Raw genomic sequence first — 72089 nt, forward strand, 5'->3', positions numbered from 1 at the left:
TATCGATGATGAAAAATGTTCACAGGATAGCTTTGATGCTGGCTCGGTGTCTGGTTGATTTGCAGAAAGATCAAGAAAGTCAGAAAAGGGACTTCCCCGGTGGCACAGTGGTTAAGAATCCGACTGCCAATGCAGGGGACACAGGTTCGAGCCCTGGTCCTGGAAGATCCCACATGCCGCGGAGCAACTAAGCCCGTGCGCCACAGCTACCGAGCCCACACGCCACAACTACTGAAGCCCGCGTGCCTAGAGCCCATGCTCCGCAACAAGAGAAGCCACAGCAATGAGAAGCCCACGCACAGCAAAGAAGAGCAGCCCCTGCTCGCTGCAACTAGAGAAAACCGGCACAGCAACGAAGACCCAACACAACCAAAAATAAATAAATAAATAAATAGAAAGAAAGTCAGAAAATGTGTGTTGTTATTATTTTCTTTCCTTCGCTAGAAGGAATTGTTCTGGATCCTTCTTGACGTTCTCAACACTTCTGATGTTTCAGGATCATATTATGGGCAAAAAACATATTGATAGGTTCCTCGTTTGGTCTGGAAAGATCTACTTCAAGACCATGTAAAAAATATATATATATATATGTGAACGAAAAAATAATTACCAGAAACAAACCAAAACATGTGAACTGATTGTCCCAAGCTCTACGATATGAGACAGCTCCCTCTCTGGGTCTGGGCTTCAGGTGTCCCCACCCGCCCCTCCTGCACCACCGCGCCCTGCATGGTTCCCGCCCGGCACCTTCACTGCTCTTGTAGAAGCTGGCATCACAGCTAAGGTGATAGAAATGACACATTTACCTCCTGCCTCTGGGTGACCAGCTGACCTCAAACTCCAGGGTGCCTGCCCATGTACAGTGATGTCTGCTTTCTCTGCCATCCCCATGAGAAAGGGGAGAGGTTCTATCGCAGGGGATCTGTACCAAACAAGCAAATACGTAGCATCAATGTTGTAGTAAGGCTTATCCTTTCCTGAGTTCTTGGCGAGGAATACGTTGGGGCCACACATGAAACTTAAAGAGTGTGGCGGGGGGCGTCTTGCTCACATCTGGGGCTATTATGTTCTTAAGTTTGTTCGTTCTCGTGATGGGTGAATAGATGTTATCATCTTCAAGCAGGGTATTTAACCTTTCTAAATTTTGGTTTTCTCATCTAAAAAATGGGAAGAGTGATGTTAATGTCCTTATAGGTTGCTAAAGATTTGCTATACAGCTTGATGCATGCATACTAATACTCAGTAAATGTTGGCTCTTGTTAGTTTAATGCCATTTTTCAAAGAGATACATGCAAGGGCCTCCAGTGGAGTGGGCCTCTCCACTCCTCTACCTGACATGTGTGTGAAATTCAACACGCCCCAAACTACATACCCATCCTTCCATCTGCTCCCAGAATGGTCTTCTGCATCTCACTTATGACACCACATTTATTCAGTGGACCCCAAAGTCCTTTGTTTCATCCTTGAGTCCTTTCATTAGATACAAACTACATCTAGTCCATCAGAAAATACCATTGCTTTAACTCCAAAATATATCTGGAAATGAATTACCTGCATTCTTAACTCACCAGGATTACTGCCACCACCTTCTCACGGGTCCTCCTGCTTCTCTCATCACTCCCCCACCCCCCAACCCCATCAAGAAGCCAACATCATAAGGGCAGGAAGGGCCTTGTCCATTTGGTTCGTGGCTGTGGCTCTGTGCGTGTCATGTAGTAGGTACTGAATAAATATTTACGGAATGAATGAATGAATCCTTTACACAGCACATCATTTTATAATTTTTCTTCTCAAGATCATGAAGACTATGGTTATCTTTCTTTAGCTTTTTAAAATCCTGCCAATAAGATTAAAGACAGCTTTTATGTATTTTCGGGTCCTGAGTCTCTAACATCGTGAGGCTTAATCTGTCGGGGTCCTAGGTACCAGAATATGAAATTCAATTAGTTTTAACGTTGATGCAGTATAAATTCTGGGGAAGACACATCCTTCTTCACGTGATATTTTATAACATGAATCTCATCTAGAACCACCAATGGAGAGATGGAAGTCAGAGAAGATTCCAGAAAAACTCTCTAGAGCCAGAAAAAAAGAATTAGGATTAAATCCATGTCTTCCTACGCTTCTCTGCTGCCTTGCAGGATGGCACGATATGCTGTGTCAAAGACACACTCTCCTGATAGCTGTCAAGCTTATAAGACGCCACGCAAGTCCCTCCTTACCCTTTTTATCTCTGGGTGATTATCAAACAAAGCAGCAAGCTAGTGATATTCTCTGTCAGTCAAAGACAAGATGACCCATGATATACTGAGGTCTTGAATATTTTCCAGGCATAGACTTTATTTATGGGACTTGTAATATTGCTATCCACTTTTCTTCATTGTTTTAAATTAATTTTGCTTGGTATAGAGTTGATTTACAATGTTGTGTTAGTTTCAGGTGTGCAGCAAAGTGAATCGGTTATACATATACGTATATCCACTCTTTTTTAGATTCTTTTCCCCTAGAGGTCATTACAGAGTATTGAGTAGAGTTCCCTGTGCTCTACAGCAGGTGCTTATTAGTTATCTATTTTATATACAGTAGTGTGTCTATGTCCATCCCAGTGTCCCAACTTAACCCTCCCCTGGCTTTCCCTCCCGGCAACTATAAGTTTGTTTTCTATTGAATACATCTGTGACTCTCTTTCTGTTTTGTAAATAAGTTCATGTGTACCATTTTTTTAGAGTCCACGTATAAGTAATATCATTATTTTCCCCTCCCGTTGATATGCGTCTGTTACTTTGGAGGCAAAGAGGCCGCTGCTTATGGGGAGAAAATTAGAAACTCACAAATGGAAGAGACATGCTTTTCTAAGATGGTGATTTTTCCTGACTTTACCATCCAATCTCAGGAAGTGCCTGTTTACGGCAGGCACGGGGACATGCCAGGGAGATCAGTTTCCTGGTGCACATTCTCAGGACTTCCAAAGAATGGAAAGGTAAAAAGATATGGCCAGGCTAGTCAATACTGACTGTTCCAAGGATTCGATACCTGTCCGCTCCGATGGATTTCTGGACCCCGCATGACTCAGCAGCTAAGCGCTCACGCTGCACCTGAGCTGTTAGGAGCTGTACACTTTTGTTCAGGCACCAAGTTATGAAACCGGCTATGACTGTATGCTTTTGTTGCTGTGATGATTTATATTCTCGCCGCTTTCATAACTTCATCAAATGCAGGCAGTCAGGAGCGATGTGGTACTTCTACATAATTTAACACTAAACCATCCATAACGACTCTCAGAGCCATTTGAAACATTACATGAGGAAATTAAAAGCAAATAGAAATAAGTCATCTCAAACTTGAACGCTATAAATATTTGAGGTGGGTGCATAAAATACCTCAAGAAAATTTTTGATGATAGGAACAGACATTTCTAATACATGGTGCAGAACAATGGTCTATTGTAAAAAATATCTTGGAGCCTTTTTTTCTCACTTCAAAAGAGAATAAAAAGAGAATAGTGCTTTCAAATTGTTAAGACACAAAACATAAAGTGATCTTTCACAGGCATCAGTAATATGGTTATAGTACTTGATCACAAAACCATAATTATTCGCCTTTGCATGAATATTGGTATTTTAAAGGTCTGATTACTACACACCGAACTTGTGTCTAAAATACTTATAATAGGTTAAACTAGAAAGCGTGACAGTTCTTAATATATAATCAAATCCTGTGTATTCTTACACACACACACACACACATATGCACAATCTATTCAAAAGCACATTATTAGCGAAATATGTCAGTTTTGTTTCTTTGCTTCTGGGTTGTTGTCGGTTTGTCATTATCGCAGGTTTAACGCACTAGGTTGTGTTTGCCTTTCTTCATGAGTAATTCCCACTGCTCTTGGTGCTTTCCTGGGTCACAGGAAACTGTATTTATGTGATCACTGGAAACCTGACCCTTCTAAAATATAGCTTGAGGTCAGTATGTGGGGCTGGAATGGATTTCAGAGTTAGGACAGAATCCAACCCTTTATCATCCTAGAAACATGTTATTCCTCCATCCCCAGCCATGGGGATGTCAGTAGAGAGCTACGCACTGGCTGTGTTTTCAGCACTGCCAGGAACCTGTCCACTTCCCCCGTCCCATCCTGCACCGGAAATGTGTTTTCCTCCAGCTTGACGGGAGAGTGTGATCTCTTCAGAGTTAACCCACTGGTGACGATGAGCTGACTGCCGGATGACGGTGGGTACTGAATGATGGATGGCAGAGCGGGCTGCCCAGAGAAGGAGGACAGATGAGGACAGAGGAGGGGATGCTGAGGGGTGAGAAGAGATGATGGATTCATCCTCTAGCCACTGAGCATCTTCTGAGGACCAGGCACTGGGTCTGTAGTGGACACTGCTGCTGCCTGCCTTTCATCTAGGAGCCCCTTTTCCTTCTTGGTACAGCTCTGACGTTATTAAGGTGCCTTACCCTCTTCCACACTCACAGTTTAGAAGAAGCTGCTTCCAGCCCCCAGCTCCAGACTTAGGTCCTTTATTGTATAAGTCACATCATCCCCTTAAAACATATTATTGGTCCAGGTAAGAACACATCACCTAAGCTGACCCAAACAGAAGGTAGCCAGTGTTCCTAGAGTAAGATTGGGCCAGGTTCTGGGTGCATCCACATGTCTATACACACGTGTGTGATAGAGAAAAAATAAACGCATGGTTCTGCCATTAGGAGCCCGCTTTTGAGGACCAGAGGAATTACGGTTTGATTAGAAGCAGAGCAGAGACATGGAAAGCATCTTGATCAGTCATGAATGATATTGCTGAGTTGCTGAGTCAACCACATGAGTAATTTCCCCCAGATCTTGATATCTTAGGTGAGAGAAAACAATTTCCTTCTGATTTCAATGAGTGTGAGTCACAGTTTCCAACTGCCTGCAGCTGGGGGCATGGCATTTTTTCTAGCGAGGATCTTTTGGGTGACGGAGCGGATACAAGCTACTTCGCTCTCCTGGCTGTCGCCCCAGCAGCACAGGGGAAGCCGCTCTTGGAAAGATGTGATTCTGGTGGCTTCACGTGTCCCCACTCGACAGGGCAGGAAGCAGAGATGCCAAGCGGTTGAGGAAGTGGGGTCCTTCCTTCCCTTGCCAATCTTCACACTTTCCCGGAGGTGGTACATCTGATCCACGCTGTGTATATAAGGACCCGGGATTCCTTCCAGGAGACAGTAGCTGCTCCTCGAAACCAACCTCAGGTTAAAACAAATCTGGATTTAAGGTCTTCTTGAAAAAAACACTGGAAGGGGACTTCTGGTGTCAGCTCCAACACGTCAAGAGCTTGGAAGTCATCACTTCTGTACTGACAGTGAGACACATCTGGAAAAAACTGCTAGTCAGTGACTTTTCTTAGACCCAGCAGAGCACTGAGGTTCAAGGCAAACCATCATCCTGAAATCCAGATCTTCATAATAAATGAATGAATGAGTAAATACATCAGCAGAAAAACAGACAAATTTCCTGAGCAAAAGATTCCGAATAATTTATGCAGATACTACATCCTCAAGGAGGTGAAGCCTAACTGTCCGCTTCTGACAGGTGGGCTGCCCCCAGTGACTCTCTTCCAAAGAGTAAGGTATGGAAATGAAGAAGCGACGGGGCTGAACGGACTGAGACGGCTTAGCGTTGAGAGAGTAGGTTTCCGGCACTCAGCACAGTGGGGCTTTGAAATAGTGATGTGGTCACCTATAAAATATAAACGTACATTCCTAGCGTCCGAGTGTGTGGTCTGAGGTTCCTGCCTCCTGCAGGCACGTTGTTTGTGACATTACTGGGGTCGCCACTTTGTCAGCAGCATCCAGTAGCAGACCTACGATTTCTGTGTCGCTAATAATATGACTGTCAGTTCACTTCCGCACAGAAGTTGCAGTGCCTCGAGCATGGCGCTATGGAGGGCAACCCCTGTGTTTCCTGAACCCTCAGAACGTCAGGGCTGGAAACAGTTGCTCCGTGATTCAGGGTCCTAGTAGCCATAGGTAGCACGCATAAAGTGGGATAATCTGGGGAGAATTTAATAGACTACGTGTAAAGTATTGTGCAGGGAAACCCCAGGGGTTAGTAATAGAGAGACACCCACCATCTCTCACACGCAGGGGTGAGGGACTGCGGAGGGCATGGTAGCAGAGTGACAGGGAGGGCTGTGCTGGGAGGGCCACCGGGCAGGACCTGGGACTGCCAGTAAAGGAAGCAGCCAGTCTGCTGCAAGACCACAGGAAGCTTGTTGGGGAAATTAATACTTTAACTCGGCTTTTGTCCCTTCCCTCTGATCTCCTGCTGGTGCGTGTCACTGTCAGATACCAGGATAGATCCCAGGGCAAGATAGCTCTTTGATATGCAGGAAACACAGAGGAGAAGGTGGAGAATGCTGCCTACCAGATATCCATTCAATCTTTCTCCTTTAGAATCAAAACCTCAGTCATATTCAAGGTTACACCATGCCCAACATCTCTTGTAATTAAGTGCACCCTGTTATCAAGTGCTGAATAATGGAAATGTTATGTGAGAGTTCTGGAAAGTCTCCCTAAATGGAACAGATGCAGGTGAGAGGTGAAACCCATTCGGTTCTCCTGCCTCACATTCTTTCTTGCTGTCTAGAATGTGGATGTAATGATTGGAGCACTAGCAGCCACCTTGGGTCATGAGGTAAACTTGACTTGGAATTATGTCAGTGTACCAGAAACATAGAAGTTATTGGCCGCACACCACCATTCCTTTTGATCTGGGAATTTGTTTCCTTCTTCTGGTCCAGTGAAACATTTTTCTAACTGAATAGTTATTAAGGGAAGAACTTTATTTGAACTGGAAAATAGAGAAGGGTAAGGCAACAGGTGAAAATGATGGCTGATGATAAATCTCTGGTGGGGAGTCATGGAAATCACTAAGTATTGATATGTCTAATATTCAACTTTCGGTTTATTTATTCAGTCACGAATTCAACTGATATATGTTAAGGCTTTTTTGTGTGGTGCTTACTCAGCCTTGGGGCTACAGAGATAAGACTGGGTCAACTCCTGCCTGGTCTCCTAAGAGTTGGGTGGATAAAACAGATGGTGGTTGTAAAAGATTTACAAGAATGATGAGTGCTGGGAAGGAGAGACACCGAGGACACGTTAGGAAATAGTGGTGCGGGGGCCGGAGGGTGGTTCTGCTTAAGTGGACAGAAGTGTCCTAAGACGTCACGCTGAAGCTGAGACATGAAGGAAGAGGAGGAGACAGTGGCCGGAAGCACAGGGCATGTTTCTGGAAGGTGATGGGAAAGAGCAGAGACACAGCTGTCCTGGGAGAGGGCTGATCCTGCTGGGAATGGAACTACCTACTGAAGGTGCTTCTTCAATGGTTGTTTGTTTTAAGAGAGACAAAGCAATCAAATGGATATCAAACAGTTTAATTTCTTTTCCTGGCTTAGGAGATAAAAATAATAATGAGGTCGGTCAATTCCACATCCACAGCCTCTGAGCCACGGTTCTGGCGGGAAAAGAGGCAGCCATTGAGAATGAACTTGAACCACATCCGAGGCTCTGGAAGTCGTGGACCAACCTGGATTAAGACCCTGTTATTTCGGGAACTCACGAAGCACAGGAAGGACAGAGAACTAGAGGAAACCTAGCTTCTCTTTTTCTTTTTTTTTTTTTTGCGGTACATGGGCCTCTCACTGTTGTGGCCTCTCCCGTTGTGGAACACAGGCTCCGGACGCGCAGGCTCAGCGGCCATGGCTCATGGGCCCAGCCGCTCCGCGGCATGTGGGATCTTCCCGGACCGGGGCACGAACCCGTGTCCCCTGCATCAGCAGGGGGACTCTCAACCACTGCGCCACCAGGGAAGCCCCAGATGCTTTTCTGAGCCTTGGGAACTATCAGATTAATGGATGTAACTGGACAATCTTTTTTGTAGCACACTTTTTAAAAATTGAAATATAGTTGATTTACAATATCGTGTTAGTTTCAGGTGTACAGTAAAGTGATTCAGAATATATACATATATTCTTTTTCAATTCTTTTCCCTTGTAGGTGATTACAAAATACTAAGTAGAGTTCCCTGTGCTCTACAGTAGGTCCTTGTTGGTTCTCTATTTTATATATGGTAGTGTGTATATTGTAACTGGACAATTTTAACTGAGAGAGAGAGAGAGACCTTAACAGAGCAGGCCTTCGAACCCCATTCTGAGCTGCGCTGGTCTAAAGGGAGAAAAGACGGGGTCCCGCTCTCTCTGTTGGTCTCACTGCCCTCACCCCACAGTGTGTGTGTGATTCCCAAGCTACAGAGAGGGTCCCCCCTTTCACATTCAGGGGCTTCAGTGTAAGTCAGCTCTTTCTTGTGCACCTGCCCCGCCACCAACGGAAAACAAAACAAAACCAAAACCAAAAACCTGTTTCATCTCTGGGAAAAACAAACACAAAGTCGGGACTTTTCCAGGGGTGAGTTTGATTACATTCAATGTTTGGCTACTGTTCTAACCTCAGAATGCAAAATCCCCCTCGAAAGAAAGAATTCCTCCCCGGGGTCCACTGCACAGCTCCGACGATACTCCCTCCCTGGCCCCACGAAGTGGACCTGGGTCTTCAGCACCCCTTCCCACTCACTGCCATACCTGGGTCTCCTTTTCTGGTGATGTCACACGCACCCTCCACACCACCCTCTTGATCCCAGAACACTCCACGGACGCACTCCCCTTCTGTCCTCCTGCTGTCCGCGTCCACCTGTCAACACCTTCTGCGTTTACCACGCGTCTGTTTGTTGAATGAATACATGAGCGTGCAGGTGAAGCATTATTTGAATCAGAGGTCTCCGAGGCTGGCATTTCTGGAGTGGGCTGCCAGATTCATTTGGTTTGTTTCTTTTCTTGTTTTCCCTTTTGCTTTGATGTTTTAAATCGAATGCGTTGCTAGCAATTGAGAGCTTGGCCCAGCAAAGTCTAGCTTCCAAGTCCTAAGCACTTCCAAATTCTGTGCTCAGTTCACTCCCCCTTGGATGGCTTGCCCATAGTAGATGGTCTGTCAAACGGTTAAATGGCTCATACTGGATCCAAGCTTTCTTTGCTTGTACTGAACTCTTCCTTGAAAAAAACAAGAAATTGGATAGAGCGCACTTCAGGCAAGTCTGGCCTCAGGGCAGCCAGTTTGCAACTGGCGCAGAGGCTGCCCTGGAGGCAGGGCTGCAAAGGAGGGGGTTTTACCAGCTGGCTGTCCTCCGCGTGCGTATCTTTTAACTCTGATACCCCATGAATCCTTTATTTTCTTGATGCCACCGAGGCACCAGGGCCTGACAGTGACACTGCACTGAATTTGCAACAGCTGCACTTGAATGCCGTTTGGTTGCCGTCATCTGACGTGACGTCCTGCCACTCTGTGCAGGACCCTTCAATGATTATCTTGTTAATATCTTTCTTTAAATGAACTGGGGGACTTCAAGAGGCTCCCACATCCGGGAAATAGGGACTAACCTGACATTTCCCTGCTCTAGAAAAGGGCACTGAAGGATGCGTGGGTTTGCCTGAGAGCAGGGGCCCCGAAACCAGGCCCATCCCTGGGGTTCTCGGCACCCACTTTGGGCTGAGAGCACATCCAGCGCTCAACAGGGAGAAGACTGGGTCTGGGAGCCCCCGTGCCCTGGAAGCATCCCGGCTGGAGAAGAAGCTTTGTTGTCAGACTAGGCTGGACTTAATCCAGCCCAGGGCACAGACTCTGAAATGCCCACCCAATCACCATTCTCTTCTAAAAATAAAATGTGGCGCATCCAGCTTCACTACCAAAAAGAGTCTGAAAATATAGATTAACCAAAGATAGAAGTGCAACGCTCATTGTTCCTGAGATAAACGCTCGAACCCTCACGTACTGAACTTTAAGCCTTATTCTTATACATACATATACACACATCAGATAGATAGATAGATAGACGAAAGACATTAAATCCCGCATACATTATTTTTCCTTAAAATGATGCTATAAACATCTGCGGTAGATTATCTGACTGTTTTAAATTTTTCTCTTCCTTTGTGTTTCATCGTCACGAACATCATCGCTGTCATCGTTATAATCGCCACCATCTTTGTCATGATCATTATCCCCATTAGCATCACCGTCTTCATCACTGTTTTCATTAAGGCTTCTCTACTGATTCTGTTCTGATGGTGGAGTCGTTGAATAACTAAAATTTCAGCTCATCTAGTATAGCCTGTTTCCATACATAAAAATGCTGTTAGTGTACCTAACAACCGGCATCCCATCCCTGATTACAGTTTTTCTGAAAGGAGGAACTCTTCATATCGCAAAGAAGCTCGCACAGGGTTTACAGCTTTGATTATTTCTTTGAAATAAATATCAAGGAGTGAAAAGGGCTCAGATAGAATGTTCCATTATAAGACTTTGAATTCATATTGCCGAATTGTTTTTCTTAAATCACTTACACTATGAAAATCCCCATTTCATCATATTCTGCCAACAAAGGAGACTATATTTCAAAGTTATTTGCCAGGGTGATGAATAAGACATCAACATCTCCCAGTTTTTTGTGTGTGTGCCTTTTATTAATGGCAATGTTGAATTTCACTTCTAGTAAATTTTCTCAAAGACATATTTCCTCAAATATATATATTTCCTGTATTATTTTATTTTCATTTCTAATTTGCTTGTTTATGTCCTTTATCTTTTAATAAAACACTTTTATTAAAGTGTTTGCATTTATATTGGTTGATTTAGAAATCTTCTTTACATGTTAAGGATGCAGATGCCTTGTCTTCTAGATTACAATTCCTTCCCCAGTTTTTGTTTGCCTTTTTGTTTATTTATAATGCATTTTAATAAACAGAAGTTTAAAACTGTACAGTCACACGTGTACACTTTCCTTTATGGCTTCTTAATTTTCTCTCAGGATAGAAAATGCTCTCGTATTTTATATATCATATAAGCGTATACCCTTTACGTTTCATGTTGATTAAAATGGGATTACACAGTGATCTAGTAACTTATTTCTGTCTGTTCCTGATAATTCCTTTTTCTAGCCCATCATGGGGTTTTTCTCTTATTTAAGCCAGACCAGGAAGCATGTGTGGCCTCAGGAAAGGTAAGGGGCGAAAATGGAAAAATAATGGAATAACAGAAGCTGCAGTAAATGTTCCTGAGAAAAGCCTGCTTTCTGCTCCCTGTCTCCCTCTCCTGTCCTCCCCAGGTGGCCCCGAGACCCAAGGGGAGAAAATGGGACGGGATAGAAATAGCTTGGGAGTCCGAGAGTAAGGGACTTCTGTGCCGCGCATCTCAGGGGGCCTGGGGGATGCCAAGACTCAGATGGTTCCTGTCCTCAGCACAGGTAGGAGCGACGGAGTGGCGGTGCCTACAGGGCTCATTAGCAGACTTTCTTCCCACCTGTGTACTGAATGGAGCCTCGGAGCACTTCCTACCCCCGCGAGAGATGTAGAAGAGGCTGTGACAAAGCCCAGGCTATGCCTGGGCAATGCAGGTACCGATGCCGTGACTAGACGGGAGGAGAAAGGTGCGGCCCCAATCACCTGGGGTCCCTCCCAATTCCCTAGAAGCCCCTGCAGGACAGCGCCGTCATCCCCGGACCCTGAGCTGATCGTGAACGCTCTAACTTTAATTAAATAATGTCTCCACCCCTCTGCGGGATAAAGGTTACAAATGAAAATGAATATATAGAAAATAAAATGGCTTTTCTTCTTTTTTAATATACTTTCACTTCCCCCTTTTAAATTTTTTCCAGCTTTATTGAGGTGAAATTGACAAGTAAAAATTGCATATGTTAAAGGTGTACAACTTGATGTTTATAGATAGGTGATAGATAGGAAGAAATAAACTCCACAGTCAAGCTTATTAATATACCCATCACCTCACATAGTTACTGTTTTGTTTTTCCTTTTTTGTGTGTGTGCGGTGAAAGCACTGAAGACACACCCTCTTTGAAAAATTCAAACACACATTACAGTATCATTAGCAACAGTCACATAGCTGTATAAATGTGTGTGTGTGTGTATATATATATACGTTTTAAACATATATATGTTTACACAAAGACATATGAGTTACAACTTATATGTTAATAATACTAACAAAGGTGTAAATTCTGCACATGTGAAGATGTGTCAAATTTCATCTTATCTCTAATATATATTCATAGTAACACAGTAGTCTTTACAATCATTTTTTCTACACCACAAATATTCCCAGACTTGAAACCTATGCTACTCCACTCACAGAAGTATACTGGTTGGTAATTAGACTCTCCGTTGATCAGAATCACACTCGATACTTGAGTGACGCGAACAATAAAAGAAGATTTAAAATGTAAAAAACAAGCACTCTGGGAAAATATCAGATTAAAACCTGCTTTCTGTCTTGGCACCAACCCGTGCTTCTCCCACTGAAGCTACCAGAGGGTTCTAAATGATCTCAGAATCCCTAGGCTGTATTTGTTACCCCTCCAACCTGCCGTAGCACCCTCGGTTTAACCAATTTTAGCACTACTCAAATTTACCTAAGTGATTTCTTTATGTATTTGTCTTTCACGGAACATATAAGTTGCTTGAGTGAATGTCATTAGATGCATGTATGATGTTTTGTTTGATCATCAGTTGATGGACATTTGGGGTGTCTCTACTTTTTGACTGGTGTTAACAGTGCTCTGAACATCCGTGTACAAATTTTTGTTTGGATGCATAGTACAGCATGGATGAACCCCACAAACATTATGCCAAGAAGGTTCCATATTGTATAGTTTATATGAAATATCCAGCATAGGCGTAACAGAGAAGAGCAAACCTGCCTCTATGTTGGATCGATTCCTTTAGCTCTAATCCTTGTGCGCTATTGCCTGTGCTGAGTCATGCTGGCTGTGCACCTTTTGTAAAAGAATGTTGCCTAGAGCCTGAAATATACAGGAGAGCTCATTCTCAAGGCCCTGACCTTTAAACGTATAACACTTTTCTACCCATATAGAGATAAAAAGTTGCAGAACAAGAATAACATGTGTCTTGTTCGTGGTTTATAGGAACATGGTGACCTGACCTAGGTGCACAGCCGCAAGAACAAAGGATTCCAGCACCAAGAAGTTCCCAACGACCAGCCACCCCCCCCCCCTTTAGTGTAAAACAAGCCCGAATTCTAACGGAATTCTAACAGGGAAGATGGTTCTTTGGGACACTAGCGCACCCTCTTCTCAGTTGGCTGGCTTTCCAAATAAAGTCACTGTTCTTGCCCCAGCGACTTGTCTCTCGGTTTATTGGCCTGTTCTGCGGCGAGCAGTACAAGCTTGGACTCGGCAACATAACATCCATTAAGACAGGAAGTGAATTAGTGGCTGGGAGGGGCTGGGTGGAGGGTGGAATGTGGGGTGACTGCTTCATCAGTGTAGGGTTACATTTTGGGGTGATGAAACTGTCTTGAAACTGTAGAGAGATGGTGGTCACACAACATGTGAATATACTAAAAGCCACTGAATTATTCACGTGAAAGTCATTAACAATTAATTTTATGACATGTGAATTTCACCTTCACACACACGCACAGCTGGAGCAAAGAGACAGCATCATTTACCTCTAAATCCTCTAACAGTCTCTGGAACACAGAAGCCACTCCATAAATGTTTGGAGTAAATTACAGGAATTAGATCATTTCTAAAACCCATTTCAGGTCTACTATTTCATATTATCTATTGTGTAGATGACCAGGGAAGAACCCATTATGCTTCATTTAAGATGTGTGTAATGTCAGGCTGCAAGCTCTCTTTCATTCACAGGACAGCCCACGTCGGTAAAGCTCCTCCTGATTTATTAAACCTGTTTATCTGTGGGTGCGTCATCCATCACAGGAACCCCAGGCAGCTTCATTTCTCCCCGGGGCTGGGAGGCGTGGCACTTGGAGGGTAGCTGACTGTTTCAAAGTTCAAACTTCCTTTCCTCCACAGCACCCTCTAGCTTAAGCATAGAGTCCTTCTTCTTGGATTGTGTGTCTGAATAATAGTCATGTCTACACGGGCCGCTTGAAGCCGAATCCGGCCTCTGTACCCCAGCACCAAATTAAATCTCACAGACAGAGGCTTCGGTGAGGTAGAAAAGAAAAACTTTATTGCTTTGCCAGGTAAAGGGGGCCATAGAGGGCTAATGCCCTCAGAACTGTGCATCCTGACCTGGAGGGGGGGGGGGGCTAGTGAGGAATTTTATAGCAATCGTTCAAAGAGGGCGTGGTCAGCTCGTGGACATTCTTCTGATTGGTTGGTGATGAGGTAATTGGGAGTCGGCATCATCAACCTTCTGGTTCCAATCTGTCTGGGGTCTGCTCGCTTGTGGGCAGCAGACAGTTAACTTCTCTCACCTGGAGGGGGTTTCAGTATCTGCAAAACAGCTCAAAGATATTGTTCTGTGTATCCCTTGAGGGGGAGCCAGGACCTGCCCCAAGGCGGCACTATTGTCTCCTGACTGGTCCTCCCTTGTCTCTGCATCCCCTCCCTTCCCTGATTAGCAGCTGTTTGAACCTGCCCTTTGGAACTCAGGGAGGGTCACTGGAGGCTGAAAGAAGACTATTTCCTGTAATGAAGAAATGGGGGACACAGAAAGACTTTTGTGCCCAGAAACCCACAGGATCCTTTTCGGTTTCATGTTGGACTTGGAGAAAGGCTGTGGGAAGAGGTGTTTGGCATTAGGGTGACAACAGCCCCGCTGCCCCAGCAGGCAAGCCCTGAATTCTCAATGACTTGACACCCTGAAAATCTATTTCTCAGTCAGGTCTGATGTGAGTTGGGCAGCTCTCTTCCATCTTGTAGCTCCTAGGGTAACCATCCATCCCGATTTGCCCAGGTTTGTCCCAGTTTCAGCACTAAAAGTCCCACATCCCCAAAACTCCTTCCCCAGCACATGGAAAGTCCTGGTTTGGGGGTGATGAGTGTGGAAGGTGGGGGGAAGTGCAAGGATGCCTTAAAAATAAGGACATAGAGAGGCATTGTTTTTAGTGTCAAATGAAAACGATACAGATTGTCTACGTACTGTAAGTATTGCTGCTACTCCCGCCCTCACCACTAGTGTCCCAACAGTGATGTGCGGCTTGGGATAACGGACCATCCCTTGTTGCATCACGCTGAGAGATGGGACCCAGGTGTGCCTTTCCGTGTGGCTGTAATCATGAGTATCACCAGTCCTTCTTTGACTCTGCGTGTGCATTGACTCTTGTGCTCTGTGTCAAGATACCACTATTTCAGGTTTTAATATTTAACTTTGCGAATTTTGTGACTTTGTGTCAGAAGAGCTCAGGTAATAAAAATGAGAAGAATTGCAGTATCAACACTAGCGTTACCCAGACATCACCGAAAAAGGCTAAATGACTGGGTTATTTAAAGGGAAAATGAATGGATGCATAGAACTCGGTGAAGGAGGTAAATAATCAAAGAGGACCATACTGCACAGTACGCAGAATTGGCCATGCTGGAGAAGGGGATGTGAAAGCATGTAGGGAGAATAAATCTCACAAGTCTGGCAAATCCTTCTAAGTCAACAAAGGTATCCTTTCCTCCCCAAAACGCACCAGTGTTCACTTGGAAATAGTGAGCACTGCATTACATTGGATACCACACAAACTGACACACATTGTCATACCCTTCCCTCGATTGCTCTAGGAAAGTAAGCAAAGTTACATTTCCTATTTTAGAAATTGCAACTAAAATGTTCTATGGGCAAATAAACAGGGGAGTGTCGGTAGCAGGTGCATTGGCCCCTTATCTACAGAGCTGATTCTAGCAATTCTTACTGATGATCACGCTTCCTACAGTATATCAAGTGATGTGTTCCATCGCAGGAACACCAAAAATTTGTTCACCTTACCTCTCAGGTAATTTGGTTTGAAAAAATAGAGTTTCAAAATGTTTTCTTGATTTCCATGAAGAATTTAATAAGACCACACAAATCAAAAAGCAAAAGATTTTTCTTTGTACCTTGTCTAAATGCAAACTAGATTTTGCTCAACTCCCTGCAAATTCAGCCAATAGGCAGGTGTAAATTTTGACAAATTTCATTCAGCCTCTAAATTCTTGCCAAAGAAAATAGTCATGATCTGCTGAAAGTCCTGCTTGCTTTGTACACAGCACTGCTAAACAGGAGCGTGATCTGTTTGCCTCTGACACTGAGGGTTTCTTACTGAAAGCTTTTGGTCACTTTTCAGTTTCCTCAGCATGAGAAGAAGCTCTTAGTAAGATTTTTTTTTTAACTTTGTAGAAATTAAAGGAGAACACCTTCTTAGACAGGTGCCTTCAAAAGCCATAACAAGGATGTAAAAATGTTGACCTGCTATGAAATCGTATTTTCAAAGTGTGGGACAAGTAAAGTGTCTTTGTCTAATTTGGAAATACACTGAGAAGGAGAACAGAAAAAAAGACCACATTAAAACAAAAAGCTATATACAGTTTCCCCTTGAACAACACAGGTTTGAATTGCCTGGGTCCTCTTATATGGTGATATTTTTCAATAGGAAATACTGCAGTGCTACACCATCCGCGGTTGGTTGAAACTCGATGTGGAACCTCACGTAGGGAGGAACCTTGGCTGCAGACAGCAGACTATAGACTAAAACCTTTTCGTAGATTTTCCACTGGGAGGAGGGTAAGTGCCCCTCACCCCCATGTTGGTCAAGGGTCAATTGCACTGTTTTTCCAGTACTGTTTGATGATCTATGAAGAGGTGATCGGAAACCTAGAAAAGAATGAACTGATTCACTTCGGTTGTTCAGTGTTACGTGTGGCTTGTAACCAAAGCACTTACGGGAAAAAAAAAATCTTTTTTTCTTGTTTTTGAAAAAAGACTGTTTCGGAACTCAAGAGAATGTCTCCGTAAAAGGGCAACCAAGCTCAACACGACTTCCTCAGTTTTGTTTGTTTTGGGTTTTTTCTGTTCGTTTGTTCATTTGGATTTGGAATCCAACTTTGATTTCCTGAGTTCAAATTGCTCCTACGATTTTAAATCATTTTCTCTGAGAAAAGAGGTTTCACTTATGATGACATCTAATGAACTTCCGAGTGTTTAAAAATGATGGGGCATTTTAGATGTGGAGAAACGGGATGAGGAATTGATAGATGCAGAGGACCTTAAGGGCAAGCAGCTGGCCCACCAAAACGCAAAAGCAAAACTGCTACAGAGTGAATGGACACTTTTGGAGAGCTGGAAAGGAACCTACAAGTCTAAAAGGCTGCTATTCCCCTGTGTTCATAGCAGCACTCTTCACAATAGCCAACACACAGGAGTAACCTAAGTGTCCACTGACAGAGGAATGGATAGAGAAGATGTGGTACATACATACAATGGAATATTACTCAGTCATAAAAAGAAGGAAATAATGCCACTTGCAGCTACAAGGATGGACCTAGAGATTGTCATACTAATCACAGTAAGTCAGAAAGAGAATGACAAACACCATATGATATCACTTATATGTGGAATCTAAAACATGACAGAAATGAACTTATCTACAAAACAGAAACAGACTCACAGATGTAGAGAACAGATTTGTAGTTGCCAAGGGGGAGGGGAGGGGGAGGGATGGAGTGGGATGTTGGGATTAGCAGACGCAAACTAGTGTATAGAGAATGGATAAACAACAAGGTCCTACTGTAGAGCACAGGGAACTATATTCAGTATCCTGTGATAAACCATCATGGAAAAGAATATGAAAAAAAAAAAAGCCCGCTGTTACTTGTAAGTAACCCTATGTGCTCCAGGTCACACACTGTTCTGCAGGCAATACAGAGTCTCTGGTATCACGTTGGGCCATCACTGTCATGTGGGCTTGAGAAGGGCAGAGCTGAAAAGTCTACGTGAACTTTACAATTTAGTTAGTTTATAATGTATTTAGTTGCAACACAACATAAAGGAAAAGGAGGTCTCCTGAAAACCACGGGCAGTTTGGAGAACTCTCCCGGGCTTGTGGCTCAGTAAAGCCTGCCTCTTATTCCCACCGCCAAAATGATCAGCTCTCCAAATTCCTTTGTTTTCGATTTAATTTTAGGGCAGCCTATCAGGACTGATTCATCAGCTGTCGCCCCTGTTTACTGTTGATTAATCGGGGCTAGGTGATGAAAAAAAGGATCATTCAGGGATTGCACTGAATTTCAAGAGAACTGAAGTTACACTGGTTTCAAGAGAGATGATTTCCTTTAGCAGAAGCGCCCATTGTTTTCTTCCTTTGCCGGATGCATCTCACATCTTTGCTTGCAAAAACTCCCAGATCCCCACAGACCTCTCCCTCTTGCCATCTGTTTATAGTCATAACCAACCCCCATGACCATTTCTAACCCTTGGCCACTGCGAACCTCTTCTCCATCTCCATGGTTTGTCATTTGCAAACTGTCTTATTATAAATGAAATAATACAATATGGGATATTTTGAGATTGACTTTTTTCACTCAATGTTGTGTCTCCAATATCCATCTAAGTTGTTGTGTGTATCAAGAGCATGTTCCTCTTTCTGCCAAGTAGCGATTGCACGGTCTGGGCATACCACAGGGTGCTTCACAGTTCACCTTTGGAAAGGGATTTAGTTGTTTCCAGTTTATGTTTATGACAAATAAAGCTGTTATGAACAAGAGTGGGCAGGTTTTTTTGTGGGGACATTTTGCTCCATGGAAAAATATATCCAGGAGTGTGACTGATGGTTGGTAATACGGTTTTGAATGAAATGAAGTGGGAAGATATCCGGGTGGTTAAAAGAATTAGCCATGACTTCTTGTCTTCATATAAAAAAAGGATAGTCCCAAGCCCCTACTTGCTTTATTTAAAGTTAAAGAAGATGGGGCTTCCCTGGTGGTGCAGTGGTTGAGAGTCCGCCTGCCGATGCAGGGGACATGGGTTCGCGCCCCGGTCCGGGAAGATCCCACATGCCGCGGAGCGGCTGGGCCCGTGAGCCATGGCCAGTGAGCCTGCGCGTCCGGAGCCTGTGCTCTGCAACGGGAGAGGCCACAACAGTGAGAGGCCCGCGTACCGGAAAAAAAAAAAAAAAAAAGAAGATGGAATCTGGAGCTTGGATTCTGTTATCAGTTTCATATGAAATTCTATACAAAGAAATGCATAGTAAATACAGAATGTCTGGCCCCCTCCCCCACCCCTGCAACAGCCTCCCAGAGAGTTAGTAGCGCGGATGCTGCGGAACTTCACTTAAAATGCTTTAGGTCTAAATATTTCCACGACTATCCTCTCAGGGAGAGGAGACATCACACTGTACCGATTTTAAGGTTTCTTATTAAAAACACAATCTCAAACACTAAAAGCTCAGCTTTAGATCAAGATCAGAAGAGGAGGTTAGAGCATCATTTGTTTTAGCATCTTAACTGGGGGTCCAGGAGCTGAGAAACCTTTAACACAGGTCCTCCAGGTGCTGACAGGAAGGAAGATGCTTTACCTGAAGGACACGCCAGGAACTTTGGTGGAGAGGAAAAGAAAAGAAGCAAGGAGAGAGACTGTCCCTTTCTGACAGAGGAAGAACAAAGTTTTATTGGAAGAAAAATACATAAATTTTAGACAGCACCTGCTCTGGGCCCACAGATAAGCTAGCCCAGGTCGCAGAAACCAGAGTTATTATTCTTGTCACTGAAGGAGCAATCCAGGTGAGCTGCAAATATCACCTCTGGCTGTCATCTAGGTTAACAAACTAAAGGTAGAAGAACCTGGAAGAAAGTGGGAAAGGTAGATACAGCAAGTGTAGGGACTGTCCCTCCTTCCTCTGTTTCCCCAGGTGGTGATTAAGGCCCTTGGCATGTCGCATCCAAATGCTCATTTCCATCCGTCACCAAACCCTCCTTCACCAGTGAGCATGCAACCTTGAGAGCCCCGCACCCTCTGTAAACTTCTCTCCCCAGATGCAAGGGGCAGGGTTGCCAGATTTAGCAATATGCAAATACAGATATATTTAGTATACAATAAAATTTTAGTACAAGTAGGTCCCAGATATTTCTTGGGAAATTTCCCCCATATATATAGGTGATATATATATATATATATATATATATATATTTATTTATTTATATTAAATTTAGTATTCATGCAACATAGTATATGTATGTATACCTAGTATATATCCTATGTTTTATGTATGCTAAGTCAAATATAATTAATAAATTATGCTTATCAGTTAATAACAATATTACAATTATTAATATAGTTAATAACAACCTAAATGTCCATAGACAAAAGAATAGATAAAGAAGATGTGGTACATATATACAATGGAATATTACTCAGCCCTAAAAAGGAACAAAATAATGCCATTTGCAGCAATGTGGATGCAACTAGAGATTATCATACTAAGTGAAGTAACTCAGACAGAGGAAGGCAAGTATCATATGAGAGCACTTATATGTGGAATCTAAAATATGACACAAATGAACTTATCTATGAAACAGAAACAGACATAGAGAACAGACCTGTGGTTGCCAAGGGGTGGGTTGGGGAGGGTTGGAGAGTGGGAGTTTGGGATTAGCAGATGCAAACTATCATCTATAGAATGGATAAACATTCTGAATAGTACAGGGAACTATATTCAATATCCTGTAATAAACCATAATGGAAAAGAAGAAAATTAATATGGTTGATAAATTATGATACTATAATAAATAATAATTAAATGATGATTGTTAGATTAATAAATTTAATAAATTTGATAAAATGAAGTTTTGTGAATCTTTATGTATTTATTTCATATTTACTGTGATATATATATTTATTACTTAATATTTACTTACATTATAATAGAATTATATCTTTTTAGATAGTACTATATACTTATTATTTTTATAGATGCTATATATAATTAAATAAATTGTAATATAACTTATTATTTAATATTTAAATATTTAGACATAGTGTTTATATATTTAGTATAAGTAGGTCCCATGAAATATCTGGACCTGCTTATACTAAAATTTTCTTTGCTGTTTATCTGATCCTCAAATGTAACTGTGTGTCCTCTATTTAGGATTTGGGAACTCTAGCAGGCGGTGGGGCAGGGTTGGAGCTTACAGGGGACTCAGTCCCCAAGAAGCCAACTCACAAATTGGAGAACCTAGGAAGGCTCAGGAGGAAGAGCATTAAATTGGAGACACACAGAATCGCTACAAGGCTTGTTTATAAACCCAATCCAGGAAGGGTCCATAGGCAGAAAGTCTGAAATCAGGAAGGCATTTCTTCCCCTTCCCTTGAACGGTGCCTCTTACTGCAGGGAGAAAACAGACCATGAAATTTTTCTTTGGCGTGCTTAAGGCCAAAGGACAATTTCTGCTGTAACCCTGGGCTTTACTACCTAATACCAGCAGCAAATAAAGATTGATTTATTCATACATCCGTAAATATTTAGGACTACGTATCTGACGGCCAAGGACAGCGCTACACAAGCACTCATGGCTTCCAACAGACTCTGAGAGTCTCTGAGGGAGGTTTCATTTTGCCATCGTTGGGGAAATTAAACATTTGAAATGAGCTGTGAAGTCGCATCTCGACATAAATAATTCACAGGGAGACTCGTCGATTCCAGACACTCTTTTCTGTTTGCGGGGACGCTGCCCCCGGACCCTGCAGCTGCCTTCTCTACCTCCCCATCTCCAGAGGCTGCTACAAAGTTCCACGCAATCAACGTCCCTCCTTCTCATGTTTTAAACCCTAAAAATACGGCTTACTCTGACCGCTTTGACACTCGATTTGATTTTGATGCAAACTACCCCCAGAGGACCAATCATCTAAAAAGTGCCTCCTTCAGTGGAATTTGAGGACAGACCACTGATGCTGTCACAGGTGTGTGGGACAGGTTTCCCTCACCTGTACTCATGGGTCCCCTGAGTCACCTGCCCACGTGGCACTTCCATCCCAACTCCCTATCTCCATCCCAACTCCCTGTCTCCATCCCAACTCCCTATCTCCATCCCAACTCCCTATCTCCATCCCACATCTAACTTCCACGTATGTTTTTGGGTTTTGTTTATTAAATGACTAGAAATAGCAAAGTCCAAACAGAGTAAAACACTTAAAAATAAATTTTAAAGAAATTTAAAAGGTACAAAGGGCCCCCTTATAAGCTCTTTGGTGTCTAGGTTGTGTCTTATTTATCCACAGAGCTCTGAGTAGTCTGCATGTATAATCCAATCACGATTCATCTCCAAGACTCTGGGACTTACCACTTGGAGGTGAGAACATTCATCCCAGTACCTGACCAAAGAAGGAGAAACACTTCTGGTTAAGCCATTAACAGTATCTGCAACCCAAGGCAAAGGAGTAGGAAAGACTGTTACGTCCTCACCTCCAAATGGGGCCCAGATGCAGTGACCACACACAGCATGCCGGTCTCACCACACCCTGAGGACCGGTCCTTATTTCACATTACATGTGAAACCAGGGAGACACAAGAGGCAAAGTAGCTTCTCTGAGATCATCTAGATAGTGGCAGAGATGACCTTGGCAATGAAATTCTTTACTGCACGCTCAGATTCTTTTCTTTTTTTTTAAAAGCAAGATTTCTGCTTTTTTAAATATATATAAATTTATTTATTTATTTATTTGGTTTTGGCTGAGTTGGGTCTTTGTTGCTGTGTGCGGGCTTTCTCTAGTTGTGGTGAGTGCGGGTACTCTGTTGCAGCGCGTGGGCTTCTCATTGCAGTGGCTTCTCTTGTTGTGGAGTATGGGCTCTAGGTGCACGGGCTTCAGTAGTTGTGGCTCGTGGGCTCAGTAGTTGTGGCTCGCAGGCTGTAGAGCACAGGCTCAGTAGTTGTGGCATGCGGGCTCAGTAGTTGTGGCTTGCAGGCTCTAGAGCACAGGCTCAGTAGTTGTGGCACACGGGCTTAGTTGCTCCGTGGCATGTGGGATCTTCCCAGACCAGGGCTCGAACCTGTGTCCCCTGCATTGGCAGGTGGCTTCCTAACCACTGCGCCACCAAGGAAGTCCCAGATTCTTTTCATAACACCATGCTTCCTCTTGACCTGTATAGAAAAATATTTTCAAAGCACATTGCAAAAATGAAAAAGTAAATCACCTGCTATCTTCACTTTTTTCTACTATAAAATAGCTCATTGCCTTTGCCATTTAAAATATTTTGAGTCAAACTTTTTATTTAAGAAATAATAGAAACAAATGCATATAACCACTACATGGTGACGTGGACTCTTGCAAAACTTTCACATATAAGAACTCATTCCATCCTTACAACCTATGAGATAAGAATTATTATTATCTCACCTTCAGTGATGAAAACTGAGAGAAAACAGATAGGTTAAGTAATTTGCCTGTCTCACAGCTAGTAAGAGTCAAAGCCAGGATCTGAACCCAAGCAATTTGGGTCCAAATGAGTATACCATAAAGGATGTTAATTTTCTTTTAAGAACAGAGTTCAGGGAATTCCCTTTCAGTCCAGTGGTTAAAATTTCATACTTTCACTGCTAAGGGCCTGGGTTTGATCCCTGGTGTGGGAACTAATATCCCACAAACCACGCAGCACAGCCAAACAACAATAACAAACACAGAGTTCAATGCCCAATGGGATCAAAAAGAAAGAAAGAAAAAGAATCCCCAAACTATATTTTAGAAAACCCATATACTGGAGCCAAAGTAATAAAATCTAATAGGCAATAAGTTTACTCAAGCAAATGAAAAAAGAAAATTAAAAAGATGAACCGGGGCCTCCCCGGTGACACAGTGGTTAAGAATCCACCTGTCAATGCAGGGGACACAGGTTCGAGCCCTGGTCCGGGAAGATCCCACATGCTGCGGAGCAACTAAGCCCGTGCACCACAACTACTGAGTCTGCGCTCTAGAGCCCGCGAGCCACAACTACTGAGCCCGCGTGCTGCACCTACTGAAGACGCATGCCTAGAACCCGTGCTCCACAACAAAAGAAGCCACAGCAATGAGGAGCCCGCGCACCACGACGAAGAGTAGCCCCCGCTCGCTGCAACTAGAGGAAGCCCGCGCACAGGAACAAAAAGACCCAACGCAGCCAAAAATAAAATTTAAAAATAAATAAATAAAAAGGATAAAAAGATGAACCAAAATTGATAGGAGCACTTTGTAAAATTGTTCAGTGTTATCTGCGAAAGCTAGTGCCTACCAAAGCTAAACATATGTGTACACCATGACCCAGCAATCCCACCCCTAAGTACACACTCAATAAGATTGCTTGCGTATTTTTTGCCAAAATTCATATATTAGACTATTCCAGACAGCAGTATTTAGTAGAGCCAGAAACTAGACACAAACCAAATGCCCAAAGACTTACGTAAATCGTGGTATATTTATACAACATACAAATAGGTACTAGATAAAATATAATGTATATCATATAAAACAATATATAATGTATATTTATTTTTAAAATAAACTGTTCAGTGATGGGAATACACAATCCAAAATATAAAAATATGGATACAATTAACATAATTTCGAGTAAAAGAAGCAAAGAGTATGTTTCTACTGCATGAATCCATTTATATAAAAGACAGACACAGGCAAAACTAACCTCTCTGTTTGAGTGGCCACGCCGGGGAGCCAGGCAGACCTAGTTGGAGGAAGGATGCCCAAGGACGGGACTCTGAGTGCCACGTGTGTTTTGTGTCTTGAGCCAGGAGAAAGAAACACAGGTGTATTCAGTTGTGAAAGTTGGTCTGTTACCGGAAGTGGGGTCCGGCCGCTCGCTGCTCGAAAGCCAATAAAGAGGCCAGGTTGGCGGAAAGGAAAGTTTGCTTTATTTTGGATGTTGGCAACTGGGGTGGGAGGTGAGGGCTGGCTGACTTCTGTCCAAAGGCAGACACTCTCCCCTCACCCCATGCTTACAATCAGGGGCAAGCGCTTTTGTAGACGGAGGGAGGGGGCTCCACGCAGAAGCAGCACAGGCAGCTCCGACAGGCATCTTGAAAGTGATCATGCGGTCGTCTGACCAGCATCATCCTGATTGCTTTCAGTACAGTGAGTCTCCAGTTCCAGGGTCGGTTTGTTCCCATTTCCTTGAGGCCAGTTCTCGGAATTGTGGCAGCTTATGTCATGGCTACAGTCTGCTCATCGTGTAGTTCACTTCTCCACCTGGTAGGGGTTTCTGTAGCTACAAGACAGCTCCCAGGACATGGCTCAGAATATGATCTCTAGCCCTTGAGGACGAACGAAAGAGCCTTGACTATGCTTAGTGACTAAACTATTATTATTTAGTCTTCTTGGACTGTCCTCCTTTGTTTCTGCATTTTCTCACTTCTCTGATTAAACTTACTCTTTGGCTAAAGTTTTTCCACAGGCAAAAGGCAGGCTGAGGACATGGGGGTAGGGGCACGGACCATAGGGCCCTGCTCCATTTCAGGTCCAGTGGGCAACAGTGAACACTTATCGATTAACCGTTAAATTAAGAAATGAAATGTTTTTAGAGGGTGAATGATTTGACCTTTCTTCAATTTTAGCTGCCCTTCTGCAACTTTGCCAACTTTATTTCTTCTTTGCCTGCCTAGCCAACCTGGGATACCTAAAAACATCTATGTTTTATTTGTTTTTTAATGTTCCTCCTTAAAAAGACATTGTCTTGCTGTGGTAAATATACTAGCCTCTTGGAATTACTATCCCCCTTTCATTAACATGAACTTGGGGAGAGTTGGGGTGAAAAGAAAGAACTCCAGTGGATGGAAGAAAGTGGGCGTTTTTTCATGTTCTCAAGCTCTCCCGGCAGACAGGGTGTCTCATGGGTTCCCCTCCAGCCTGGAAGGAGCCCCAGCTCCCTTGCCTGCAGCTGAGGGCTGTCTTAAATGTCCTGGGGCTCCTTATGGAGGAGACTTGGGTTGGCTGTTATCTGGAATTAGAGCCTGGGGGATGATAAGTCCTGTAAATAAACAACCAAGGAGACAGCTAGTAATGGAGAGAAGTTCCTGCCCAGGGAGATAACTACAGGTGCTGAAAAACAGGCCAGTGTATACTGTGCTGCCAGGATGGCTAATGAACACAGCGTCCTTGAGAGAAACAGCCAACATACATGAAAAGCCTTCAAGATTGTGCAAAATCTTCAACTCAGAAATTCCAGTTCTAAGAAATTATTCTGGAAAATAACTGAGCAAGGGTTCACCCCGTACTAATTATATTCTGATTTTATCAGTGCATTTTATCAGATAAACGTGGTTTTAACTGAACCAACATCTAAGTCAAATACAAGTTAGACTAACTGAATGGGTAGTTGTAAATCGTTGCAAAAATAACGGCTGTTTTGAGACCTATAATTTTCTGGCTGGCAGGTGAAGAAAAAGCCATTTTCTGATGGAATTTTGGAAACCAGCTTTCTGAAGAAACGTGTTTATATTCATCCTGGAATTCAGAGACAAGGCTGAATTTATTGTATCTTCCGGGAACCAATTTATCCCCAATGGCTCATACAGAGAAATGTGTCTTAATTCTGGTGTTGCAAGTGGCACTCAATATTTTAATTTATTTTCTCCACAGACAAAAATTTAATTTGTAACAGTTTATTATGTTGCATACTCCCTGATGGAAATTCTTGGAAACATTTCTTTTCTTTTGCTAGGTGGGTCAATAGATTGCATTAACCAACAACTCTTCTCTCTCTTTTTTTTTTTTTTTTTTTTTTGGCCGCGTTCCGCAGCCTGTGGGATCTTAGTTCCCTGACCAGGGATCAAACCAGCGGCCCCTGCAGTGGAAGAGTGGAATCTTAACCAGTGGACCGCCAGGGAAGTTCCACCAACAACTTTTTGTTTGTTTGTTTTTGTTTTTTTGCGGTACGCGGGCCTCTCACTGTTGTGGCCTCTCCCGTTGCGGAGCACAGGCTCCGGATGCGCAGGCTCAGCGGCCATGGCTCACGGGCCCAGCCGCTCCGTGGCACGTGGGATCTTCCCGGACCGGGGCACGAACCCGTGTTCCCTGCATCGGCAGGCGGACTCTCAACCACTGCGCCAGCAGGGAAGCCCCAACACCTCTTTTTTGAAATCCTGAGACGCCTGTTGTAGCTGGTTGAGGTTTTAGCAAATGCAAAATGTGTTAATTAAATCAAGACTCGGAGGCTCCCCCTTCAGGCCAGTGGAAGAATCAAGGGTCATTTATTGCCTTTGGAATTTCTTCCTGTTATCCTGGTCTCCAACATCACTTCTCTTCTGTAATCCGAGACTTCAATAAAAGCCATCTGTATGGAGGCTGAGAGTGAAATGGTCAACAATTTTGACAGCAGAGCTGGCAAAAAAATTACATTCATACATCACACCTGAAATTCTGACCTACAGACTCAAAAGCAAATGAAAAACCTTGAACATCATGACCGTTCAGTATTAGGTAGAGTTATATGCCCAGAGCTCTATAGTTCTATTTTATTTCTATTGCAGAAAGTTGTAGACAATTACAAGATCATCTCAGCTAACTTGAAGTTTCTATTCATAAGGTGTTGTCAAATGTAGGCCTCTCAGTTATACCTGCCTTGGGTATGGTGAGGCAGACAGATCAGGACATGACTGTCATTGAAAAGATAGTTCAAAAAAGAAAAGAAACAAATGAACTTATTTACAAAACAGAAACAGACTTACGGGTATTGAAAACAAACTTATGGTTTCCAAGGGGGAAACCTGCGGGGAGGGATAAATCAGAAGTCTGGGATGAACACACACACTATATATGCAGATAACCAACAAGGACCTATTGTGTAGCTCAGGGAACTCTACTCAATATTTTGTGATAACCTATGTGAGAAAAGAATCTAAAGAAGAATGAATATATGATATGTATAACTGAATCACTTTGCTGTATACCTGAAACACAACATTGTAAATCAACTCCAATAAAATAAAGTAAAACAAATTTATAACCACAAGTCTCAAATAGAAAAAAAAATAGTGTGTTACAGTTCTTATGAGGAGGGGGTGTCCCAGGCCATGAGGGGCCGTTCTGGGAAACACCAGGTCAGTCAAGAGGCAGAGGGCTGGGAGGAAAATGTGGTCAGGAGTCTTTGCTGCAATTTCTATGGGAAGGAGCATGCCATAGCACGTAAGCAGGCTTAGGATTGGCCAGTTTGAATAATTCCACTGGGCTCTAGGACATAGGGGCTGCCCCTAGGTGATTAGCGGAGGTGGTTAGTGGCCCAGAGTGTAAGAACTCAGTAGAGGAGGGGGTAGGGTGTGGACTCTGGATTAGTTGATTTACAAATGGAAGGTGGGAACTGTTTGCTATCTATCTCTAGGAATTAGTTAATCCTGAGAGGGGCAGTCCCTCCCTAACCAGCAAGACCCCAGATGTCAACTCAATAGAGTTGGGTAGCCTCTGGAGATGCAGGAGGTGAGGACTGCTGTTCATCCTGCAGCATCCCGTGACCCTGTAAGACACACTCACATTTTCACATCCTTGAAATGCAGGGCACAGAGGTATGCAGAATACAAAACTGAGACCTTATGACAGGCACCTGAACTTCTTCACCTGCTAAACTGGCCTATTCCATTACCTGGAGAGGGAAAGATGGTTGTTTATACATATTAAATGTTAGGTCTTGACCTGGTCACAAGGTTAGAAAATGTGTTATTTTTCTCTGTCCAGGAGGTCCATTGGTTGAGTCAAGAGAAAGTCCTTAAGGAAATTAGGGACCCAAATTCCTAGGCTGTGTCAGGACAGGGATTCTGTGGACTTTTCTTAAACAAAAAAGGAATACATCTAAATATGGGTACAGGCTTCACTAAAGGTCACAATTTCTCTTCCATCCTGACCTGAATAAAATAAATTTCTTGTGCACATTTTTGGTATCAACCTCAGCTCCTCTACGTACTGCCTGTATAATGTACACGTGCCATTCACCTCTTCAAATTGCACTTCCTTCATCTGTGATGAGGTTATCCCTTACGTGACCACTGTGATGGGCAAATTACACGATGTGGGTAAAACACCGAGTGTTTGTGATTATCGTGTTAACTCTGACAATCCTGGGCGTTATTAGTGTGGTGGATTAAATCTGCAAGAAATGGCCACGACATGCCCTCCCCAAATTTGGATTTTTTTTTTTTTCTTGCTTTGGGATGGAGTGGTCTTTGGTGACTAGATTGATCAAAACTGGGACAGAAGTTGGGCTGTGGGCATTCCCACGTAAGGATAGAAAAGGCAATACGACCTCTTCTTGGTCCTCCTGGGACGCTCCCACTTTGAATCCAGCCAGCATGCTCTGAGGAAGCCAGTCAGCCACATGGGAAGGTCCAGTGAGGTCTGAGTGGGTAGCCCTCAACATCCTTGGACGTGTGTGTGAGCCGCCTTCAGATGGCTCTGTCCCAGGCTTCAGCTGGCCTGGGTGATGCCAAGTGGAGCAGAGAGCAGCATGTCCCTTCTAGCCCGGAGAGGGAGGAATATCCCTGGGGAAATAAATGCTGTCATTTTAAAAATCACTGAGTTTGGGTTTTCTTACAGAGTAATAAATAATCTTAAAATAAAAGTCTGTCATATATAAGAATCCTATTAATGTCCGTGCCATAATATTTTCCAATCAATTAACCTCAGCTGTCCTCCTCTCCCCAAAATTAAGATAGAAAAATTCAGAAGTGAGAGGTAGTCTTGATTTTTTAGCAATATGTGAAATGATGCATAGAATGTATTGCCATGTAAAACAATACTTCTTTAAGTAATATACTGAAAGGGAGACTTTTCTAGCTGCTCTTATTTCTATATGTGTATGTAGTCAATATATATGTGTGTATGTATACATATGTATGGGTATATATGAATGTGTGTCTACATATGTATATATAATCATTTTCTTACTTCAAGTTTATCCACATACCCTTCTGTTCTATAATCACAACAAAAAAAAAAACCAAAAACTTTAAAAAAAGTTTGTTAAAGTGTATTCCTGCATTTGATAGTAGTTTCACAACTGATATAGTATAAATTTCCTCTCTTATAATAAGCAAAAGAAATAAATGGAATACTTCAAAGTCCATGGACTTGTTGCCCTTTCTACAGAAGGGTGGTAAAAGCTACAAAGAGGACCCAAGAGTGGATTCAGGGGGGAAAGAAACAATGTAATTATAGTGTGCTTGTTACTAGTATCTTTTTTAAATGCTTATTTTAAAAAGAGATTATTCCTCCATAAGCAGGAGGAATTCTCAAATTACCTTGAAATGACTGTTCTTAGCTTGTTCTATAATTCTTTTCGTCCTTGTCAGCTAAATAAGCAATAGAATACCCTTAAAGATGAACCAGAGAAGAATAAGAAGAATCATCTTCATTACTAACTCAGAACCAACGTATCTTCTTTTGGAGGTAGTTTAACACACTGAATGCGTCTCTTATAATGTCTTCTTCCTCAAAAGTAATACTGCCTTCTTTTTCATTCCAAAATAATCTTTTATACACTTTAATCAAGTTACGGATGCTTGCCACACAATGCCCATTATGGAAACGCACTGGTTAAAATTAATTCACCACCTTTGATTAAAGAGTACATGAAATATGAATACCTTCTTTAAAACTGACTTTCTTTGGTCCAAAATGTCTGCCTCAAATAGAAAGTAGGCAAGCAAACTTCTGCAGCTGAAGTTTTGTACTATGTAAGCCAATGCTATCTTTCCATCCAACTAGGAAGGATAAAATTTAGAATGAAGATCTTCCATTCACCAGACCATGACACAATCTGCATTTTTGAAAGTGGATGAGCTTATAAGTTATTTGTAAATACTTATCAGGAGTGACACTACCTCTTCAAAATAGTATCGCCAGTGTGCTCTATTTAATATACAGAATAAAAATGAAATTCAGGTAGACAGAGATTTTGTGTTTTTGGAAACTCAAGTCGAGATTCCATGGGCCAGTTCTAGTCACTGTGTGCAGGTTCAGTACAAAGAAATCAGACACTCAAGAGCTCTCCTTGTCACTCGTGGTCACCATGATGTCCTTTTGAGTTATCATTTCTGCTAAGGTCCAGAAACGATACTTGAGTTATTTGTAAGCTAACTCTTAGTGTTTTTCTTTTTCAAGCTGATGAATTCGGGCTGTTTCTCGCAACCCAGCTGACCATCACCCCAAAGCCCATCCTCTTACACCTACCATGTCGCTTGTCTGAACTGGTCATTGAACTTATTTTCCCATCAGCTGTAGTATCCTAGTCTCAAAGTCTCCCTAATGGAGACTCAAAGCCCCAAGGCAAATATTTCTGTGCGTGGCACATATGCTATTTCTCAATAAGAAGAGGAGGGGGAAAAAAGGAACTCAAACAAGCAGCTGAAAATGCCAAAAGTCTAACTTAAAATACCTCAGTTATCTGAAATGGTGGTACTACTGTGTTTTTAATTCCTTGTGTTACTGTTTCTTTTTTCTTTAATTAATTAATTTTTGGCTGCGTTGGGTCTTCATTGCTGCACGTGGGCTTTCTCTAGTTGCAGCGAGCGAGGGATACTCTTCGTTGCAGTGCGTGGGCTTTTCCTTGCGGTGGCTTCTCTTTTTGCAGAGCATGGGCTCTAGGCGTGGAGGCTTCAGTAGTTGTGACACGCGGGCTCAGTAGTTGTGGCTCATGGTCTCTAGAGCGCAGGCTCAGTAGTTGTAGCTCACGGGCTTAGTTGCTCCCTGGCATGTGGGATCTTCCCGGACCAGGGCTCGAACCTGTGTCCCCTGCATTGGCAGGCGGATTCCTAACCACCGCACCACCAGGGAAGCCCCTGTCATTCTGTTTCTTACTCTGCTATTATATTGGTTAAATTTTGTTGTCCGTAATCCTTAGTAACCTAAACAGTTGTTCTTGTTCCTTGTTCGTTTTAAGTTCCAAGGCTCACTGGTGTTCCTCTAGGGATATATGGAATTATTTGTTGATCCCCTGTTGCAATCCTCTGATCTCTCGATTTTCTTGCTAGATGTCCATACTCCATGTGGACCACAGTAATTTACAAAGTCATTCAATGCGTAAAATTTTTTTCGTGATAGTGCTTTATGGCTTCTGCTTGCTGGTTGAGAGTTACAGTTTATTCAATGCCAGCTTCTGCCTCATTGTCAGAATCTCTTGATCTTCCAGTGAGATCTTTAACAGCAACAAATGCTCTGTCAACTGTGCAACTCATTTTCCAATCAGCTGTAGTAACTGAGTCTTAAAGTCTGTGCTAACTAATAGCCCCACAGGAAATAGTTGTATGTGTGTGGATAGAGAAGAGAATTAAAAAAAAAAGAATCTGCATGTATAAACTTCTAGGTATGTGGATGAAAAATTCATGAGTCTACTTACAATATGTATTAACTTAGTCAATCCTATTTAAAATCGGGTGTTATATAGGATGTTAGAAAGACTGCTTTTCTCATTCTTGTATTTCCTAAAGCAATTTATTTAAATACATCATATATACATTTGACAGCAACAACTTTATTAATCTAGAATCACTGGCTAACGCAGTTTTCCACCTTCTAAGTTGCTTGAAATAAAGCACATGTGGAATGTGTGTTTGATGTTTTGGCTAGAAATTTCATCCCAAGCGATTAGTGCACATTTGTTTAAACTTAGGACACTTATGTCGTTCCCTTGTCCAGTGAGTATTGCAGAATCACAATCCAATAACTCCCACATTGCTTTGTTAAGCAATATTTATAACAGTATTTCATGTTCTTGATTTTAGAGTCGTACCCTAAGAAACAGTCGCTAAATCTTTGTTAAATGTCCCATTATTGTTTCTTTCCTCTTCTCCCTTCTCCTCCCCTCTTGGCTTTTTTGTCTTCTTAAACGTTATCTTTTTTTTCCCCTCTATCCTCTTCTTCTCTTATTTCATCTTTAATTAATAGTGTCAGGCGATCTCACAAGTATCTAAAACTATCATTAACTGAGGCAATTAATGTGTTTTCTCCAAATAGTATATAAGTTATAAGTGAAGTAAATGCAAGAGCATCCTCTAATATGAAAGAAATAAATCTTTCTTTACTGAGAGTTTCAGGGTCTATCTGTCACTATAGATTTGAGCGTATATTATAGTTATCACATATCAAGAAATCTGGGGACAAAACCATATGGTGTAATTACCTGGTCAATGAACTCATTGTGGTCAGTCAGGGGGCTCCCTAGCTGACTGATTGAAACCGTGATCTGGGGAAATGTAGATTCCAGAGTCCCACCTGAAATCTAATGAATGTGAATCACACGTAAATGTGTACCTTACACATCCTTCTCAGATACTTTGGCTGCTCAGCCAGGGTTGTGAACCAGTGACTGAGATTATAACGGAGTGTCTTTTCCGCACAGAGGTTGGTATTTTTTCTTTTCCAGTGTATCTTGGCACTTGTGAAATTTCAGCCTTCCAAAAATCTTTCCTGATGACAGCAAAGTCAACCTTCTAGTCCAAACAAATTATAAATCCCTGTAAATAAAGCTCCCAGCAGATATCTCAATATATTAGTGATTTATTGTAGTGTAACAAAAATAATCCCCAAACTTGGTAGCTGAAAGCAACACACATATTATCTCATCGTTTCTGTCTGGGAGTCTGGGAGAGGCTTTTTCCTGGGTGGTTCAGGCTCAAGGAATCTTTTGAGGTTGCAATCATAGTGTCATACAGAGCTGTAGTTATCCCAAACTCAAATTACGGGCTAACGCACATGGCCCTTGCCAAGTCTTGGTTCTCTGCCATTGAAGCTTCTCCACTGTCTGCCTCATTACAGCTGGTTTCCTTCAGAGAAGGCAAGAGGGTACACCTCAAATTACAGCCGCAGTCTTTTTTATAACCTAATCTCAGAAGATCTATCTCATCACTTTGGCGTATTCTGTTCATTGGAAGAGATTCACTAAATCCAGCTCATACTAAAGGGGAGGGGGTCATACGTGGGTGTGGATGCCAGGGGATGGGGATTTCTGAGGGCATCTTAGAGGCTGGTCCCCTCCCCAAGGGCCAAGCGTTGGAAATCCTGGGTAAGGGTGGACCCAGCAAAGATATTTACATCAAAACCATGAAATTAATTCCTTGAAGTTATTCCAGGATCACATAAAAGCATGTGCAATTGAGATTTCTAAAACAAACCCACTTCCACCAAAATGATGAGTCCAGACAGTACCCTTCTATATTTATATAAAAGTCACAATGGTGTTTAAAATATGCAAATGTGCCCTATTACCAAAGTTATAGGAGTGAAATTAAGTTGCTTGTAGATGTATTTTCATTTCAGCTTTCCTAGTGAATTTTACGTGTAATTGCTAATGAGGTTGTCAGTTAGTTTGGCCATGGTAGGCGTAGTACTTACTGTTTTTGGCATATGTTTCTATGCTCAGCATAACTGTGTTCTAAATCAAATACAATTGTTTGCGGTTAGTCTCTGCTTCATTAATGTGGGTTATCTTTGTCTCCCAAGCTGGAATGAAAATCCTCTGAGAAGAAGGAATAGATCTTACTCATTTTTTAGAACTGCCTTTCTTTTTTCAGCTGTTAAAAGTGACCCAGATTTAAATTTTTTTTCATAATTTTTAATGAAATCAGTTTGATGTATTGCTAAAAATAGACACAAAGACACAAAAATGGGAGATGACTTCAAGATAATTTAATTTTAAGAAATAAGAGGCCAACTCTTACGTGAAAATTTGGGAATTTTTAGAAAATCCTAGTGCCTGGTATATCGCTCTTTCAACCAAGATGAGTCAACTTCTAGTCTACCAACTCTCTGTGAACAACTGAGTACCTATTTAATATATACAAAAAGCAACATCTCTTTAGAGATACTAAAGAGCTGCCCCAAATCCAAAATCTGCATAAACAGGAACAGGAAGAGAAGAACCCATTAGATAAGCAGAGCATTCTCTGCTGCTTTCCCTCCCAATGCATTTGGTGAACTACCAGTTATCTAGCCCTGGGTAACAATCCCCTCCCCCAAACATAATTGCTTAAGATAACATCAATCATTTTTTTTGCTCATGAATCTTCACTCTCCTCTATGGTGTCAGCTGTGATGCTGTGACTGGGAGCAGCGAATCCCCTTTCAAGAGGACTCCCATGGCTGGCAGGTTCGTGTTTGTCACGTGACCTGATCCACAATTATGTGGGATGGGGGGAGGGTCTCATTTCTTCTCCATAGGGTCTCACCGCCCAGCTGCTTGGGCTTCCTTACAGAATGGCAGCTGATTCCAAGAGGAAGTGGTGGGCCACCTGGAATCCACACACAGGACCACCCCTGTTTCATCCCCACAGGCTCCACTTCCCCCTGAGTCTGCAGGGGGTGCTGTGTGCTCAATCCACAGTGGTCCATTCTCTGCTCAAAATAACAGCAAAGGCAAAATCTGTCCTCTAAACCTGGAACCGCTGGGATGGACCCTCCACCAATGACAGGGCATGTGGCTTTATCCTTCTGGCTCCCTCCTGGGGGACACACCCTCCAGCCCTGGCAGGGGACTTAGAGGGAGGGGCTTCAAAGGTGGGAGAAAGAAAGGGGAAGGGGAAGAGCGGGGGGTTGCAAACCCAAGAAAAGCGGGCATCAGATAGCTCCAAGGTCCATCTGGGTCAAATTATTTTGTTTAAGGTTGCATGTTTTAAAACTTCTTATTTTTGTGTGACTTTTAATCTCTTTGTGTACATTTTCAATTTTGGGATTAAATTGTATGACCTGGGGGAAAATATTACACTGGTCTGGGAATCGGGAAATGAGGATTTAGACTGTAGGTCTTTTGGGATAATTAGTCCTCAGTGATGATGAAGAAAAATGTACAATCCTGTTGTGTTTGTTTTGGGACTTTCAACCACCCGTAAAGTACATTTAAAATGAGTCTGCAGTGTTGTCTGCAAACTGTACACTGGTAGATTTGCATTTAAATTGGCACAAGGAAGCCGTAGACAGCAAGGTCCGGGAAGGCTCCTCTCAGGGGTGGCATGAGGATGCTGTCCTCCACGAAGGGACGTGCAAAGGAACCAGACCCAGGCGGGAGCTCCAGGCAGAGGACAAGAAGTGCAAAGGTTGGGTGGAAACAAGCTGTTTGTTCCAGAAATAGAAACAGACCCAAGGGTGAGTGTTGACTGTCTAATCAAATGTCAACAAGACCATTTATGAAGCAGGTTTGAAGCACTTGGTTTCAAAATAGTCAAATAGAGTGTTTGATGACGTTTTGTGTTTAATTTTTTTCTAATAAGGTGTCATTTGGATCAAGCAGGTCACATAAGAATGTTTACTGCAGCCACAGGTGGACCAATCTGCATCGCAGAAGCAACATAGGTTTTCTTGTATCCATCACTCTGCCGAGAATGTCCCCCAGTATAACTTTTGTCTGACCGTTGTTCTTGAAAACCACTGAAGCCGTCATAGGTTGGTCGGTGGCACTTATATTTAAGATCATGGGCTTTGTCTATTTGCATCTGGGGTAGTAGTTACTTGTCAAACAAGCCCAGGATGGTTTGGGACTATTATAGGGTAAGAAGATGCTAAATGTCCCCTTTCTCACCCCAGGGGGTGTGCTTCTCACCTCCGCTACAGCGGCTTGAAGCTTAATGTTGACTTTCACTTGTTTTAAAGCAGATTTCATTTCTTCCAATCCACTTCTGGACATTTCCACTAGGCTGGTAACATAATTCATTTTTAAGACCAAACTAAGCCTGGTTTTATCTCCATAATTTAGTTATTTAACTTAACTCCTACAGGAAACCAAGTTTCACTGTCATGACGGAATGAGCAGCTCCAGATAATACAGCAAAGATGGATGTAATTATGGGATTTGCTCAGTTTGGTGGAAAGAAAGTGGATTGAAAAGCTGCCGTGCTCCTGTATGGGGAAAAAAAATAAATGTAGCGTCTACTCATGACATAGTAGAGGTTTAAAACTAGACTCAGGCATGTGGGGAATTTGAACATTGACTGGATATTTGATGATATTATGGACCTTTTTGTTGTATTTAAGAATAATAATGGCGTTACAATCATTTTATAAAAGAGGCATAGGTCTTTTTTACACGTAGGGAAATATCTGTGAATTATATGCTTAAAAAAGACAACAACCAACCAAACAAACAAACAAAAAAGCTCAGAAGGGATTTTTCAACCCTTGCAAAAATTTCCAAATGCATTTTCTTTCCAAGTTTTGTTTTATTTTTCCTGGTAGGATTATGCTGACCTGACCACCGTGCTATTTGGAATTCAAGCCAGTATTTCTACAACCACAGAGAGAGGGCATAAGCATTATACTTTATTCCTAAATACATGAACATCTCTGCAGGAATTTGCCAATCTTTAGATACTTGGCCACAGTTTTCCTCTGCCTCTATGATGATGAACGTTTTATAGCTGGTTTTGAATCTCATGTGCAACAGAAGCTTCTAAATGAGCTATTTGGCCATAATGAGAAATCTTTATTAAAGCAAAGAAACAAACAAAAAACCTCTGCATGGAATAATTAAATAGACATAAGTGCAGGTTCTGTGCCATGTAGAATTGTAAATAGCACTGACAGTGTAATTTACGCTCGTTTATGACACAGTAGCTCATTAGGGCTCCAATTTTCATCCCTTTCTTTAGCCAAGCTCTTCTGTTTCTCTGATAGAAATTCTTTTTATTTCATCTACATTTTTTTTGCCACTGGACCTACAAGGGGAAGGATAAGAAGCTTCTGGAATGGGGGCTACCAGCACTGGGACCCCAGGAACAGGTAGGGGCGCAGGTGGGTGGAGAAAGCTCTAAAGGAACAGGGGTCCCTGGCCTTCAGATTCGCTTTGCCAAGTTAGAGTGTGTTTCCAGAATTTCCAAATCAGCCAGTGTCTCACAAAAAGCCAGAAATTGAGACTTTTCTATAAAATTGTCTTATTTTTCTATGTTGGATACCAATGAAACATTTTTCTACATTCTGTGTGCCAGGGGCAGCGTGTTTGCAGGATGCAGGCTGCGGGATGGCCATCAGCTACTAACCTTTGTTCTGAAAGAATAGGGCTGGTCCCCATAATGCTGTTCTCATTTCCATCAGCATGTTCAAACACAAATGAACGTCAAGGGTGTAGCTTACACTCTACCCACCAAATACAAAAATGAAACTGTGGTGCAATAAATGGAATTTGGGGGGAATAAATAAGATTATCAGAATACGGAATAGAGGGCCTTCCCTGGTGGCGCAGTGGTTGGGAGTCCACCTGCCGATGCAGGGTACGCGGGTTCGTGGCCCGGTCCGGGAGGATCCCACATGCCGCGGAGCGGCTGGGCCCGTGAGCCACGGCCGCTGAGCCTGCGCGTCCGGAGCCTGTGCTCCGCAACGGGAGAGGCCACAACGGTGAGAGGCCTGTGTACCGCAAAAAAAAAAAAAAAAAAAAAAAATACTGACTAGAGTTCCATGTGCTATACAGTAGGTCCTTGTTGATTATGTATTTCATATATAGTCATGTGTATATGTTAATCCCAAATTCCTAATTTATCCCACAGGGAACTCTACTCAATATTCTATAATAACCTATACGGGAAAAGAATCTGAAAAAGAATGGATATATGTATCACGGAATCACTTTGCTGTATACCTGAAGCTAACACAACATTGTAAATCAATTTTACTCTAATGTAAAGTAAAAATTAAATTAAAAAATAGAGGAGTATCCCTAGCGGGGTTAGGAGCACAGAATCTGGAGTGGGAAAGCCTCAGATGTATCCTGGCTTCCATGGCTGCATCAGTTATTGAATTTACCTTCTCTGTAAGCCTCAGTATTTTGTCTGTAAAAAAGGATAATAATACAACACACACACACACACACTCACACACACACACCAGACTTTTATGAGGATCTCAGCAATACTGCAGGTTCAATCCTTAGCGTGTGAGCCAAACCCAGTGAATTCCAATATAAACGGCATTTGTTCCCAGGGTTCAGTAGTAAAAGCCAAAACCCTTAATTCAGTTCAAGAACATATCTTTTGTTTAACTGAGACTGGATTGTAAAAAAAAAAACAAAAAAAACTGCTCGGTAGCAAATTAAGCTGTGTTTCTTGCTCAGTGATGTGAGCTTCTGCAGAGTTCAACGAACACAGGTCCAAGTGGCCCTGTTTTTATGTATGCGTGATACGAATTGCTCTGTGGCTTCCTGGAAGGGACACATGCATTTTGTGAGTTTTCAAGCCATACTTACTGGCAAGCTACAACTGCAGAGCCCTTTATAGTTTCAGGACTGGTGGGAACTGGCTCGTTTAGGAAAATACATGGTGAAAGAGAGCCCCTTCTGTCTGTTTCCCTGATTTTATAGCCTTGGGTCCATTATCTGTTTTCTCCATCCGTTATGCTCATTGGAACAAAGACATCAAGCCAGGAGGAAAATGTGCCAGTGGGAATGAGAGCAGGGGTAACTTTTTTTTCCCCCAAGCTTTTTTATTCTCTTGATTATATTTCCTCTTTTTTATTGCAAATGTTTACTTCAGATATTATTTTGATGCACTTCTTCCTAAATCCCCTTCACAGGTATAATTAGGGAATCCATAGTTTCATGACTGGAAATTCATGTCGATTTTTTGTCGCTGGCTCTGCAGGGAAATAGCTCATACTCTTACCTCTCCCGTTGTAACTGGCTGCCTTATCATGCCTGGAATATTGGCAGAGAGAGCGTGTTTGGAGCCATTTTAACTGGATTAACGGATATCCTCCTGATTCCTTCAAGGGGAAAGGATACCTTTTCATCATTGGCCTTTTTTCTCAATATGGATAATAGATCAGCAATTGAAATTTAGAAGAGTGTTATGTCTTTTAAAATATGAAACCCTTTTATTATTCTAATACAAATCTTATCATAGAAAAATGAAAAGATATAGTAAAAGTAGAAGGGAAAAGTACTCAACCAAATGTATTGTTTGTGAATATATTAGTCTGTTGCCTTCATTTTCCGCTCTGCCTTTTAATTGTATTGTGTTCCTCCTGACACGTATTTTGAATCCTGCTTCGTTCGCTCAATATTAAATAAAAACATCTTCTATGTTATTCTAAGTTCTTCACAAACTTGTTATTAACGTCAGAAAGAAATTTCCTCTAGAGCTTTGACAAAACGAAGTTTCCTACTTGGGGTCTTTAGGTAGTTTCTGATCATTTGCTATTGAAACCGAGCAGGACCCTGTGGGCACCTCCTGGGTACAAATCCTTTCCATGTCCCTCATTTCTTGTTTGTAGGAAATAGGTTTCATTCAGCCTCCATGACCTTCCGGTTCCCCCTGAAGGGATATACATAACGATAGCTTTGAGTTCTTCTGCCGGAACTGAGGCCCCCCCACCCAGAGGGAGGATGGTAACTTCAGGCTGAGCTCAAGGTCCCTGATGCACTGTCCTCTAACCTCACCACCAGCTAATCAGAAGTCACACACCCTGCAGCCCTCTCCCCAGATTTGGCCTATAAAGACTTCTCCCCCCAAACCATTGGGGAGTTCAGGGTTTTTTGAGCATGGGACACCCGCTCTCCTTGCTTGGATGGCCCTGCAATAAACTTTTCTCTATGCCAAACTCCAGTGTTTTGGTTTGTTCGGCCTCAACTGTTCAGGCACACAAACTTACGTTCAGTAACACTACTGTGCATACGATGAACAGAAACCACCAACACGATTGGTCACTCCCCTGCGGAGGCACTGTGTGAAGTGTCTGATCTCTGTCAGTGCCTGGGACCCTCGAAAGCAGCTAAGTCAGACTGTAGCGTCATTTTCACAGATGCGTGAAGACACCAAGGCTGAAGGAATGCAATGCATGGGTCCATAGGCAAGTGACTGGCAGGTGTTGGGGGCAGGGTGGACAGCTAGTTGGAGCCTGCCCTGGTTTCTGTGTTTGGACTCAACCAGAAGGGCGATGCAGAGCCCTGCTGTACTTTCTGATGCCGTCACATCACGGATGTCTCTGGGGAAACTGTGGCGTGCAGCTCAGATGATATAGTCCTTTGTCTTTTTTCCAATCCCTGGACAACTTTAAAAAGCTAGACCCCTGCCCCTAAGCCAGGAATATGCTTTAATAATCTTACCATCACAACTTTAAGGTGTTTCTAAAGTGACCTGCATTAAGCCTTGGACAGAGGATGATGACCCCGTGTTGACATTGAACAGCAGCTCTGCTGTGTCGGCAGCATCAGTAAGAAGAACACCGATGCCATCTGTGACCTTAGTGGGAAAGTTCTGATAGTGATTAGTAATGTCTGCCATGGCATAGGCTAAGGGTAGAGGCACGCACGCTACCAGGTATGTGCCTTTTATTCTTTCATTAAAGCAACATGTATTGAGAGCCTAGGTTGTGGCTGGCACTGCTCCAGGTCTTGAAGATGTGGCAGGGAACAAGAAAGACAAGCTTTCCTTTGAAAGGGAGACATTAAAGATTGATAATGAAATGGACAGTTAAACACATGATAAAATTTCACATAGTAACTTCAGGTACTGGGAAGGAAAATAAGGCACTGAAAAATATAGATGTCACAGCGCTGGGCAAGGTATGTGTAAGGTATCAGGGAAGCTATCTCTGGCGAAGGTTATTTTAGTAAGCCGGAGTAAAATGAGGGAGTATGCCAACAGGAAGAGCGTTCCTCCAGAGCATCTGGAGGAACAGCATTCCAGGCAGAGGGGACCCCAAAGGGAACATGGCATTTCCTTGGCATGCCATGAAGGCGAGACTCGACCTAAGCCTTTCGGCCATTGACTTATAGTTTTAAAATGTACAATTTGTTCAGAAGGTTGTGCACGCGAATGCTGGGAATAGATATTGCAGGAAAAGAAATAATGTCTTGCATTTTTTACTTTGTCAATTTCAAAGTAAATTTCAAAGTTTTTGGAAATCGTTTATGAGAGGCACACACTATTTTTATTAAAAAAAAATTAAAATACTTTATAAATTGTATACATCCTGGCTCAATTAGTAGCACACTGAAAAGAAAAAACAATAAAATACTTTATAAATTGTAGACATGCTGTCTCAATTAGTGACACACTGAGGTGAGAGTTTTGAGTTACTTCTTAATATTCACAGAGTGCTGGCCAAGTAGATACTCAGTAGTTTCCTTGTGGTTACCAGACAAGATTTAGAATGAGTTCGTGTTAAAAGTGAAAAGAGGGCTTCGCTGGTGGTGCAGTGGTTAAGAATCCACCTGCCAATGCAGGGGACACAGGTTCGAGCCATGGTTCGGGAAGATCCCACATGCCAGGGAGCAACTAAGCCCATGTGCCACAACTACTGAAGCCTGCGTGCTGCAAATACTGAAGCCCGCGTGCCTAGAGCCCGTGCTCCACAACAAGAGAAGTCACCACAATGAGAAACCCACGCACCACAATGAAGAGTAGCCCCCGCTCGCTGCAACTAGAGAAAGCCTGCGCACAGGAATGAAGACCAAACACAGCCACACACACAAAAAAAAAGTGAAAAGAAGTTATGAGACCTCATCCAATTTGGTCCCCTGTTTCCATGATCTACTTTGATGTTTTCCAAGTGGGAGCAACTTCTCCCCCGTGAGACATTCAGCGATGCGTGGAGATATGTTAGTTTGTCACAATTAAAGGGTGCTACTGGCATCTAATGGGTAGAAGCCAAGGAGGCTGATAAGCATCCTACAGGGGGAAAGACGGCCCCCCAAATAAAGAATTCTCAGGCTCGTCATGTCAATAGAACCAAGACTGAGAAGCCCTGATCTAGGTAAGAGCATCATAAACAAATGGAGGTTGAATTCCTTTGCTTTGCTGATAGTCTGATGCAGTTGCTATGGAGACCAAGTGATGCATACATGCACATTCAGTGGCTGTGCAGAAGTTTCAAGGTCAGGGTGAGGGAAAAAGACGGATAGTGATTGAAACTGGAGAGGTACCACTAACTAGCAGGGTTCTGCAGGTGCTGACTAAATTATCCATCACACTTAGAGTTTGCGCTGGGAGCGCCCCCTTCTGGAGCAGAGGAACTCCTGAGAACTCAACTTCCAGGTCGACCTGAGAATTACCGTCAAGGGGACCACCTCTTTGTCCCTTCTCATTCACACTCGGAGAGGTACCTGCCATGAGAGAGCTGGTTGTAAGAGCTCTTCGAGAGATCTTTCAAAGCAGAGAGATATTTCAAAGCATCGGGAGCATAGGCTGGATGGAAAGGTGGTCTGGAAATTCAGAAAGATCTAGAGAGTTTCCTAACTAGATCATGGATCCATGGTGATATTTCTTCTTGTGGTAAATTTGATGTTGAAGCAATCATCTTGAATGTTTTTATTCCCTTCTTGCTTCAATTTTCTTCTATTTGACTTTATTGCTACCTTTCAGACATTTTTTTAAATTTGATATTGATTTTCCTACCAGTGAGAATGGGAAACCGTGGCCATTTTCCTGGACCGTTATTAGTGCTAGAATGGAGCAATGGAGGCATTTCTGTTCAAGGAGAAAGCTCGGTTTATTCCTATTCATTCTCTCTCTCTCTCTCCCCCTTTCTTTCTTTCTCTCTCTCCCTCTCCCTCTTTCTTTTTTCTTTCTTTCTTTATTTCTTTCCTTATTTCCTTCTTTCTTCCTTTCTTTCTTTCTCTCTCTCTCTCCCTCTTTCTTTCTTTCCTTATTTCCTTCTTTCTTCCTTTCTTTCTTTCTTTCTCATGCCTCTCTGTTTGAAAGCTAAGTATCAAGGTCTCATTTTACCTGTAAGTGAAACTTGAACTAATGAAGATTATCAGGCTAACATCTATAAAGGAAGTCTTTAGTTATCAAAACTCAACTTGGCATGCTCTAAGTAATTTTATAAATTCCAGTTTTAAGGCTTTAACATTTTACATCACTAAAAAAAAAAAGTCACACAGAGGTGAGCATACAAATAAACAGAAACATTTTGTTTTGAAAGGCAATTAGCGATTGCATCAGAAGCCTGAAATGTGTATTTGCACTTTGAATCTATATTTCACTTGTAAGAATGTATCCTAAGGAAATAATTTCAATGATGTAGTTAGCTATTGTTTTTGTCTGCCCAGGAAACATTATCGCTCCTTCTGTTACTGGCACCCCAAATTCCCTGGGGGATGACCCCCCTTCCCTACTGTCCAACCATGTGTTTAGGTGGACATGATGCCTTCCTCAGCTCAGAGAGAGCAGCCTGTGACTCACGTCTGAGAAATTACTATATTTCATTCTTTTGCCGCCATGATCTGTTCAACTGGAAACTTGACCCAGTTCAGTTCTAGGCCAGGCATGAACCCAAAACATTAATGTGACTGAGGAAATGAGAAGTTCTCTTTCAATCAAACTTATCATTGGAAGGGTATAAGGCTAGAAAAGCTGGGTTTCACTATGTGGAGAGAACTCTAGCTAAGAATGTGTCTACCACAGAAAATAGGAAACCTTGGAGTGTAAACTTTTTTTCCTCTCCTCATCCTTAGGAGAGGAAGGTAGGAGGGGTCAGGATCAGAGAAGGAGATGTGATGGAAGCGGAGGTCAGTGATGCAGCCATGAGCCAAGGTCCGTAGGCAGCTTCTAGACACTGAAAAAGACAAGGAAACAAATTCTCCCCCAGAGACTCCAGAAGAAACATGGTACTGATTTCATCCAAATACGATCCATTTTAGACTTCTGACTTGCAGAACTGAAAAAGTTTTAACTATTGTGTTGCTTTAAACTTAGATTTATGGTGATTTGTTTCAGCAGCAAATCATGAATTCAATCAGAAGGAAAACACCCTATCAGTTAAACACAAGTTCACCCCCTGACCTGCCACTTTGCACAGGACCCATGTCTGCTTGGGATGACACAGCTCCTAATGGAAAATGAGATCACACCCCCCTCTGTATCGCAGACCCTGGCAACATCCGTGACACATAGAAGATGCTCAATCTGTGTGTATTTAATGAATGTTTTAGCACATTAAAAACCACTAAGTAAATTATTAATATCCTCCAACAAGGAATAATGCGATTCCTTATTCTGCTTGGGCAATAAGTGTGAGAAATAGTGACTCTATTTATCTCTGGCCACTTAGGACTCCTGACGCGTGGACACTGTCCTTATGTTTAAGCTACTTTAAGCACGCCTTTGATTTCTTATTATGGAACAAAATGAGACACGTGCTTACGGTTTGCAGATGGAGTATCATTACCGACGAAGTAACTATGTTTTTGAAAATGGCATGAGTGGAGAAAGCACCATCTCAGAGTTCATTGTCAGTCTTTCCAGTTTCAAGGGTCTAGAGAAAAAAAGCTCCTTAGCCTGTTTTCATCTTTCTTAGCTAAGACTGTGAAGCTTTTCTTTTGTGGGGCTTGGGGCCCTGGGATAAGTGCCACATGAGTTGAAATCTTCACAAAGATAATGCTGGGCTAACAAGAGAAACAGCGATGTCATTATCCTTGTACATGCTGGAAAGGCCAGCGTGTTACCTTCCTTTAGACGCTGTTCATCCTTTGGAAGGAGAGATCAATTCAGCGGGAGGGGAGTGCTACTGAGTCCAAGTTCGCACTGCTCGCCGCACAACAGGCCAATAAAACAAGAGGTAAGCTGTTGGGGCGATGCATAGCGACTTTATTTGGAAAGCCAGCAGACCAAGAAGATGGTGGACTCGTGACCCAAAGAACCATCTGGCCGGAGTTAGAATCCAGGCTTCTTTTATACTCAGAGGGGAGGGGGTAAAGTCCAACACTTTCTGGTTCTGGTCAGCCTTCAGAGGGGAAGTGATCATTTCTTCCTTCCTGCAGGCATACACAGGTGGGTCTGGTCAGGATGTTTCCCGTGAGCTAAACAAAGGTATTTTAGCTTAACACTCATTACATGGGAGGCGGGTTCCCAGAGGTGGGCCATAATGTATAATTTAAGCTTATAGACAACATCCCTTTAGTGATTAACTTGTAGCGAAGGCAATAGAACACAAAGGTCAAAGTAAAAGAAACAGATCCAATAGGGAGTCAGATTTGTTTTTCCCTGCTGTAGGACCACACACAGAGAAAACACAGAAACGGGGGTTTGAGTATTGATACATTAACTTTCCTTTCCCAGAGATGCTGTGATGGAAGACTTCTTTCCCCATCTCTATCTCCCTCTCCGTCCCTCTCTGTTGGACATTATTGCACATGTTTTTCCTGTTCATGGAAGACAACCACTTTACCCCCTCCAGAGTTGTTACGTAGGCAGAGGCAGCCCGTGTCAACCCTGTGCATCCTGGGCACATTCCCTGACGTTCGCTGACATGTGGTCGAGTGCCTCCGTGCACACCCCTGGATCCTGTGTGGTCGCCTTTAAGCCATCATTCCCTCCATCTCACTGCTATGGTTTCAGGCTGTCACTCTGGTGTATTTCTGTGCATCTTGTTCTTCTTAGGCACCCAGAAGGAACTCAGGGGGGTCCCTGAGTCACAGGAGTGGCTTCTCTCTTTTGTCTCTTTCAGGAAAACCTGGGCTCTAAGTTCTAATTCTGCTGATGCCTGGCTCTGGCCAAGGTCAATCCCCCAGCCTTCATATCCTCATCTATGAAGGGGATGATTCGCCTATCAAAGCTGTGAAGCTGGCTAAGTTCTTAGCTCCCAGGAAATAGCAGATGTAATTATCAATCATTCAGTCATTCTTTCCTCAAAGCAGCATTCAAAAATGGGCCCCTGGGTGCAGGACCCTGCAGTTCGGGCTTTGAGCACAAATTGCTCTGGGTTCAAACTGCAGCTCTGCCCTTTACGACCTGAGTGAACTGGGTCAACTCATGTATCCTTTCTCTTGGCTTCAGTTTTCTCCCCTGTAAAATAAGTGCTAGGCTGGTATTAGCCTTACAGGGTTGGTTTACAAGGAAGTTGAGTGTGTGTAGAGTACGACACAGTATTGACCTTTAGCAAAATTTAGGTAAAAATACTAATACTGTTAGAATCACAGCAAGGCTCAGTCAGCCTGATTCCAGAGTCTGTGCGTTCACAGCTGTGCAAAACTGCTTATATAATTATTGTTCGTCATGACAAAGTCCCTTAACGTATTTCCATTACTCAGGTGGGGTACGTCTTTGATGCTGGTGGATTCAGTTTTGCCCCTGCCAGAGCTCTGGGTACCTTATCATATCCTGGGATCATCTGTGGGAAGGAGACCTGGCCATGGGGAGGGGGGGTCCCCAGCAACAGGTGGGATGTTATAACTCTCATGGGGAATTCAATCTGCTGACTCCAGACCCTTTTAGGGAGCCTGGGACCAAAATTTCCACGAGTTACTTCTGACACCTGCTGGTCCTCTTCTGGTCCGGTCACTGATGCTGAGATCCAGCTGGTGGTCATTCATGACAGCATAAGGATCTATTCTGGGTCTGATAAAGGTTCAGAGCATAATTCAGCTTCTAGGGCTGGCAAGTCCGGAGGTTTCCATGTAAGCCAAGTGGAAAAACAAAACAACTGAAACACTGAGTGGAAAATGCAATGGTCAGAATAGCACAGTGACTATGGGTCCAGACGTTGGAGTCTGTGCTTTAAATCTGTGTTCAACTCTCAGTAGGTGAACTGTATTCAAGTTAAATAACCCCTTTGTGTGTCAGTTTCTTTGCCTGCAAATGGGACTGAAATAGGACCTACCTGCTAGGCTTCTTATGCGATGCAATGAGTTAAGACATATATAACATTAGATCAAATCTCTGAACATTCCTTAATAAATGAGAGCCATTATTAACTCTAAAAGTGTGAGCACATACAGTCCAAAAAAGCTATTTAATCAAAGCGATTTGCTGCACAATATAATATATATGTCTCATTTATAAAACAAAATTCCTAACTGGTGACAGCAGCTATTTCCATTTTTTGTGTCTCTTTCCCCAGAGCCCATAGTCCTGCAGGCAGCTGCAGAGAGCTTTGAGAAATAATAAATGTGCTATACATACCAACTTCTTTGATTCCCCGCCTTTATTCTAAAATATGGAAAGGCTTGGCTGTAAATATGGCTGTGAAGTCTTTTATTGCTCCTATTAACGTGAAAATGTGCTTGTGTAATGCACTCAATTGTGTCTAAGTCACCCCTGCTCCCGCCTGGTTTCACGTTGTCTGGGAAAGAGAAAATTGGAGCCAGTGCAGTAATCACACGTTAACAAGCATGCGGACGTTAGTGGCCCAAAGAGCTTTTTAGTGGATTAATTGAAAGTCTCCCCGTGGGAGCTGGAGCATCTCAGCTAGCGACACTGAACAGGCATATCTCACAATTAGTGGGGACAAATGAAAACTAAATCATGTGATACGCCCCACTGCCGACTATTGAATAAGAAAAGTCACCAGTCCGAGCTGTCCTCATTTCAGAACTTGGAGGCACTATGGACAGCTGCACTGAATGTAGGTTGAAGCCTGGATCCTATCACGAGGCCATCAAAGTTTAAGTCTTGGTTCCACTGCTTACTTGCTGTGTGACCTTGGTGAAGTCAGTTACCCTCTCTGTGCATCTGTTTATCTGCAAAGGGGAATGATGATAACAGTACCTATCTCATAAGGCCACTGTGAGGGCAAAGTGGGTCAGACTGTGGGAACACACCCAGAACAAGACCTGGAGTGTAAAGAACACAAAGTAAGAGTTAGCTATTATTATATTATTATTATTATTACTACCATTGCATTAGTTAAAGTCCTCATAGAAAATGCATGGCATACTCAAAACAGGATAGGATTTAATAAAGGCAGATTTAAATGGATTTTTCAGGATAAGTACACAGGAGATGGTCCCACATCCAGGAACTAGAATCAGAGGAAAGCCTTTACATGACTCCCCAGCATCCCCCTAACCAGGGGGCCAAGAGGAAGGAACAGTTTACAGAACAGGGAGAGGGGTGGCAATGAGAAGTTCTCATCCAGTGGGAACTGTGGCTTCCGTGAAAGCAACGCAAATGATGCTAAGAGAGTAGGGAGAGTAGGGAGAGAATGAGGGTCATAAATCCCTTGATCTCTCTCTCATCTTGACCCCCAAACCCCAGTGCCTCCCATTAGAAAATCTAACCAGAAGCCAGCAGGCAGGGGAGCCCTGCTGATCCATTATGAAGAGGTCAGCCTCCAGGTTTTAGAATGGTGCAGGGGGACCCTGGGGCAAAGAGGAGATCTGGAGGTTGATTGGAAATCATCCAGCTCCAAGGACAACGGTCTTTGGACCATCTCTGTTATCTATGCAATTAGTATGAACACACTGAGGCGATATCACCCATATAGCCACATAGCCCACTGCCAAGAAATGCTAAAGGGACAAATATAACTGATATAAATCGTTCTCCTTTTTCCAATCTGTGAGCATTACTTAGTGCCTTTTCATTTGGGTTCTGGGCCAGAGTCAGGAAGAGTAATAGTCCTCATAAAAACAACCTGAACAAAACTAGTGACAGCGAGCGGCATGTCTATAATACTTAACGATGGTCAAATTGTTTTCATGCATTTAAGCGCATTTCAACCTTGTAAAAAATGTGTGGTAAAGGAGCTATTGGTTCCTTTTTCAAAAATATGGAAATTGGAAATGAAGTTTTCAGTTGGGCAGGATCAAAACCCACTGTTCTTGTTTAAATTTCTTAGAGAATGCATGCAGAAATGTTAACAATCTAGAATATGGTTTAAAAGTACAAGATAGAGAATCTACTCATCTGTTTGTTTTATTTAAGTAATAAGTTGAGAGGTCTTGTGAGGCGTCAAACTCCAGACACTGGCTAGCAAAGTTGTGGAGAAATCGGAATCCGTGTACACTGTTGGTGGGAACGTAAAATGGTGCAGCAGCTACGGAAACCGCGTGGAGATTCATCAAAAATTAAAGGTGGAACTAGCATATGATCCAGCGATCCCACTTTGCGGTATATACCGTAAAGAATTGAAATCAGGACTTCAAGAAGTATTTACGCTCTACAATAAGTGGGAAACACTTGAAATACATGTAATGTACTTTACTGTTGATTTTAGCAAGTGGAGCATTCAACCGTAAGGTTTTCCTGTGGACAGCTCTTCTAAAAAATATTTCTTAAGCCTCCAAATTCTGTATTTCTAGTATCATATTTACTACAAACATTTTAAAATACTCTTTTATTATACTAATACTTTTGAAAAATTAAATAAGAGATGAAGACTTTCATAGATCAGTAGTTTTGTTGGGAAGAGTAGCCTAGGTTGGGAGCTTACTGAGAGCCACTGCAATTAACGACACACACCTGATGCTGTCTACTGCTAAATATTCCCGGAAAGGATCTTTTAAGCACAATTCCAGCCCTCCTTACTGGTCACTCAAAAAAAATCTCCTTCTACAAGTCTGCTACCACTTACGATTGCTATGTCACTTGAAGAATAGAAAACAACCAATGTTTTTAATGGCCCAGTTGAAATAGTTAGCTCTGGAAGGAATATTCTACCTGATGCGCTCAGAAGTGTAACTCATGAAGTCTACAGGATGTAATCATGGGATTACATGAGAAAGACATTCTTTTTTGGATTTGGTGGTTGGCCATAGAACCCAGAGCTATCACTGAGATGACAGTGCATTCAAATGCAGCATCATTGTGAGTTCTGAGAAAATGACGGAAAACCTCAGTCCTGTGGGAGGAGGAACCTTTGAACTGACTGTGTCTAATTCTGGAATAATTCATTTTCCAGCCAGTAACTCCAGGCACCAGCAGCAATATGGCGGCCTTTGTAGACACCTAGGGGCCAGGAGGAAAAGGGGTTATTTGCATATAAATTAAATTTGCATAAATATTTTAGCAAAAATAAATGGAGCCAACCACCGTCTTTGCCTGGATTGTTCCTCTTTGGCAGATGTTAATAGAAGTGGCCTGTGCTGCTGTGAGTTGTCCCGCTGTGAAAGCGGGTCTCTGGTACCCAGGAAAGGGCCTAGAGTCCCAGCTCCTGAAATAATGCACGTTCCCCTGAAATAGACTCCAAGATAGAATGAGTTAAGACTTTTCTGTAGACCACGTATTCAAATCACTACTGAAGATGGCCCCAAATATTTTCTAGAACTTCTAAAATTTCTAGAAATAGCCCTTATTAGAACAGAATGAAATCTGGATCTAATTAAATTCAGATGGGGACGTGGAGGCAGACTACAACAAAAAAAATCAGCAACTCAGTGTCAGTTCAAGCCATTTATAAAACGCCTGCCCCTGTCCTTGAACACTGAGCTCACTCTCGCTCCCTGCTGGCGGAAAGTACAGGAACACCGTGAACTGGACTTGAGGTGAGGGGGACAAGCATTCATGATTTTTAGCTAAATACACGGAACAAGACAGCAAGTGCAGAAGTGCAAGGCCAGGCTTGGATTCTGCAGCCCACCCTCCGGAATGGCTATAAGAGGATCCGACTAGAGAACAGGCAGCACCTAATGATGTAGCTTCCAGGCTCCTGGGTCCTGGTACTTCCAGCTCAGGGATGTGAACTTAGGGCCTTCAGGTGTGTAAAGAAGGCAGCGGAAAGACGAGAAGAGCCTCACTCCCATCACCACACAAGTCCATTCACATGGAATTCTGCATAAACAAAGCCTCCCGGAGATGTACCAGGTGCGCGTGAGGGCCCCTTTGGAAATCGGACGTTGCACAGTCTTGTAATTTTGTCTGGAAGAGCTGGTCTGGGCTAAATGTCTTCTTCTGTCTTCCTTCCAGTTCTGTATAGTCAATTCCTCTCAATTTCATGAACTCTACATATTCAGTTTTCCCCATAAACGGGATCTTCCATAATTCAATCTTTACTTACAAAGAATTCCTCCATTAGAGAAAATGTCTTTTAAATGATTGTATTTGTTCACACTAAGTGTATTTCTCCAATTTCTGCCTGCTACTGAAATGCAGTTGGGCTACAGCAAATAGCTGTGGATGTGAGGGGGTGGTGTTTTCAGTTGGCACATGGATGTCTCAGCTCTTCCTCGTAGAGGAAATGGCTAGCAATGTGATTCTTTACATCTCCATTTTTAAATGAAGCTACATGCTGGGCACACAGTGTGAAATCAACAAAATGCTGTTGAATAAATACTGTGGAGAAATGTTCAGAGACCTCCAGAAGGGAGCTGAATTTCCCTGAAATCATCCCTGCTTTCGTTTCCAGGGCTTTATCTATTGAAAAATGCAAAATGTCTTTCCATTTCTTCTTTACATCGCACACAGACACTGTGGGGCGGCACCCTGCAGGCCTGCAAGACCTGTGCTTGCCCACCTCGAGACTGAAGAAAGAGTCTGCCGTCAGCCACAGAGACATCAGTGGTTTCACGTGTTACCGAGTCCGAGCTTACTCTGCTCGATGCAGGACGGGCCGATAAAGCGGGAGACGAGGCGTCGAGGCAGGGAATTGCGACTTTATTCGCAAAGCCGGGCATCCGAGAAGGTGGCGGACTAGTGTCCTAGAGTACCATCTTATCGGGGTCCGGATGCTAGTTTCTTTTATAGAGCAGAGAGGGGGAGGGGTGAGGAAGTAAAGTAAAAAGGCCATAAGTCTCGCAAAACATCTCCTGGTTTGGCCAGCCTCTGGGAAGGGATGCGCTAATTTCTTCTTTTCTGCAGCCATTCACAGGTGGGCAGGGGCAGGGTGTTTCCGTGTGAGCTGAACAGAGGCACTTTAGTTTAACATTCAGGCAGAGGGGCAGGGTTCCCCGAGGCAGGCCATTATGTATGCCTATAGCTATAGAAAGAACAAAAGCAATGGAGACAAAGGTCCAAGTAAAAGAAACAGATCCAACATGGAGTCAGATTTTGTTCTTCCCTGTTACAAACGGACAGGGCAGCTTACATGTGTGAAGTAAGGTCCTAGAGCAACACCCCAATGTGTGCAGCAGATGCTGGGCGGGACAGGGCAGCAGTCTTTGCTACCAGGAGGAAGGGGAGGTTGCCAGTTATAGGGGGAACTGGCCTCAGGGTTGGCTTCTCCGTAGCCAGAGAAACCTGCAGAGGAGTATACCCCTTACTGCTCCTTTGATAAGCTCCCAGAGGGGAGATGTCCTGATCTAAAAGCTAGAACAATCGCTAGCTGGGGCCAAGGTCAAGTATGTAGGAAGGTCAATCACGTGAGTGGGTGGAGGTGAAGCAGACACTGTCTAGCAGAAGAGGTACAGAGAGCAAGAGAACAGCCATCTTGTGTGGCCTGAGCACATAGACACACAGACACACAGACAGATACACACACACATTTCTGAACTGAAATGTCAGCTTTGGAAAACTCTGACATACTAAATAAAGCACTGTATTTGTGATTTCTGTAATGATCCATATAACGTATGCTCAGACATTCTGGAATTTTTATGAATGACATAATTTATTACTGAATATACGCTTCTTCGTATCTGCAGTGAAAAGCGTTGGTCACATATCCAGAATCTACTGCCTTCTGACACCATCCTTTATGAGGAGATTTTCACGTCTGTTCACGTTCCCTGGAATTTCTGGGGCCATCTTGCTACTAGCGTAGGGAGGAAGGGAACCTGACGATGGAGAGCAGAGAGATGAAGGGACATGTCACATGGCTGAGCTGTTGAACGTGTCAACCCTGGAGCCCGACTTCCTGCCATGGAGCTTTGGGCTTTTCAAGAGAGATGATAAGACCCCTTATTGTAAAAGCCTGATGAGTCAGAATTTCTGTTGCTACAGCTGCAAGCGTTCAATAGATACAACATCTTTGTAAATGGCTGTGCCCTTGTTATCCTCCGCAATATCTCTATTACAACAAACTTGTTGTATTAGAGAAATCCATTTTTCTTCTCAGAAATCTGTAATCTTCTTGAGAGCAGAGACTGTGGGGGTTTTTTGGTTTTTTTTTTTAATTCTTTAATGCGCAGAACCAGGCACAGTGAATGTTCATGAATGTTTTTTCTTTTAACTAAATTTAGGAATAACTGTCAATATTCTTAAGGCTTTCTTTTCAAGTGTACTATAGAAACTCTTTATCCTTTGGGCTTTGAAGAATACAGAAGTAAATAAGACTTGGGTCTGTCTCCAAGACCTTTCAATGTAGTAGAAGAAGCAGATGTGTGCTTAACGAGGTATAATCCATTCCAAAGTGTGAAGACCATTGTGTTATTGTCTGTCAAGCAGGATTGAGTTTATCTGCAAGTAACAGTAAAATTAATCACAGTGGCTTACAACTTAGTGCTCTATTTCTTCTCACATAATAAAATGTCTAGAAGTTGTTGAAATTAGTTCAGCAGTTAAAAGAAACTAATCCCCTGCAAGATTTTGGGTTTCTTTTTCCTCATGGTTGCAAGACGACTGCTGCATCTCCAGCCATCACATCATAATCACAGCAAAAAAGAGCCAGAAGAGGTGATGCCAGTCATGTATCCCCTTTTATCCAAGAACAAAAGCTTGCCAAGAAATGTCCCACAGAGATTCATGCTTAGGTTTTGTTGACCTGAAGTGAGTCAAATTGCCCCTTCTATCTTCAAAGGAGACCAAGTAAAAAGGAATAGGACTGTCTGTCATGTTGAAATGACATAGGGGCATTTGGATGCCATAGGTCCACACTCCCATGTCCCCACAGTACTTTAGCTATATGATCTTACATCCTCCTAGTAACAACCCTATGAATTAAGTAACCTTATTGTTCTATTTTTTTAATTAATTAATTATTTTTGGCTGTGTTGGGTCTCTGTTGCTGCGCACGGGATTTCTCTAGTTGAGCTGGGGCTACCCTTCATCACGGTGTGCAGTCTTCTCATTGTGGTGGCTTCTATTGTGGGGCACAGGCTCTAGGTGTGGGGGTTTCAGTAGTTGCAGCACTTGGGCTCAGTAGTTGTGGCTCGCAGACTTAGTGGCTCTGCGGCATGTGGGAGCTTCCTGGACCAGGGCTCAAACCCGTGTCCCCTGCAATGGCAGGCGGATTCTTAACCACTGCGTTACCAGGGAAGTCCCTGTTCTATTTTACAGGTGAAGGAAATGAGACTCAGAAATGTCCTGGAACTTGCAGTTAGAAAGTAGAAGTCGTCTAATTGAATAAATGTAACGGAAGGGGCCAGGTAAGATGGGTCAGCTCTGACCAAGACGACCTGAATGTTACCTCTGACTGAACATTACATAGGCTCTTCCTCTCTCTTTGGGCTCCTGACATTGCTTTTCTTAGAGCATTTACTTTAGAAAACTTGTAATGGGAAATTCTTTCTCTGCTCCTTTGACATGTAATGTTTTTTAAAGCCTCTTTTCATTTTTTTCATCCTAGGAATGGACCTGGGAGCCAGCCCTTTGAAAAGTAACATTAGGGAAGATAGAATTCTCAGTCTCCATGGGAGGGAAGAAGCCAAACTTTAGTGGGAGCCTTGCTCCAAGCTGTGAAAGTCCCTTCCACCATAAAGATATGAAAAAGTCCACATTTCTTTGCGTAAAGTCAATGAGCACACACGGATGACCTAAGATGCCCCTTCCTCTGCGCTTAAAAATTCTCTCACTCTTTGTTTCAGTGAAGCTGAGCTCTGAATGAGTTCTGGTGTCTCTACCCTATCCCAATAGCTTTGGATAAAGTCTCCCCTGCCTTTTAACATTCGTCTAGAGCAATTTTTTTATTTTGACAGTTCAAAACTATGCACTGTAAGATACATTGGAATCAAGTCCTGGAAACTCAGATGCACGCACAGACCAGGTAGGCAAGGTAAGTTTGGCCAGATATAAGACAAAAAGGAATGGGAGTTACCGTGAGATGCTGGAGATCCAATTTCCATCACCGTAGGTTAAATAGTGATCCTCCAAAAGATAAGTCCAGCTCCTAAAGCCTGGTACCTGTGACGCGTATTTGCAAATAGGATTTTTGCAGGTAAAATTACATTAAGGCTCTCGGAATGAACCTATGGTTACCAGGGTTGGGAGAGGGAGAGCTAGGTAGTTTGGGATTGACGTGTACACACATCTATATTTAAAATGGATAACCAAAAAGGACCTACTGTATAGCACAAGGAACTCTGCTCAACATTAAGTAACAACCTAATTGGGAAAAGAATGTGAAGAAGAATAGATACACTTATATGTGTAACTGAATCATTTTGTTGTACAACTGAAACTAACACGACATTGTTCATCAACTCTACTCCAGTATAAAATAAAAAGTTTTTAAAAAAGGCTCTCAGGGTTTAGAGTGGACCCCAAATCCAACAAGTGGTATCCTTACAGTTGGAGAAAGAGATTTGAGAGGCAGAGGCAAGGGGAAGAAGGCTGTGTGAAAATAGAGGCAGAGATCAGCGTGATATAGTCACAGTCAAGGAATGCCTGGAGCCACCAGGGGTTACAGAAGGCCAGGAGGATTCACTCCTGGAACCTTTGGAGGGAGCTTGGTCCTGCAGACACCTTGATTTCAGAGTCTGGCCTCCAGAACTGTGAGAGAATAAATTTCTGTTGTTTTAAGCCGCCAAGTTTGGGTAATTTGTTGTGGCAGCCTCAGAAAATGAAGACACCTATCTAAAAACTCCATGGCGGGCTTCTCTGGTGGCGCAGTGGTTGAGAGTCCGCCTGCCGATGCGGGGGACACGGGTTCGTGCCCCGGTCCGGGAGGAGCCCACATGCCGCGGAGCGGCTGGGCCCGTGAGCCATGGCCGCTGAGCCTGCGCGTCCGGAGCCTGTGCTCCGCAACGGGAGAGGCCACAACAGTGAGAGGCCCGCGTACCGCAATAAATAAATAAATAATAAAAAATAAAATAAAAACTCCATGGTTGTTACGCCAATGAAATGTAGTCCTCGATTTCGCAGATGTACCAAAGGGTCTCAGATATCTGGAATATGATACCATATGTGTTTTGTTTTTTTTTTTTAATTTACTTTAGTTGGTTTACAACTTTGGGTTAATTTCTACTGTACAGAAAAGTGATTCAGCTATACACATATATACATTCTTGTTTTTTTTTTTTTTTTTTTTTGCGGTATGCGGGGCTCTCACTGTTGTGGCCTCTCCCGTTGCGGAGCACAGGCTCTGGACGTGCAGGCTCAGCGGCCATGGCTCACGGGCCCAGCCACTCCACGGCATGTGGGATCTTCCCGGACCGGGGCACGAACCCGTGTCCCCTGCACCGGCAGGCGGACTCCCAACCACTGCGCCACCAGGGAAGCTCTTGTTTTTTTGTTTTTGTGGCCGAGTAGTATTCCATTGTATACATGTACCACATCTTCTTTATCCATTCACCTGTCGCCGGACATTTAGGTTGCTTCCATGTCTTGGCCTTTGTGACTTGTGCTGCTATGAACACAGGGGTTCATGTATCTTTTTGAAAGAGTTTTGTCTGGATATATGCCCAGGAGTGGGATTGCTGGCTCATATGACATCTCTATTTTGAGTTCTTTGAGCCTCCATCCTGTTCTCCATAGTGGCTGCACCAGTTTTCATTCCCACCAACAGTGTAGGTGGGTTTCCTTTTCTCCACACCCTCCAGCATTTGCTCTCAAATATCTTTATTTTTCAAGGTGGCAAACAAGTCACTTTTTCTTAGTGTTTTGCAGGTCAACACTGCATGAGGCAAGTAGACAAGGAACAGGTCTCCAGGGGCAAATACACCCTCCAGATAGCAGATTAAGACCTCTAGATTTGGGAATTGGTTTTGGATTTGATCTGCATCCAGTTGTTCCGGATGAGTTCTCCTTACACGGCCGAGTTCCACCCGATGGGGCCGGCAGTGGCTGGTTCTGAATATTTTTCACAGTCATCTGAACCCAGGTCCAGAGGGACCACCTTTCGCTACTTAAGACATGGACTCATGCCCATACCTGGAGGCATGGAAAAATACACTTGGATAACTGACTATAAGACATTAGCCCACAAATGGTTCCCACCTATTAAAGGCTTTATCAGTCTAAGAAATGAACCTATTTTCACCCTCCACCCATGTCTTGGCTTTGCAAGGTTTTAAACCTCAGCTTTGACTTACGAGTTCAAGAAAAAAAATGATAGGAAAATATAATTGTAACCCTTCCTCCTAACTGAAAGCCAGACTTCCTCGCTGCTGCATGGGCATTGTTCCCACTAACATAGTGAGAGTTTCAGTACAAAATTCAGTCCCAGAGTCCATGCTAGATGCCCAAAGTCTGGCTGAATTTTAATATTTCATGGGCTATCTCAAAACCCTAAATAGACTCTCAGAAATGTGTTTTGCCATATAACAAAATGATGATCAAGACTGACTTAAAGATGCATCTTTTTCTCTATAGGCAGTCATGAAGCAATTGAGAATTTCTTTTAATTCTCTGTATTATTATTCTCTGCCAGTTCAATTAAACGCTATTATGTCGAGAGAAGAGAAATCATGTGCTTTCGTTATGGAGGGATTGAGTCAAATGGACAGATAGGGTCTTTTTAATGGATGAGAACTGTGAAATCAACATCCACAAGACCCATTGTGAGAAATCAGTGGACTTTTATTACTTTTGAAATGAATCACAGGCATTTTCCTACACTGGACTTTATTTTGTTTGTTTGTTTTTCTAATAAATCAGCCGTGAGGAGGTGGCTTCGTGGGGGGTTTGTACTCCACAAGGGCAGATACCACGCTTGCTTATAAACCAGTGTTTGCTCATTACCTTTCACAGTGCTGGGTCCATAGCTGGTGCTCAAATTCACAGGTTGTTGTTTCTGCCAAGTAGTTTGTGTTTTAGGGACTTCAGAATTCTTCAATATATTGGTGTTGATAAGAGGTGATGAGATGCACTGGAATGACCTTGAACTTAGAGATTAGAGACATGTGTCTTAGCCCTTCCTCTGAGACAAACCTACAGACCCTACATGGGCTGCATTTCTCACCTGTAAATAAAATTCTTGGAGAAAGTCAGTGTTGCTAAGACAGAGGTGCTTTGCCTGGAACTCAAGGTGATTTCAGGTGGCATCAGCCATGACATGAAATAACATTATGAGGATTTATTCCCCACTGGCAACCAACCTCCTTGAGCCTTGGTGTGACATGGAGAAATAGCCTTTTTGGTGACAGCAATTTTTAACACTTTATAATCTCTTGTTTAATAAATGGAGATATGATCCATGCTCAGAATTTTGGCAATAAGACTATATAGCTAGAATTTTATAAACTTGTTCATCTTTATTGTAGTTATTTATATGGCAAAACATGGCAATTTTTCCAGTTTGAATTTAATGAAACGCCCCCTCTTAAATAAATGGATTTAAGTACAACAATGTGTCAGTTTACAAATAAATACTAAGAAATAGAATTGGTAGACCTCAGGTGCGGCAATATTTGTAGTTGGGACATACAACACTGATATTCATTAACTTCTGCAGACTGGTCTTAAAACCAGATCTTTCTGTCTAATATCTATTCACTCTTTCTTCCTCACTAAAAGTGTCCTAAGTTTGGGAGAGTGGAACAAGTATATCTAAAGAAACCTACCAACAAACAAAAACCACCTGTAGGAATTTCTCTTGCAGGTAGACATTGCCATGTGACTCAATTTTGGCCACTAAGATGGAAATGAATGTTGTGAAGTTGTTAGATAAGACATCCAAAGAAAACTATGGTAAAGAGCTGACTCAGATGGCAGTTGTCCTTTTGCTTTTCTCCCTTTTCCTGCCTGGAATACTGAAGTGATGGCTGGTGTCCAGAAGCCACCTTGTGATAGCTAGGTAATCTTGAGCATAAAAGCCAGAAAAGAAAAAGACAGGATACGTGTGGATATTGGTGGCAGTTATATTCCACTGGACTAGCCCTTCTTCCTACCTTTGGATTCCATACTATGTGAGAGAAAAATAAACCCCTATTTTGGGGAGATCTATGTTATCTGCCAGTGACCAGAATTCCCAATTGGCAAACCATCAGCACCCCCAAGTTCCTACATGTAAAGCAGACATAATCCTTACCCCATTATTCTACTCACATTCATTCACTCAGTCAGCCTTCCAAATCCTCATCTTCAGTGAATAACAAAGAAATTTATCTCTCTTTGTTCCACATTTCAGTGGGAAATACTCTTTATAACCAGGAAATCCTTGGTAGTTCCCTTTGTTGAATCTAATTCTTGACCCAGAGGGACTCATGATTTATAAAAGGACCAGCTCCTCTGTGAGTCCTGTCCTGCTTCCCCACCTGAAACTAATGACAGCGTCCTCTCAGACTGAAACATCTCTGCTTGCTGTCAATCAACGGGGAATACATATCAGAGCATCATGTGTCTCTGAGCATCTATTAACAGTGTGAGGCTTTTCTCTCGAAAGGAACGTGACCACATTAAAATTAAACCACACCAATCCTTAACTAAGATGAAAACAATTTTTTTTGGTAATTCAATGCAATTTTATTGAAGTTTTTTAAAAATTTTATTCATTTTATTTGCATTTTCTTCCAGTTTTAGTGAGATATTGAACTTAAATGAACGTCATCTCATATAGATACAAAATTAAAGAAACAAAAATATTTTCCTCGAGATGAGAGCACTTACGATTTATTCTCTTGACAGCTTTCATGTATAACATACAGCAGCGTTCATTATATTTATCACGTTGTACATTACATCCTCTGTGTTATTTATCTTATAAGATACAGACCTTATATCCTGTGCCTTTTGACGGCCTTCATCCAACTGCCTCCCCCCGTCTCTGGTAACCACAAATCTGATCTCTTTTTCTATGAGTTCTTTTGTTTGTTTGTTTCTGAAATATTATCAAGCAATTCTTAAACCGTGTTTTAAGTCAAGTCCTTGAGAAAGCCCAAGAAATCACAGAAATTGAAAGATGACTCCTACCCAAACACATTTTAAATTACCAGCACTGTTGAGGTGGTGGAGGTTAGTGGTGGTTGATGGGATTTTCAATGGTTTATGATCAAAAGCTCCATATTACATTGAGACAGGGCTAGAGTTATGTTTTAAAGCCTGGATATGGTTACAAACAGTGCCTGGAAAGTTCCAGCTTCTCTAATAGCTTTTGAAATGGCACATCATTTCTTTTCTTTTCTTTTTTTTACAGCTTTCATCAATCTATTAAGAAGAAAAACTTTCACAAACAACCTTTTAAAAGTTTTTTGTTAAATCAAATTCAGGTCTATTGAAAAACAGACCTTTACAACGTTAATAACAATTATTTTAAGAGTATTAAAATGATTAAAACTGTTAAGATCATCATGTTGATCCTGTTCAGATATTATCTCTTCAACTGTGAGATAATTTTCAGAGATAAATGTCAATTTAAAAAATAGTAGAGTAAATCAAGTTTCCCCCCTCTAAAAAAAAATTATTGCTCCCTTCTTATATGATAAAGATACAGTGAAAGATCTCTCATTTCGCCGGCAAAATTTAAATTTGCCTGTCCCTAGTGTTTTGTCTTCTCTTACGAACATCTATGTGCCTGGAATAGAATGTTATCATGTTGACTATTTGGTGGTGGAACCATTCTAACAAGGGATAAAACAGGACACAGGGTTAAAATGACTTACGTAGGTAGTAAACTAACATGTTAATAGGTACCCAGGAAAGCAATATGAGTGAGAAGAGTGGGCGATTATAAGGCATTAGGGAATAGTGGGGATTGTGGTCAGCAGGGGAGCTCATGCTTTGCCTAAAACTGAGGCAACTGGGACAGAATTCCAGATACATTCTTTGTGAAATCTTCAATTTGCAGGGAAGGGCAACAAACTCTTTGTATTTCAAACACCGTCTGGACAACAACAAAAACCCACTTCTGTGACCCATACCCCAGCCATGTGTCTACGTGAGACTCAGTGACCTCAGTCCCTTAGGACTAGTGAATAATCAGAGTGTCAGAAAAAAAGGGGGGGCGTGCTCCAGTGAGAGTGGACTACTGATCTCATAAGAATAAAAAGATAAAGAGATGGGATTCCATCTTTCAATTTACCTTCCTTCTCAGAAGTCAATCTAATGTCTGGAATGAGGACTTGAATCTAATGAAAGATGGGATTTTTTTTTCTTTTTATTTATTTTTTTAAATTGAAGTATAGTTGATTTACAATGTTGTGGAAAGTTGACATGTTATTAACTCTGTGTTTTAATTGTTATCAGTACACCTTGTAATCTACACTGGGTCATCACCCTTCTTTCTACATAAGAATAATTCTCCTAGTTGGTGGCACAGTGGTTGAGAGTCCGCCTCTCACGAGCCCAGCCGCTCCGCGGCACGTGGGATCTTCCCGGACCGGGGCACAAACCCGTGCCCCCTGCATCGGCAGGCGGACTCTCAACCACTGCACCACCAGGGAAGCCCTTCCTTCTTTTTTAAGGCTGATTATTTCATTGTGCGTCTATACCACATTTTCTTTATCCATCCATCCATCTATGGACATTTAGGTGGTTTCCACATCTTGGCTACTGCAAATAGCGCTGTGATGAAAAAGGGAATGCTAACATTTCTCCAAGATCCTAATTCAGTTATTCAAGATGACTGTGTTCTAGGGACGTGCTGTACAGCCTTGTGTCTATGGATATTATAGTGTCCTTAAAAATCTGTTCAGGGCACAGATTTTATGTTGAATGTTTTACCATAATATAAAGGACAGAAAAGAAAATACTGTTTTCAAAGCTCTATATTTAAATATTCCAATTTAACCTATTTTTGGTTGTCAAAAAGCAGTCCCCTTCTTTCTTCGTGTTTCCATCACATGTGTCTGAGAAGTCCAAGTACTTCAGGTCACCTAGATAGATGGCTGAACTTGGTCCAGCGTCTTCTATTGTCTGTGAGGACAAGATAAAACTCACTATAAACAATACACACTAATTAAACATGTTCAAGTCCCAGGTACTCTGCTAAGGGCTTTCATCCGTCTCCTTAATCTCACCTACCCTACTAGGTAGTTACTACTGTTATATTACAGATGAGGAAATTGAGCATTAAATATGTTTAGTGACCCACCACATAGTAGATGTCGGGGTCTAGGTAGGGAGAAGGGCTTTTATAACACTCAAATCTATGGTTTTAACACTCTTTTATGAACACAGACGCATCTGATCAATGGCCAGAAAAGTACCAGCATTATGCCAGGATGTGAGTGACATTTTCAGAAAGACGTGTCTGGAAAATTTGTTCAGTGTTACTTTAAGGGACTTTCGGGAAAACTGAAAAGTATAAGCTTGCTCCATTTCCTTTAATTTAGTGTTGGCTAGAAGTTACAGTGAAAGCCAACAGCTAAAAGGCTCAGATTACTAATGGACCTTCTGGACTCAGGTGCTTTGAGAGGGCAAACCACAGGCTGTAATTGACATCATGTTGTAGCGATAAGGATTGTTACTTAGTATTTATACACCCGTTACCGTGAAATTGAGGCTGACACTTAACCTGGTCCATTATCATCCTAAAATTGAGATTCATGGAAATCATTTATAGAGAAGAGCAAAGAGGTTTCCTGGATGCTAAAAAGGTTTGTTTCATTAGTGGCAGGACCGCTGACTTGTAACATTGAGATGATGAATGCTTGCTAGGGGAAGTGATGTTTGTTAAGATGACTGTCATAGAAAAATATGTGATGGCTTACGTGGCAAACTATACTCCATAGGAAATTGATTTAACCTCCCACTTTGTCATAATTAACTTACAGGCTGTTGGCCTCTCTGAGTTTATTCCGTAACTTCAAAGCTGTCAGAGGCACCTGACTTCACGTGACAGTCATGAAACAACATGAGTCATCGTCTGGACTTCTGCCCTAGAGTCCATGGATAAACCCCCTGCAACTCCAGCACACTAATGTCGAAACGGCAATGCAGATGTGTGTTTTCCCCTACTAGTCTCATTGCAGAGGGAAAAACACAATCAATTCTCATCCGTGGACTATCTCCCCAATGGGGGCTTGTCGTCGCAGGGATACAAAAATAGAAGGGAGAAAACTACTAAACTTGAAACACAGGGGGGTATGCACGAGAGTGAGACCACTTTGGGGAGCCTGGTGCACAAAGCATTGTCCTGGGAATGACAAAGTCAGAGTCTATAGATGAAACTGATGGCAGATGATTTTTTTTTTAATGTTATTGAAGTGTAGTTGATTTCCGTTAATTTCTTTCATACAGCAAAATGACTCAGTTATACATACACACACACACACATATATACGTGCGTGTGTGTGTATATGTATATTCTTTTTCATACTCTTTTCCATTATTGTTTGTCACAGGATATTGAATATCATTTCCTGTGCTATACAGGCAAATGATTGTTTTTTGACTAGAGGGAAATTGACTATCACATTATGGTTCCCTCACTCATTTTCATGGATGCAGTGTACTTTGTAGGAGGTCACAGGTAAACCACTTGCTTCCGCAGGGGCTTTCGTGCACTTAAATGATCTTTTCACAACATGCACTGCCCTCTACCCAGGGGGCTTCCCAGGTGCCTCAGAGTTCCCCAGGAAGAGGGGGGCCAGGTGGGTGTTTAAGAACGTTGCACCTGGCCGAGTGACTGCAGTGCTGGAAAGAAATCTCACAAAAGGGGTTCTTCAGAAGCCATTTTCTTTCACCCACACTATTTCTAGGATGCCGAGGGTTTCATTATTTTTTTTTTCGATAAAAAATCAGAAGGTTTAAAGAACTGTTTAAAAAGAACTGTGGTCACTTTCTGTCCTGAGGTTGTTTCCGTAGTCATAGCACTCTAACCCCTACTTCCCCATCCTTGAGGAACAATGATGTTTTCCAGACAGTGACGGATGATAGTACAAAGGTTCTTGAAAACTCCGTGAAGAGCAGGTGACACGTTATGTTGTTGCCAAAGATTCAATTCACAGGGTGAACCCTGGTGCAAAACTCATTTGAATGAAATGCTTTTTGAAAATCCTAACTGGAAAAGACGTGACCAGCATTGCTGTTTAACAACAGTCCATGAGGGTCCTAAACCGTAATTACATTTTAAAAGCTAAAATATAAAAAAAGCTTTGTGTGAATAAAATAAATAAAAATTATTAGGATTTAATGGGCAAGGACAGCTGAAATAAAATGCTCATCTTTTATTAATCAATACATTTTGCATAAGAAGTTTATTTTATAGCTTGAGTCAACATAACTCAATTATTTTACATAATCACGGGAACAATCGGGCTATGACAATTTAATGCTCTTCTGAAAAACCGTAATTTTGCAGGGGCTTAGAGGAGCAAAGTTCAGAGTTGTTTTCTTAACTTCTTCGTGACAGACTCTCTCTGAGACCAGTTTTCACTGACTAGCCGTTCACGTGCAACTGAGTGTTACGAACTCCCACCTGAGAATCCCACTCAATCCAATTTCCACCAGGATGTTTCAAGAGTTGAGAGAACACAGGACCACAGCAATGAACAACAGCCAGAGTTCAGCTGGGGATGTGCTCCCCACATGTAAGCTCGCAGCTCCTGAGCTGAACCGAAGGTACAAGAGCTTCTCTTACTTGGGTTCCTAAAGACTAGAAGATCGTAATCGCATATTTTGCAGACTGGAATTTTATTATTATTATTATTACTCTTGACCTTCATATTGACCTCTGCGATTCCACAGACACAAACCAAAAGAGAAATAAAACAACCAACACAATGTTGATGGACGCTGCAAAGAAGCCACAGAGAAGCAGCTCTGCTTCAACCGAAAGTAGATGAGCCAGGACTCAACCTATGTTTATGAGACCCTAAAGCTCATTGATTTTTTTTTTTTATTATACACCACTGTTTCTATTTTTATAGCTAAGAAGTGAAGTTCTTCTATTAAAAATAAGAAAGGTTTGCAAAAAATGTAAATTTTCAGAGTTCCTTTATTGAGAAGTAAGCCAAAAGATGTCATTGGTTCATCTATAAGTGAGGACAAAATATTATCAGGTATTGTGTTTAAGTGGAAATAACATCAATCTCTATTGCAGCAGCATAAATATATAAAGGAATTCTGTTTTCACACAGAAACAGGCAATTTAAGGCTGTTGTGATGGCTCAGTGCTGCCATCAAGAGGCCAGTCTCCTGCTCTCACCCAATATCAGCATGTGATATTCATCCTCATGTCCACAGGATGGCTGCTGTGTCTCCAAACATCACACCTAAATTGCAAGAAAGAAAAAGAAAGGACTATCCAAATCTTCTATTCATAATGTTTTGCTTTGTTTGGAGGGGAGGAGATGTCTGTTCTAAGGATTTCCACTTTTCCGTCACTGGCGTAAACTGGACCCCGTGGTAACTCAGAGTTGCAAAGAAACCTGGAAAAAACACAAATATATATATATATTTATATTTATATATGTAATTATAATTATAATAGAAAGACCCCCACCCATCCATGCCAGGATGGTTCGAACCCGCTTCAGACCCAGATACCAAAGGACCATACAAGGGCAAAAAAGAGGTGGCCCCCAGTTCCAGGAGGAACTCTGCCTTTTCCCAGAAAACCAATGCATATGCCTCCTCCTTTTAACTTACCTTTAAAATCTTGCCTTGATCGCCCCCCACACTCCATGAGAATTTGGTTTGCAAACTAAGTTCCCGCTTCTCCATTCTCTGGCCATTGAATAAAGCTTGTGCTGTTTCAGTCCCGGTATCCGTTTCCTTATTGGCTGTGTGAATCCAAACAGGACAAGAACCTTCCCCGGTGAGATAGGGGGGCTTCGGCCAGGCTAGGGCCCAGGTCGGGGTCCATACAACTAATTCCGTAACAGTTTTAGATGAAAAATATACTAGAAAGGATTAATAGTGATTAGACTTTGCAAGAAAAAAGGTTATTGAACTTTAATGCATAACAATAGAAAATACCCAAAATGAAACACATGGAGAAAAAGAATCCCCCAAAATGGAGGATGAGAGCATCTGTGAACTCTGGGACAACATCAAGCAGTTTAATATGAAGACAGAGAAGTAAAGAGAGAAAAAAATATTTGAAGAAATAATGTCCCCAAAACTGTCCAAACATAATGAAAACTATAACCCCACAAATCCAACAGCTCAGCTGACCTTTATGTGACCATATTTCATCTCTACCCAATACAGTGGGAAACATCGCAGACCATCGAGCAATGCTCGTTGAGGGGAATTAAATTGTTTCAAATGATAAATACACAGTAATCTTGGTTTAGAGAGGTTCATTTTGGATACAATGCCTCTTCATTATCTAATATTCTCTTCTTTAGAGAACCTGTTGCATGTTTTAGGATCAAATATGGCAATAAGTAGCCCCTCGGGTGAGAAAATTTTCAAGGTAATGAGAAAAACCACCGCTGAGTAATTCTGGTGGAAGTCTTTGAAGAGGCATTTTGGGGCTTCCTTTGGGGGTGTAGACATTGAAGGGACCAAAGGTAGCCAGTCCACTGCTAAGCGCAAAAACTGCTGTGAAGACGGTGGAGGGTGGTGACTCCCTGAGGTCTTCACCGCTGACCCTGACTCTTCACACGTGGAAGAGTCACACTGAGACGGGCTGGGACCTGGGCCCCTTTGCTGCAATGTTACACCTCGACACACCTCTCCTCCAGCAACAAGATATCAAGAAACTCTATGGGACTAAAGATAACTGCTTGCCTGTGCAGCTGGGCCAAATTCTGGACCAAAAGATACAAAAGACCAAAAAAAACTCAACTGCCACTTCTGAAGAGCCGGGAACAAAAACAGGGTGTTGGGAGCAAAAGCAGGGCACTGCGCATGCCCCCTGAACTCAACACCACGAGAGGGGTGGGCAAAACACCTAAGCCACGCCTCCAGCAGGCCCCTGGACACACCCCTACCCTCTCCCCATATAAAGAACCAGCTCCCTCCCCCTCAAGGAGCCAGCGAGCAAGAGAACCTGTCACTTGTTCCCGCCTCCCCCGCTGCAGCAGGGGCCCCAGTAAAGCCTGGCCTGAATTTCTTCTCTGGCCTCGTATCAGTTTCTATTGATTGGGGAAGGCCAAGAACCCTGGCCGTTATCAACATGATCCTGGTCATATCTATTAACTTCTGTTTCAAATGACTATTTGGATAGTTAATTTCAGGCATAGCATGAAGGGACCACAGTCAGCTCTTAAGAGCATAGAGTCTGCTGGTAAACTAGCTTCTTTAAATTCCAGCTCTGACATTAGCTATGAGTCTGTGGGCGAGTTATTTAAACTCTCTGTACCTCAGCTTTCTCATCTGTGAAATGGGACTAAAAACATGAAGTACTTCGAGGAAGAGATGTGACTATTTTTAAACGCAGGACTAGCATGTATTATAAGTTGAACTGTTAAGAGCCTGCTTGACATGTGCCAGACACCACACGCCTCTCTCAATATTAAATCAATCCCATTGTGTTACTCACAAATAGCACTTTTTCACCTTTACACCTGGTGCTTCAGAGGCTGGATGTGGTCTGCTTTTCTCCCTTTCTCAGTGAGACATTTGCAGGCAAAATTTCTCAGTTGGGGCAGGAAGTGAGGGGAAGGGGATGGGTAGATCTATCTTAGTTCTCTTGAAAAGAAGAGATTTATTTTAAAATGGGTACCAGACCTGAGCTTGTCTGTCTTCCACCCTGACTCCAATGATGTCATCTGCTACTCTGCCTAACAGCGCACCCTCTGCATTCAGTATGGCTCTGCCGTGCTTCATCTGTCTCTATATAGTGCCTATAATCATCTGATAAACTCTATTTTTGTGATGCTTTCTCTATTTCTATCCTTAGCCATTCAAAAAAAAAAATCATTGTCTCTCTTTTGCTGAGGTATAATTTGCATGTGATAAAACTCACCCTTTTTAGTGGCATTTCTGGGTTTTGACAAATGCACACAATTGTATAATCGATGAACCTGCATCGACATATCTTTATCAGAGTCCATAGTTCACATTAGGGCTCACTCTTGGTGTTGTACCGTCTGTGAGGGTTTTTTGCAGGTTTGGGATGTTCTCAGCCGTAATTTCATGAAACACATTTTTTTTAATTGAAGTATAGTTAATTTACAATGTTGTGTTAGTTTCAGGCATACAGCAGTGAATATATATATGTGTATATATATACATATATATACAATGTTGTGTTAGTTTCAGGGGTACAGCAGTGAATATATACATATATATGTGTGTGTGTATATATATATATATATATATATATACACACACACACACATATATACATTCTTTTTCAGATTCTTTTCCCTGCTAGGTTATCACAGAATATTGAGTAGAGTTCCCTGTGCTATACAGTAGGTCCTTGTTGTTTATCTATTTTATATATAGTAGTGGGTATCTGCTAATCCCAAACTCCTAATTTATCCCTCCCCCTCCCCATTTTTCCCCTTTGGTAGCCATAAGTTTGTTTTCTATGTCTGTGAGTCTGTTTCTGTTTGTAGATAAGTTCATTTGTATCATATTTCAGATTCCACATATAAGTGATATCATCTGGTATTTGTCTTTCTCTTTCTGACTTACTTCACTCAGTATGATCATCTCTAGGTCCATCCATGTTGCTGCAAATGGCATTATTTCATTTCATTCTTTTTTATGGCTGTACATATGTACCACATCTTCTTTATCCATTCCTCTGTCAATGGACATTTAGGTTGCGTCCATGTCTTGGCTATTGTAAATAGTACTGCTGTGAACATAAGGGTGCATGTATCTTCTCGAATTAGAGTTTTAGTCTTTTCCAGATATATACCCAAGAGTGGGATTGCAGGATCATATGGTAGTTCTATTTTTAGTTTTATAAGGAACCTCTATACTGTTCCCCATAGTGGCTGCACCAGTTTACATTCCCACCACCTTCTGTGAGTTTTGACAAATGCCCCCCATTCTAGTATCATACAGAAGAGTTTCCCAGTCTTATGCAGTTTCTTTTCGAGCTTATTGTATCATTAGGGTGAATAAAACTCTTTTTTTCCCTTGAGGTTGTGATATTTCCAGCCCTCCGCAGCTAGATTTAGAGTCGTGGGGAAATCCAATTTTGCATTAGAAACCACGTTCGGCTGGAGAAAATTAAGAGCCTCCAGTGTCAGAAATCAGAGCTGAAAACGGTAGCCTTGTAGGAGTTATGCGTGCATTTCAACCTGTTCCACTTTCCCAGCAGACAAAACTGAAAAATGCAGGTCAGGTGTACTTAAAAAGGACTTAGCTAAAAAGCTGTCCATAAAAATACTCATGATTGGAAGATCATAAGTATTTGATTATTACAGCAACTGACATGATCATAAGGTTTTTACTGAAGTAAAGCCAGCTTCTAGACTAAGACTTGGGAAGGTAAACATTCTTCGCATAGAAGGTTTTTACTGAAATGCTCCCTGAATCAAATGAATCTAATTTGGCAGCCCCTTTTCCACTGAGCATCGCTTCACTGTCATCATTATACAAGAGTCGAATTTAGGATGGCTGGATAATATCTGAGATTGCAAATAGGTTGGCAAGTCATGGTTTGAAATATTTTCTCTAAGAAAAAAAATCCTGTTTGTCTCGATTTGTGGTGAAATCCTCCGGTTCTTCAAAGTTGAAATCATTATTGGGAAGAACAAACAGAATATTTCAGAGACTAAAAGTATTCTAGTTGTGAAATATCATGAAAACAGGGAGCCTAACTCATTGTATCAGACATTAATTTTGCAGCTTATCCTTTGCTATTACAAACCTTGATTTCTTCTAGCTGAATGAAAACCAGGTAGAATTTCTGAGTAGCTATTATAATGTCCCACTCTCTTTTTTCCCCTTCTGAAGGGATATACAAAGTTCGACTGAATTTTATTTGAACGCTGTTTCGACCGGTTGGGTGGCAACGGAATTAATAACGATGCTCTCATCACAGGTCCCAGCAAAATTTCCACGGGATGTTGTTGTGCAGAGTGTAGCAGTGGCAGCTAAGTGATGCCTGTCCAAGAGCTTAGGCTGACCCAGCCTCCAGGGAGAATAGACTCAGAAGAACCCTTGCAGGACGGCCAGGACTCCGTGAATTCTTAAGAGACACAGGAACGTCAGAACTGTTGAGGAAACGAACATCTAAAATTCAGAATAATAAAACCGCTGAAACGTCTTTTATGCTTCTACTCTCTTTGAGTTTCCAAAAGCAGACCTTAAGAAGAGCTTCGCTCTGTAACAGGAAGGGCAATGGCCATAACTAGAGCTGCCCCCAGTTCTCCAGGTTTTGATGAATTTCAAACTGTCACAAAGAGCTCTCTGGTTCCCAAAAGTTGGGATTCGAAACACGTATTTCAGAGAGTCCATCTTCATAAATTAATTCTGCCTAGGCACAATACGTGTATGTAATTATATTTGGTGACCTAAAACAAAAATGGCCGGGTGTTTCTCCGGGAGAGATGGCTTAATTCAGTATATGCAGAAAATTGCAGTTTGGGGTCTGCAATCATGACGAGCCACAGGCAAATCCCAGCACAGCGAGGGAAGGAAATGTTTTTAAAGAGAGGAAACGCGGAAGTTGCACGGGGAGCTGTTACAGGAAAGAGAGTCCATGGCTTTTCATTGGCTGAGTCCTCGCCAGGAAAGAAGAGGAGGCTTTCCTCTTCCTGTTGGGCTCTGCTATCTTCAGAGGATGTGAGAATGAATCACATTTAGGGCATGAATGAATGATGACTGCTGGCCTTTGCTTGCAGACAAGGAGGCAATGATCCTGAAATCACGTCTAAGGGAGTAGCTGAGCCAGGAATGATACCTCTACGAATGTGAGTTAAGGCACCACGTGGCACATACTTTGACACGCTCTCTAGGCTGCTTCACAGATGCAGTGAGATACGTGGACCCCCGTCTTCGGGACCCCGAGCCTGAGGTGTTGTTGATGACACATAAGTGCAGGGGACCCTGAGATAAAGCAGGTCTTGCCTCCCTGCTTGGGTAACACGCCTCTCCACAGTGACCCCAGCTGTCTCCTTCAACTTGGATTAAAGGGAGAGGAGACTTCTGACCCTTGTGAGCAGCCAGCCGGGAATGGGAAAACCCATGAGTTTGTCAGAGGGTCCAAAAGGGAAATTCTCCGTGAACATAGAGTCATTATTTTATTACTACTTGAAAGAAAATGAAACATCCAATACCACTGCCTCCTAGAAATGCCTTGGCCCAGGAAATGCAGTCCACTGGAATTACTTTTCTTCTCATTTTTTTTCTCTTCCTGCTTATGTATTGCATTGGTAAAATCCACCAGAAGAGGGAATGTGAATTAAGATCCTTTGTCACCGTTGGCTAATAGAACATTCTATTTCCACCCCATGGAACCAGCAATGAAAAGAATCCCATCTGTTCAGGGAATGTCTGCTGTGTGCCTGGTTAACTTAAGTTCAGTGCTGTAGGAAATGCAAAAGTAAAGATATAGGGATTCTCCTCTCAGAGGTCTTAGGTTCTAGCGGAAGAGCTTATTCTAATGATGATACTAACCACTAACATTTAAGGCACATTTACTGCCCACTGAATCCTTCCTATGTCCCTCCTAATGTTAACACATTTAAGCCTTGAGGGAAATAATACTTCTACACCCATTTTACAGATGCACAAGACTGAGGACAGGGATACTAAA

This window comes from Globicephala melas, chromosome 13 (genome assembly GCF_963455315.2).
Source record: "Globicephala melas chromosome 13, mGloMel1.2, whole genome shotgun sequence".
In the NCBI taxonomy this organism is placed as follows: Eukaryota; Metazoa; Chordata; class Mammalia; order Artiodactyla; family Delphinidae; genus Globicephala; species Globicephala melas.